This window comes from Hyperolius riggenbachi, chromosome 2 (assembly GCF_040937935.1).
Source record: "Hyperolius riggenbachi isolate aHypRig1 chromosome 2, aHypRig1.pri, whole genome shotgun sequence".
NCBI lineage: Eukaryota > Metazoa > Chordata > Amphibia > Anura > Hyperoliidae > Hyperolius > Hyperolius riggenbachi.
This window is the reverse complement of record NC_090647.1, coordinates 17,667,585-17,739,673: the sequence shown is the minus strand read 5'-3', so window position 1 is coordinate 17,739,673 and position 72,089 is coordinate 17,667,585. Positions and strand designations below refer to the sequence as shown.

Below are 72,089 nucleotides of genomic sequence, written 5' to 3'. Positions count from 1 at the left end.
ATTGGACCCTATTTGATTTAGAAGTGCTGGGGACTATTGTGTTTTTTGACTTTTACCCTGTTTGATCTCTCCGGGAGTCATAGGATGGCGAGTGTTTCTGCCTTACTGCTTACCGCCCTGGGGGGGGCGGGGGGGGGGGGAGATGGTGGACGGCGGTGGAAGCGTCCGGGAGCGAGAGGCCTCCTATATTCAAAGCTGCAGTTAATACTTTTTCCCCTTCCCCCCCTCCAGTTAGTGTATAGGTCTTAGCACTTATTCCTGCAGGTATACGAAAAAACAGAAAGGACATAGGGAGAAAACATCAAAACTGCCTCAGGGTATATTTACTAGAAACTTTCACATCCTAGGGTGACCGAGGTATATGTTTAAGTGAGCCGGAGATATAATGTTCCATAGGGGATCAAGGTCCCTTGCCGTCATGTTTTTATGTTGCCATAGTCAAAGACAGCAAGAACTATTGTGTAATGTGTTCTTGATTCCGGACCTACGGCTCGGGTGCTTGTCTGTATGTAAGGCTGGGAAAAGTTCACGTTAGAGTATAGTAATAGTGGCAATGTTTATTTTACCTCAATGTCCTAGGTCTATATGCCTCCTATGCAGCCTGTAAAATTACAGGCTTGAGAGGGCGACTTGCGGAGCTGGTGGACTTTCTAGGTGGTGTCATCTTCTTCTGAGCCTGAGCCTGAGGGGCTGGCAGCATTTCTTAGGGGGGAGCCCCTGTCTTGGTGCCCGCGGGGAGAGGTTCTAGAAGTAGTGTCAGTGCCTCCAGTAATCATATTTTTGGTATCTTGCAGTCTGAATTCTTCATACCATTCTGGGAGGGTGACTTTGGGTAAGCCGAGCATCTTTAGGAATCCCGACAGGTCTTGCGGTGTCCTCAGAATCGCTGTGCGCCCTTTGTGTAAAACTGTTAGTGCGAACGGGAAGCGCCATCGATATTGGAAGCCTTTATCTTTTAGTATTTTCGTGAGAGGTTTCAGTGCTCTACGGTTTGTGAGGGTAATGAGGGAGAGGTCTTGATACAGAGATATAGTCGTATCGTTGAAGAAAATTTCGTCTTGGGCTCTGGCCGCTTTCATTATTTCCTCTTTCAGCTGGAAAGAGGCCAGACAACACACTACATCTCTCGGAGGATCCCCTTCTGAGCCTCGGGGTTTAAGAGCTCTGTGTGCTCTGATGAACTCTATTGGAGTGTCTTTCTCTCTGTCAAGCAGTTCATTGAAGATTGCTGTGAGAGCTGCTGTAACGGTGTCCGATGCGACCGATTCCGGTAGGCCCTTTACTCTGATGTTCGATCTTCTCCCTCTATTATCCAAGTCTTCTAAATGTCTATTGTGGTCTATCAGCCTGCGGTTGTGTGTTACCATTGCGTTGTGTAACCATTTTAGTTTTGTGTCCCTCTTTCTTCCCGCCTGCTCTATGTCTGTCAGCCTCGTGTTAATGGCCGCCACCTCATCCCTTACCTCCGCTATGTTCGCTCTTATAGAGGCTTTGATGTCATCTGCGAAAGCCCTCATATCTGCCATGGTAGGGAGGTCTGCTTTGGGGTTAGATTTGGCTGTGGGGGGCCTCTTACTTTTATCCGGCGAGTCTTCCGAGGGAGCAGGGGAGGAGGCCGCTGTGTCACTCCGCGTCGGCGCCATCTTGTTAGCCGCGCTGCTTTGTCTCCGCGCTTGTTGCGACTTGAATAGCTCGGGAACCGTTTTTCCTGCCGGGGTGTGACTGTCCCTCTGCGACCTGCTGTTGGTCTTGATGCGTGTCTGCATACCCGGGTAGCTGTTTGTAGCTTAGGTTGCTCGTCCCGGTCGTTTAAATCAGCTCAGGGTCCGGAGCTCAGTTCTCAGGCAGCCATTCTCGTTGCGTGCCTAGCCACGCCCCTCTTGTTGAATATTCACCTTTTTTGTATTTTTTGTATCAGTAAAGTTGTACTGATATTTTGCAAAAGAACTTTTGATGTGTCATGATACTTTTTTTTCATAGTATCTGTCCTTTCAATAGTTATATATCTGAGTACATCTAACCACCCCGCATTCCAGGCTCTGAGTATATCTAGAAACCTTGCCTTCTAGGCTATTGATACATCTATCCACCCTGCCTTCCAGTCTCTGAGTACATCAACATCTATTTGTTCACAGAGGACAAATATTGCATCAAAGAAGATTGTCTTGGACCAGATATACCACTCTTTGATCCAGTGTATGTATATATTTGCAAAACCTGGTGCAAACATTGCCTCCATAGCAGTTCCATTTATCTGTAAACACAATGTACATAACTTAAGTGTATCTGTACCTTTTAGACAAGTGTATCTGTAAGAAAAACCAAAAAACCAAAAGATAGATACTTACTTAGATAATCCTAATTGTGCACCATTTTTCATACAAAAGGTGCTTTTTATGCAATTTTTCCATGTTGCCATTGACTTGCATTAAACACAAATCACACATTATGCAGGGAAAAAAAGCAGATCTGGTGTGCAAATTTAAAATAAAAAAATGATGAAAACATGAATCATCCATGAAAGCATGAAGATTGAGATACCACTGAAATACCGCGTACGTTAAAAAGGGGCGATGGGAAAAAAGGGCGCCGGGTTTTTAACGATAAACATGGATTACGTTTAAAAATGTATTTCGTTTAAAAGTAATGTTTTTAAACGTTATAAATCATTAAATAATGTGTATTAAATCGGCAATTGTAAAAACGTTAATCTTTCGTTTAAATAATGAAACGCATAATAACGTTTAAAAAAAAAATTACTAAGTAACCCTCCCTGTACCTACCCCTAACCCCTAGACCCCCCTGTTGATGCCTAAACCTAAGACCCCCCCTGTTGGTGCCTAAGTAACCCTCCCTGTACCTACCCCTAACCCCTAGACCCCCCTGTTAGTGCCTAAACCTAAGACCCCCCTGTTGGTGCCTAAACCTAAGACCCCCCTGTTAGTGCCTAAACCTAAGACCCCCCTGTTGGTGCCTAAACCTAAGACCCCCCTGTTGGTGCCTAAACCTAAGACCCCCTGTTGGTGCCTAAACCTAAGACCCCCCTGTTAGTGCCTAAACCTAAGACCCCCCTGTTGGTGCCTAAACCTAAGACCCCCTGTTGGTGCCTAAACCTAAGACCCCCCTGTTGGTGCCTAAACCTAAGACCCCCCTGTTGGTGCCTAAACCTAAGACCCCCCTGTAATTGTTTTCGTTTTAAAAATAATGTAAAAAAAAAAAAAAAAAAAAAAAAGTAATGTTTTTCGTTTAAAAATAATGTTTGGGAAAAATATTGTACTGGTTTTCGTTTAAAAATAATATTTAAACATGTATAAATCATTAAATAATGTGTAATCATGAGAAACAGTAATAAAACATTAAGTCTCCGGGCGCCGCTTTTAAAACGTTAGTTTTCTCCGGCGCCCTTTTTTCCTACCGGGCGCCCATTAAACGATATTTATTATAGAAGTGAATGGCGGCGCCCGATTTGTCCACTAGCCTCAGGCGCCCGAATTTACTGTTTCCGAAATACCAGGGGCCATATGCAATTCTCTTTTTCACCTGAGTTTTCTCATAGGAGATAATTTTTCATCTTTGATTTTAACCACTTGCCGACCGCCCACAGCCGATGGGCGGCGGCAAAGTGGTGCGCAGAATGACCGCAATACGCCCATAGGTGGCGGCATTCTGCGCATGTGCGGGCAGCGATTGCGTCACGTATGATGCGATCTGCCACCGGCAATAGGCTCCGCCCACCCGTGACGTCAACCTGGTGGCCAATTAGCAGCGCCGGCGGGTTGTTAACCCATAGTTAGCCGCATCTAAAGCGTATAATACTCTTTGTAATGTATACAAAGCGTATTATACAGGCTGCCTCCTGCCCTGGTGGTCCCTGTGATCGAGGGACCACCAGGGCAGGCTGCAGCCCCCCTAGTATGCACCCAAACACACTGATCTCCCCCTCCTTCCCTGATCGCCCACAGCACCCCTCAGACCCCCCCCCCCCCCCCCCTAGACCCCTGTCAACGCTATTTTTTTAATTGGGCCCTAAACTGCCCCCTGGGGGCTCCTGACCACCCCCCCACACCCTCAGATCCTCACCAGAGCCCCTCCCCCTGTGTACTGTATACATCTATCCTCCCCTGTAATCACCACTGACCACTGATCACCTGTCAATCACCCATCAATCACCCCCTGTCACCACCTGTCAGTGCCACCCATCAGATCAGACCCTAACCTATCCCTTGCGGGCACCTGATCACCCACCAACACCCTCAGATCGCCCGCAGACCCGCCCTCAGATCGCCTCCGAAGTGCATTGTTTACATCTGTTCTCCCCTCTGATCACCCATCAATCACCACCAGTCACTGCTACCCATCAGATCAGACCCTAATCTGCCCCTTGCGGGCATCCAATCACTCGCCCACACCCTCAGATCGCCCTCAGACCCCATTTGATAAACTCACCAGTGCATTTTTTACATCTGTTCTCCCCTGTAATCACCTACTGATCACCTATCAATCACCTCGTCATCCCGTCACCACCTGTCACTGCTACCCATCAGATCAGACCCTAATCTGCCCCTTGTGGGCACCCAAACACCTGCCCACATCCTCAGATTGCCCACAGACCAACCTTTATCACCTCCCCAGTGCAATATTTACATCTGTTCTCCCCTCTAATCACACCCTGAGACACCCATCAATCACCCCCTGTCACTGCTACACATCATACCCATCAGATCAGACCCTCATCTGCCCCTTGCGGGCACCCAATCACCCGCCCATACCCTCAGATTGCCCTCAGATCCCCCCCTCCTTCTATCACCTCGCTAGTGCATTGCTTGCAACTATTCTCCCCTCTAATCACATCTTGATCACCTATCAATCACCCCGTCACCCCCTGTCACTGCTACCCATCATGGATGGTGTAATGGTTAAGGGCTTTGCCTCTGACACAGGAGAACAGGGTTCGAATCTCAGCTCTGCCTGTTCAGTAAGCCAGCACCTATTCAGTAGGAGAGCTTAGGCAAGTCTCCATAACACTGCTACTGCCTATAGAGCACGTCCTAGTGGCTGCAGCTCTGGCGCTTTGAGTCCGCAAGGAGAAAAGTGCGATATAAATGTTCTGTGTCTTGTCTTGTCTAATCTGCCCCTTGTGGGCACCCAAACACCCGCCCACACCCTCAGATTGCCCTCAGACCACCCTTTATCACCTCCCCAGTGCAATATTTATATCTGTTCTCCCCTCTAATCACACCCTGAGACATCCACCAATCACCCCCTTTCACCACCTCTCACTGCTACACATCAAACCCATCAGATCAGACCCTCATCTGCCCCTTGCGGGCACCCAATCACCCGCCCACACCTTCAGATTGCCTTCAGACCCCCCCCCCCCCCCCTCTATCACCTCGCCAGTGCATTGCTTGCAACTATTCTCCCCTCTAATCACACCCTGATCACCTATCAATCACCCCGTCACCGGGGCGTGGCTTGCGCGCCGAGGAGGAAAGACGCAGCCTCGCTAAGCTCCCGCTGAACGAGCAGCCTATCGGCCCAAAGCAGGCGCTATTGCCCAGCAAACATAAACAAAATGGAAGAGGAGATGCCTCAGGAGTCCGACACCACACGGAGAAGAAAGCGAACCCCGCCGCAACCACGGAAAGTCACGGACTTCTTCCAGGCCCGCACCTCCGGCAACAGCAAGCAGGCCCAAGATGGCGCCGCCGCCGCTGCCCATCCCAGCCTCGCACAGGAAAATACTAGCAGCGAGCGCAGCACAGGAGACCCAGAGGGCGCCGAGACACAGACCAACCAAGTCTCCCCATCAGATAGTCCGGCTAAATCAAGGCCACGAAGAGACTCCACAGAGGGGGTACGACAGGAGGATCAGACAAGCCAACGCCCGGAAGGTACCTTACTTTCTTTTGAATCCTTCCCTGCCTCTGACTCCACGGCCACCCAATCCTTTATAAAAGAGATTTTGTGCTCATTTCGATCCACACTCATGACAGACCTTGCTTCCATAAATGCAGACATGAAAGCTGAGATTGTATCACTGGGGGACAGAGTGAGCCACGCAGAAGACAAAATCAGTGAGCTGGCCAGGGAACATAATGTTATGGTAGACGCATCGGCTGCGCAGTCAGATGATATAACTTGGCTGAAATCAAAGGCTGCTGATTTAGAAGACAGAAGTCGCCGCAATAACCTCAAATTCAGGGGCATATCTGAACAGATACCCACAGCGGAATTGAAGAAATACCTACAAGCATTAGCCAAATCGGTTTTACCTGACTCTGCAGATCTGGAACTTACAATTGATAGGTCTCACCGCATACCTAAGCCCGCTCACCTCCCAGACTCTATACTCAGGGATGTACTAGCAAGATTCCTTTTTTACCATATCAAAGATGACCTGATGGGCTCCATACGGAAAGCCGGCTCGCTACCAGACCCATACTCTCATATCCAGCTCTACTCTGACCTGTCAGTATCTACATTAAATCAAAGGCGCAGCTTACAACCATACACTAAAGCCCTCCGAGCAATACAGATCCCCTACAAGTGGGGTTTCCCCACGAAATTGATCTTCTCTATCCAGAATAAACAGTACGTGATTTCCAACGCTGAAAATGGTTTGAAGCTCCTCAAGCAACTAAAGATTCCAATACCAGACAGCTCGCAGCTCAATACACCGGCTGGTCCTGCCTTCAAGCTAACTCCTGAATGGCACCGACAAAAACACCGCTGAAACAATATGCGCTGATAGTACACTGTACTCCTCTGCTCTAAAGAAGCCTTTCTTTCTGTGCTGAAAACAGGCTTCCCTTGCCCCACTGCTGAGTGGTCACCTTGAACTATGGACCACCTCTCAGGTTTAACTTCAGATGTTATGTTTTTTGGTTTGATGACATGCTACGCACTCCTTGATACTACTAAACCCCTGAAGACATTCAATATCACCCTTATCGCCATAAACTCCCTAACACATATTCTAAGGTTTAGCTATGGCCTAGTCCCTACTGCCGTCACACTTACTAACACCCGTAGGCGACCTAAGCAGTCATTAATGTATGCTCATGCCGGTTAAAATTTCATCCCTAAATGTTAGGGGATTAAACTCCCCATATAAAAGACACCTTCTATGGAAGGAAATTAAATCGTATAACTCCCAGATAATTCTAGCTCAAGAAACGCACTTGTTGGAAAGGGACACTCACCTATGCTCAAATCCCATGTTCCCACTAATCTATCACAGTACATTTACAAAAAAGAAAAGAGGCGTCTTAATGGCCTTCCATAGAGATCTTACCGTAATACCATCTCAGGTGGATATTGACCCCAACGGAAGATTTATAATTTTTACGGGTACTATTAATGGAGAACTACTATCATTAGTAGCTGTATATGGTCCGAATTCCGGGCAACGAACCTTCATCCAAAAACTTTGTGCAAGAGTGAAAAAAAAAATCGGTCAAGGCCAACTCCTGATAGGGGGGGATTTTAATTCTTTCCCCTCAATACTAGATTCTTCCTCCAAAGCTATTCATAGAACCATTCTGATAGACAAGCAAATGTCCTGGTTCAACTTGTATGATCCATGGAGGATTCACCATACCTCAGAACGTGACTACACGTTTTTCTCTGGGGTACATAAAACATATTCTAGAATAGATTTCTTCCTAACGGATAAATCTCTCTTGCAGAAAGTAATGGATACTTCTATTGGCTCCAAACTTTGGTCAGATCATGCCCCGGTCCACATAATATTGGAAGACAAGTTTTCGTCCTCCAAGCCCCCCCTATGGAGACTCAATGGATCTTTATTATCTGATGCCCCTTTCAAGGCAAAACTCGCCAGGGAAATCAAAGAATTCATTCAGCTAAACTATTCTTCTGAGGTTGGCGTTGAAACTATATGGTCAGCTCTGAAAGCGTTTACTAGAGGCGTGTTGATACGCCAAGGCTCTTTTATCAAGAGAGAGCGACAAAAACAATACTCCCTGCTCCTAGCCCAACTGCAAGCTAAGGAAAAGTTGCACAAACAATCCCCCACGACGTTACTAGAGAGAGAACTTTTTTATATTAGACAAGACCTTACTAACCATCTACAAGCTCACTACGATTTCATACTCCAGAAATCTAAACTAAACTTTTTTTCTCAATCAGAATCAGAATCAGAATCAGAATCAATTTATTTCGCCAAGTACAACGGGAGTTGTACCCGGAATTATTTTTGGCACATACAGGGTCGGTGATGGTACGGTACAGTATCAGACATGCAGTGGATTGAGAGGCGTACACATGCAGCATAGTATACAAGAGTAGGCATATACAAGGCAACAAGGCATATACAAAGCATATACAGGCATATACAAAGCACAAAAACTGGAGGGGTCCTAGTGCTGTGTGAGCGGAGCTGCCTGCCTCCTTGGCGGCGCTCACCAACTCCATAGCAACTCGGATGCCCCCGTAATGTCCGACAGTACGTAGAGAACAGAAGGAAGAAAGGGAGAGAGAAGGAATAAAGAAAAGAGAGAGAGAGAGAGAGAGAGAGAGAGGAGAAGAAGGATTATTAGGCTAGAGAGAGACACAGAGTTCAAAGAGTCCTGCTGTCCAGCTGGTTGATGGTGTGACTGGAGGTTCCCATGGCTGCACAAATCTATCCCCCAGCTGCGGCCTAGTGGCATTTTGAGCAGGGGGGGACCCAGTGGTGGAGGGCAGGAGGTTCCTTGGGAGTCCTCTTAGGATTGCAGTGTCCCTGGTTAGTGTCCCTGCGTGTGCTCGAGGTGGCTGGCTCCCTAACTACCCTGGTAGCGGCAGCGGTGTTGTACCCGATGCGGATGTCTGGACCACGTGGGTGGCGGCCTCAGCTGATGCAGCTCCGGAGGTGGCTTGCCGATGGGGTGCCTTCCCTAGTCATGGTGGTGGCTGGAGGGGGCTGGCACAGGGCAGCAGTCGGGCAGCGATGACGGAGCCAGAGCACGGGCGCTCGAACAGCTGTTCAGCTGTCGGCCTGCAACCAGCGTGTGACGCCGAGGTCTCCCGACCGGCAGGGTGGCCAGTGACGGCATCGTCCTCCGTGGATGTAACATGAGGGGGACAGGGGCCTCCCGCTGGGAGCCATCCTGGATTCCTGGTTCCCAGGTTTCAATGTTGTGATGGGGTCAGCACGGGTGGTTGCGCTGATGGCCTGGGGGCAGCGGCAGCAGATCAGCCGAGCTCCGTGCTGCCTCACCATGCCTGCGCACTGCACGTGGGCTCCCGAACAGCCGACCCGCGACCCATGCTGATCCGTGGATGATGCCGGGCCAGACCGACAGTGACCATATCCTCCGCCTCCTACCTCAGCAAGAGGTGAAGCTCCAAGGTGAGTGGAGAGAGAAAAAGCCCCTAAAAGAGCAAAAAAGGCCGGAGCCCTGTGGCCGAGGTGTCCGAGTCCGGCGCCATCTTGGATGCTGACAATCCAATAAAGCCGGCAAATACCTAGCTAACTTATTAAAACATAGACAAAGCAAATCAAAAATACACTTTCTAACCCATCCCTTGACAAAAGAAAAGATTTCCAACCCCAAAGATATAGCAGATTTATTCTGCGACTATTATGCTGATTTATACAACCTACAGAAAGACCCTCAAACTCCCCAACCCAACTCGGAGAAAATAGATGCTTTTTTAAGCTCTATCTCTCTCCCAAAACTCTCTGCGTCTCAACTAGACAAGCTTAACTCCCCATTCACAACATCAGAGCTTTTAACCACTATTAAAACTCTTAAAATGAATAAAGCCCCGGGGCCTGACGGGTTCAGTAATGAATTCCTATTAGCCTTACCAGATACATTGTCCCCACTATTAACAGAAGTTTTTAATAAATTCGCAAGCACAGGAAACATCCCACCTGAGTATTTAGAAGCTTTAATTACTGTAATCCCCAAACCAGGGAAAGACCATGGTTCCACCGCCAACTACAGACCAATATCTCTATTGAATTCCGATACTAAACTCTATGCTAAATTATTAGCCAACAGGTTAATGCTTGTAACCCCCCACTTATTATCTCTAGACCAAGTAGGATTCACAAAAAACAGGCAGGCATCTGATGCCACAAGACGCATGATCAATGTGCTAAGACATGTGGAGCTCTGTCGAGTGCCTTCTCTGCTCCTCACTTTGGATGCGGAGAAGGCATTCGACAGAGTCCATTGGCAATTTCTCAGATCAACCTTACTCAAGTTTGGTTTTATAGGACCAATTATATCGGCCATTATGGCCTTATATACTGCACCCTCCGCCCGGGTCAATGCTGCAGGTTTCATTTCTAAACCATTTACCATAACAAATGGAACCAGACAGGGATGCCCCTTATCTCCTATCATTTTTGTCTTAATTATGGAGACTATCGCTCAAAAAATCCGCACAAATAACTCAATCTCGGGAATAACTATTAACAACACATCACACATTATCAGCTTATTCGCTGACGATGTAGCTCTAATGATCTCCAACCCTCTAGTTTCCCTACCTCAAGTTATAGAAGAACTCAAAGAATTCTCTAAAGCCTCCCTATATAAATTAAATCAAAACAAATCTGTGGTCTTGGAACTAAACTTGCCCTCAAAGATCAGCACAGAGCTAAAATCGACATATAATTTTTCCTGGGCGCAGGATGCAGTATTATATTTAGGTGTAAAAATCACTAAATTCTCTTCAGAACTATTCAGATATAACTATGTCCCTCTTCTCACAGACTTGAAAAGGGAGTGTCTGAACATGTCAAAGTTCTGGATCTCTTGGTCAGGCCGCATAGCGACCTTCAAAATGTTTCTACTTCCTAAAATACTGTACCTATTTCGCACCCTACACATCCCTATTAGCAAATCGTGGTTTAAAGATATTAGGAAATGTATAAATCACTACATATGGAACGGAAAGAAAATTCGCACCCCATACCATGTAATGACCCTGCACAGATCCTCCGGAGGAATGGGCCTCCCTAATTGCGAATTATACTACAAAGCCTCAAACTTAGATATGATCAAACAATGGTGGGACCCAAACTCCCTAAAACCTTGGGTCAAAATGGAACAGGACATAATAGGCTGTAATCTCAAAATACTATTAATTAGCATAATTATGGGTGCACAAACCCCCTCCTCTCCCTTTCCCACCATTAACTCTGCTCTGAAAGCATGGGAATACTTTGTTAAACATCCCCCTCCCATAGAGATAACAAAAAAAACAAATAAAATCGCACTTCCAGCTAGCCTATTAACACTCAAGCACTTCATACCCGATTTAAACATTCTTCCGTGGATTAAGACAGGAATACACTATATCTCAGATATTTTTGAAGACCAAAACATCAAAACTTTCCAAACCCTATCTCAACAATTCAAACTATCCACGTCACAAATGTTCACATACCACAGGATTTTTCACTTAATATCCTCTAAAAAATTATCACCCCCCTCTATTCAACCAGACATACTAACGATGCTAAACTATAAAGGTCAATATAAAGGAGGTATCTCTGTATGGTATGAGACACTCCAACAGCAGACAAGCTCCTCACTCCTACGATACGCGAATATATGGGCTAATGATTTACAATGTGATATTAACCCAAGACAACTAACGACAGCCAGTAAAACAATCACCAAATTCTCAAAATGCAATACTCATTGGGAAACCTCACGTAAAATCCTATTTAGGTGGTACCTCACACCTAGGCGTATTGCATTATATTCCACAGACACATCTCCTATCTGCTGGAAATGTGGAAAAGATATAGGCACCTTTGTCCATATGGTCTGGAGCTGCCCTATAGTTTTTCACCTCTGGAAAAATATAGAAATATGGATTAAAAGTACCATGATCAACAATTTCCATATCTCCCCTCAATTAGCTCTACTTTTCATTGGTATAGATCTTTTACCTCCTAAATTTAAGCCTGCACTATGTCACACTCTCCTTGCGGCCCACCATCTAATATCCTCTAATTGGAAATCCCAAGACCAAATCCACATGTCCCAAGTCATATCGATTGCTCATAGCAACATATCTATGGAAAATAGAATCAGAACCAGGCTAGGCTCAAATCAAAACAACTTCGTATTCCCTAACCCACAAGCTCATGGGTGAAAAAATATCTCTTAACACTAGGCAATGGTCTTAAGAAAGCAGCAATTTACCATATATCAGGATGTACTATAGCATGTTGTAGTATAGTCATGTTTATATGTTATGATCTCCTAGGACGTTAATCTAGGAACAAGACTGAACCGCACTGAACAAATGGAATACTACATCCATAAATAGCAAGTAATGTGCATATATTATTAAACCTCACAGATCAGAATTTCATTTCATTTCGCTAGAACTGTTTACCTACCCTTAGATCTGGCTGGGGCGCAAATTTGCCCACTGCAACCGCCAGAGTACCAACATATCCATAGCTCTCTCTGACAACCCGATGGGTCATGCAAATGCCAGAGAGTCTGCTATAATACAGACAACAAGCAAGATTGGTTCACAGCTCCCACTAGACTATAGAAAATCGCTGCCTCCTACTCAATCAGTCTGATCTTTGTAAGCGGTTATAAATAAGATAAGATATGTTATGCATATTATGCTTTTTGTACAACAAAGTTATCTTTAATAAAAAGATTTATGATGAAAAAAAAAAATCACCCCGTCACCACCTGTCACTGCTACCCATCAGATCAGACCCTAATCTGCCCCTTGCGGGTACCCAAACAACTGCCCACACCCTCAGATTGCCCTCAGACCACCCCTTATCACCTCCCCAGTGCAATATTTACATCTGTTCTCCCCTCTAATCACACCCTGAGACACCCATCACTCACCTCCTGTCACCCCCTAGCACTCCTGTCCATCAGATCAGGCCATAATCTGCCCCCTGCGGGCTTCTGATCACCCGGCCAAACCCTCACCCGCCCCACCACAGTGACAGAATTTTTTTTTTTTCTGATCACTAATGGACAATTGTGTGTAAAAAAAAATAAAAAAAATTGTCATTTACAGAGATGTTTCTCCCACCCAGCATGGGTATGTGTAAAAATACACCCCAAAACACATTATACTACTTCTCCTGAGTACGGCGATACCACATGTGTGGCACTTTTTTGCACCCTAACTGCGCTAAGGGACCCAAAGTCCAATGAGTACCTTTAGGATTTCACAGGTCATTTTGCGACATTTGGTTTCAAGACTACTCCTCACGGTTTAGGGCCTCAAAAATGCCAGGGCAGTATAGGAACCCCACAAATGACCCCATTCTAAAAAAGAAGACACTCAAAGGTATTCCGTTAGGAGTACGGTGAGTTCATAGAAGATTGTATTTTTTGTCTCACGTTAGTGGAAAATGACACAGAAAATGTATTTTATTTGAAAAATGTCAGCACAGAAAGTTCAAAAAAATCATTTTTTGACAAAATTCATGTTTTTTTGATGAATATAATAAAAACTAAAACTCGCAGCAGCAATCAAATAGCATCAAAAGAAAGCTTTATTAGTGACAAGAAAAGGAGGTAAAATTCATTTAGGTTTTAGGTTGTATGACCGAGCAATAAACCGTGAAAGCTGCAGTGGTCTGAATGGAAAAAAAGGCTCTGGTCCTTAAAGAGGATCTGTAACCTCAAAAAATCCCCTGGGGGGTACTCACCTCGGGTGGGGGAAGCCTCCGGATCCTAATGAGGCTTCCCACGCCGTCCTCTGTCCCACGGGGGTCTCGCTGCAGCCCTCCGTGCAGCCGTGACGTAATATTTACCTTCCTGGCTCCTGCGCAGGCACTCTGACTGCTTTCCTCTCCGAACTACACGGAAATACCCGATCGTCGTCGGGTCTGCTCTACTGCGCAGGCGCAAGTTTCCGGCGCCTGCACAGTAGAGCGGACCTGACGGAGATCGGGTATTTCCGTGTAGTTCGGAGCTGAAAGCAGCCACAGCGCCCCCGCTGGAGCCAGCAAAGGTAAATATTGAACTGACAGTCGGGTCTGTCGCCGGCTGTTCGGAGGGCTGCAGAGAGACCCCCGTGGGTCAGAGGACGGCGTGGGAAGCCTCATTAGGATCCGGAGGCTTCCCCCACCCGAGGTGAGTACCCCCCAGGGGATGTTTTTGTGGTTACAGAGTCTCTTTAAGGGGCGAAAAGACTGCGGTCCTCAAGTGGTTAAATAACTTTCCAGTCCTTTTCAACAAAAAAAGTACCAAAAAGTTGCTTAAAAAGTACTATCAAAATTATTTTGAGCATGTTCTTGCCTTCTGGGGGCTTAAAAGGCATTTTATTGACAAGTTAAAAAAATCACCTAGGAGAAAACTCAGTTGAAAAAGCGAATTTCATATGGCCCCAGGTGCGCAAATGTGATTTTGGAAAATCAAAAATCACTTGCATCATCAAAAATATTAATTACCCCTATTTTGGTTACCCCCCACTGATTTTCGACTACAGCAGGAATAATGACTATGGAAAGGGTTCATTTCTGAGCTCGGTCAGTGACATAAATATGTATTCTGTAAAGTGCTGCAGAAGATGTCAGTGCTATATGAACACATTACAATACTATGGTAGTTCTATATGCCTTAGCAGTTGAGCCCTTGGCATGTCGCATTAGGGCACACCCCTTAATTCGTGGCCTCCGTACTATGCACACTGAAGAGAAAATTGGCCTCTACGCCGATGACACTGTTTTGTACCTGGAGGATCCTGATGTCTCCCTGGCGACAGCATTAAGCACGATAGAGGAATCTGGTTATTACTCAGGCCTCAAATTGAATAAATCTAAGTCGGTTCTGCTATATATTGATTCCCCTCCAGATGGGTCACCTCGGTCCTCAAATCTCTTGCAGGTTGTTACGTCCTTTAAGTACTTAGGAGTGTGGATACACGTGGACCCTAAAATGTACTTGCAGGCGGAGGTTTTTCCCCTTCTTAATCATGTGCAATCGAAGTGCAAAGCCTGGTCCAAGCTATACTTAACAGTTGTGGGCAGAATAAATTTAGTAAAGATGATACTCCTTCCAAAAATTCTGTATGTTCTACATCAATCACCAGTGTATGTTCCTGTTGCTTTTTTCAAAAAACTCAAAACTCACCTTCTCTCCTTTATTTGGAACTGTAAAAGAGCCCGGGTTAAGTATTCCTTGTTAATTAATCCAAATGGTATGGGCGGCCTTGCTTTGCCCTCTATGCAGCATTATTATTTTGCAGCTCAATTGCAACATGTTGCCTCTTGGTTTTGCACTTCTAATTTGTACAATCCTGAAGCGCTAGGTTACACTGTTAACCCTTCATTAGACAATGTGGCATTGGACCTCCTTAGGGAAGTCATACCCCTACAGTCTCACCGCAATACTATACTGACTCAAGCCATGAGAGTGTGGAAGAGAATAGGTGGCTTATACAGTTCTACGTCCTACGATTTTCATACCCCCATTTGGGATAATCCAAACCTTTCGGAGTTCATTTTCATTCCAGACCAGACCTTCTGGCAAAAGAATGGGGTTGTATTCCTGGGTCAAATTGTTTCAAAACAAAGCATTATCTCCTTCCCCTCGCTAGTAGATAGGTTTCCTGCATTTACCCCTCATCATTTTCGTTATGTACAACTTGTGCATGCATTCCGTGCTCAGTTTAAAGGCAACAAGGTTGATATTCAGCCACACCCAATCTTACAATTAGTTGAGCGAGGCCCCCAAAAACATCTGATAGGGGACATTTACAAGGAGCTGGTAGAGAGTAATGCACTTGACAGAACGCTTGACTCTAAGAATAGATGGGAAACTGCTGGCCTCTCTTTGAGTGAAGAGGACTGGGATGATGCACTGGAGGCGGTTAAAAGGGTTTCTTTATGTGTGAAGGATCGTGCCACTCAACTTTACATTCTTCATCAAACTTACTTACTACCTAAGCAAGTTGCCAAATACAATCCTAACACTCAAGATGTATGCCCTAAATGTGCTATACCCTCCCCCTCCTTCCTTCACCTTATTTGGAGCTGTCCACAGGTTGATTCCTTTTGGAAGCAAGTCATCAGTTTCCTCCATGACAAAATGGGTTGTCCTGTAACCTTTGACCCAGTACTATGTGTACTTGGAGTAATACGAGATGAGGATTTAAGAGCTGCCACCAAAACCTTTATTAGAGAGACGTTATTTGCCGCCAGGCAAGAAATCGCCCTGCACTGGCTATCGCCAAACTCACCCCAACTTGCTTGCTGGATCAAACGCCTTGACAATGGTATCGCCTTTAAGAAACTTGCCTACACTCACAGGGAACGGTTACAACAATTCCATTTAGTGTGGGATAAATGGATTGACCGATAATGTGCCGGTTGCTCAGCGCACTGTTCTTTGGTGCGTTCTGCACTGGTCTCTTTATACTTCTGTGCCCCCTTCTTAATATTCTTAATTGTTGAATACCAGACCACGTAATTAATAATGGAGGCACACTCTATATTTGTGTTAAATACCCCACCAATATTTACTCCTGTATGATATTATATGAAGGATCTCTGACACTAATGTTAAATATCTCTCATATTTACTTACAAAGATTAATATGTTTACTTAGCTATTTATTGCACTGTACAGTTGTTTTGTAACCCCTGACATGTTATCCTTTTCATGCTGTTTTGCTCAATGTAGTGCCTGTGTACACTTTTCTACTGCTTTTTCAAATAAACTCGTTTTGGTTAAAAAAAACAAAAACAATACTATGGTAGGATATTAAACTATGACTATGGTAGGATTAGATTGTGAGCCCCTCTGAGGACAGTCAGTGACATGACTATGTACTCTGTAAAGTGCTGCACAAGATTTCAGAGATATATAAACACATATTAATAATATGATAGGACATTAGACTATGACTGTGGTAGGATTAGATTGTGAGCTCCTCCGAGGACAGTCAGTGACAGGACTATGTACTCTGTAATGTGCTGCAGGAGATGTCAGTGCTATATAAATACATAATAATAATATGGTAGGACATTAGACTATGACTATGGTTGGATTAGATTGTGAGCTCCTCCGAGGACAGTCAGTGACATGACTATGTACTCTGTAAAGTGCTGCAGAAGATGTCACTGCTATATAAATACATAATAATAATATGGTAGGACATTAGACTATGACTATGGTAGGATTAGATTGTGAGCTCCTCCGAGGACAGTCAGTGACATGACTATGTACTCTGTAATGTGCTGCAGAAGATGTCAGTGCTATATAAATACATAATAATATGGTATGACATTACACTATGACTATGGCAGGATTAGATTGTGAGCCCCTCTGAGGACAGTCAGTGACATGACTATGTACTCTGTAATGTGCTGCAGAAGATTTCAGAGATATATAAACACATAATAATAATATGGTAGGACATTAGACTATGACTATGGTAGGATTAGAGTGTGAGCCCCTCTGAGGACAGTCAGTGACATGACTATGTACTCTGTAATGTGCTGCAGAAGATTTCAGAGATATATAAACACATAATAATAATATGGTAGGACATTAGACTATGACTATGGTAGGATTAGAGTGTGAGCCCCTCGGAGGACAGTCAGTGACATGACTATGTGCTCTGTAATGTGCTGCAGAAGATGTCAGTGCTATATAAATACATAATAATAATATGGGAGGACATTAGACATATGACTATGGTAGGATTAGATTGTGAGCTCCTCCGAGGACAGTCAGTGACAGGACTATGTACTCTGTAATGTGCTGCAGGAGATGTCAGTGCTATATAAATACATAATAATAATATGGTAGGACATTACACTATGACTATGGTAGGATTAGAGTGTGAGCTCCTCTGAGGACAGTCAGTGACATGACTATGTACTCTGTAATGTGCTGCAGAAGATTTCAGAGATATATAAACACATAATAATAATATGGTAAGACATTAGACTATGACTATGGTAGGATTAGAGTGTGAGCTCCTCTGAGGACAGTCAGTGACATGACTATGTACTCTGTAATGTGCTGAAGAAGATGTCAGTGCTATATAAATACATAATAATAATATGGGAGGACATTAGACATATGACTATGGTAGGATTAGATTGTGAGCTCCTCCGAGGACAGTCAGTGACAGGACTATGTACTCTGTAATGTGCTGCAGGAGATGTCAGTGCTATATAAATACATAGTAATAATATGGTAGGACATTAGACTATGACTATGGTAGGATTAGAGTGTGAGCTCCTCTGAGGACAGTTAGTAACATGACTAGGTACTCTGTAATGTGCTGCAGAAGATTTCAGTGCTATATAAATACATAATAATAATATGGGAGGACATTAGACATATGACTATGGTAGGATTAGATTGTGAGCTCCTCTGAGGACAGTCAGTGACATGACTATGTACTCTGTAATGTGCTGCAGGAGATGTCTGTGCTATATAAATACATAATAATAATATGGTAGGACATTACACTATGACTATGGTAGGATTAGAGTGTGAGCTCCTCTGAGGACAGTCAGTGACATGACTATGTACTCTGTAATGTGCTGCAGGAGATGTCTGTGCTATATAAATACATAATAATAATATGGTAGGACATTACACTATGACTATGGTAGGATTAGAGTGTGAGCTCCTCTGAGGACAGTCAGTGACATGACTATGTACTCTGTAATGTGCTGCAGAAGATGTCAGTGCTATATAAATACATAATAATAATATGGTTGGATATTAGACTATGACTATGGTAGGATTAGATTGTGAGCTCCTCTGAGGACAGCCAGTGACACGACTATGTACTCTGTAATGTGCTGCAGAAGATGCCAGTGCTATATAAATACATAATAATAATATGGTTGGATATTAGACTATGACTGTGGTAGGATTAGAGTGTGAGCGCCTCTGAGGACAGTCAGTGACACGACTATGTACTCTGTAATGTGCTGCAGGAGATGTCAGCGCTATATAAATACATAATAATAATATGGTAGGACATTAGACTATGACTATGGTAGGATTAGATTGTGAGCTCCTCTGAGGACAGTCAGTGACATGACTATGTACGCTGTAATGTGCTGCAGAAGATGTCAGTGCTATATAAATACATAATAATAATATGGTAGGACATTACACTATGACTATGGTAGGATTAGAGTGTGATCTCTGAGGACAGTCAGTGACATGACTATGTACTCTGTAATGTGCTGCAGAAGATGCCAGTGCTATATAAATACATAATAATAATATGGTTGGATATTAGACTATGACTGTGGTAGGATTAGATTGTGAGCTCCTCCGAGGACAGTCAGTGACATGACTATGTACTCTGTAATGTGCTGCAGGAGATGTCAGCGCTATATAAATACATAATAATAATATGGTAGGACATTAGACTATGACTATGGTAGGATTAGATTGTGAGCTCCTCTGAGGACAGTCAGTGACATGACTATGTACGCTGTAATGTGCTGCAGAAGATGTCAGTGCTATATAAATACATAATAATAATATGGTAGGACTTTAGACTATGACTATGGTAGGATTAGAGTGTGAGCTCCTCTGGGGACAGTCAGTGAGTGATTAGTGACATAACAATGTCCTCCATTTAGTGTTGACGGCTTCCATAGCACTTTACAAGTACATAATAAATGGAAAAAATACTGCACCAGATTATTTGTTTGTCTTTTTACATAAGATTAAAAGTTTATCTTTAGCCACTGAGTGGCGCTGTGATGCTGAGGAGTTTATTCTCAGCAAAGTCTGAGTCTTGTGTTCAGCTTGTGTCAGTGCATGGCCCGCTTTTGTAGGTCTCAGGATAGTGCTTCTGGCTGCTTCATACGTCATCATTGAAGAGGCGCTGTATGTTCATTGGCAGTTATGTCCTCATGTCCCACCAGTTAAATTTGCAGCTACATGAAAAATCGATGTATGAAGGTGCAGATTCCAAATGAAACCAGAAGAACTAATGCAATCTTCATATTCTGGTTAGCAGCCAGCAGCTCTTCTCTAGAAACTGTTTACAAAAAAAAAAATAAAAAAAAATTAACTGGATGTTGGTTAAAGGAGAGCACCCAAAAAAATAAAAATCATACTTTGTACAGTTACTACTAATGTAGGAGCAGAGGAGTCACAAACTACTGTAGGGAAAACTCACCATTGTGGGAGGGGAGGAGTGGGAGGAGTCACAAACTACTGTAGGGAAAACTCAACATTGTGTGAGGGGAGGAGTCACAAACTACTGTAGGGAAAACTCACCATTGTGGGAGGGGAGGAGTGGGAGGAGTCACAAACTACTGTAGGGAAAACTCAACATTGTGTGAGGGGAGGAGTCACAAACTACTGTAGGGACAACTCATCATTGTGGGAGGGGAGGAGTCACAAACTACTGTAGGGAAAACTCACTATTGTGGGAGGGGAGGAGTCACAAACTACTTTAGGGAAAACTCAACATTGTGGGAGGGGAGGAGTCACAAACTATTGTAGGGAACACTCAGCATTGTTGGAGGGGAGGAGACACAAACTACTGTAGGGAAATCCCTCCATTTTGGGAGGGAGGAGCCACAAAGGCAGAGACTCAGACTTCTACAAGGGATGCTTAAAATTGTGGGTAGGGTTCTGGTGGTGAGACACAAATTACTGCAAGGAAATTGTGGAATGGCTGAAGAAAGAAAATGAATAGTTGCTTTTTCAGCTAACTAAATGTATTTTCAGAACTTGCCTCATTCTCACCAGAAAATGAGAACAAAATGTCCATGAAGGTTTGGCAGTATATGTAGTTAGCCAATTAAAAGTAATACATTCAACTCATGGTGTTGGGGCAAACTTCCCAACTGTACATAGTATAAGGTTGAAAAGATCTGACATATTTTCTTTGGCAATGCTGGAATTTGAATGAGTTTTCAATGAGGGAAGGAACACGCAGGAATAGCATGAGTTTTCCCCATAGCACATATTGGAAAACACATATGCGATTCTGCCTAGTGTGTTCCTACCCTGAATGTAGTTTTTGGTATGATATGCTATTGCCCTCTGTGTGTTCAGTATATGGGAACCAGACACACCCTCCAGGCTAATGTACAAGCTATAGGTACCATGAAGAAACTTGTACAAACAACATTAACAATATTCAGCCCTGCCTGAAGGAGACATTCTGCTTCAGGGGTACAAGTGTGTATGAGGGGTTAATGAAAGTTTGGAGACCCTGAGGGGAAGGAACAAGAAAAATATCTGCCATTTTTTGAGAGACAATTAGTGACAAGACTATATACCCTGTAAAATGCTACGGAAGATGTTGATGGTATATAAATACTAAATGATAACTAGATAATGTGGATGAAGGCAGCACTCCGTAAAGATAACAAAAGGGGGATGTGCCACGGCTATCCGATGAACCAGTCGGATGATAAACGTTAAATTTATTAGTGGTCTGACTAAATTTAAAGTTAGGCTGTCTGCGCACAAGTCTGCGATCCGCAACCGTTATGTAGACCAGTCAGTGGCAGCACATTTTGTGCAGAGTGGACACCAGGTTAGTCAGCTGCGCTGTCAGATCATTGAGGGCGTTCCCCCTATGAGGAGAGGGGGGAGTAGGCTCAAGAGGCTTCTCTATCGAGAGGCATTTTGGATTAAAACTCTTGACTGTTTGGAACCTAGGGGCCTAAACAGAGAGTATGATCTGACACCGCTGCTGTGAACTTATCTTGTGTCCATTCGTATAGACTTTTTCTTTATTTTATTTATTCTTCTATTTACTTGTTTATCTGCTTGCGGTTAGCATCTTTGTGCGCACGTCTAGCATGTACTGATAGCTATTCTTAATGTTTGTCTGCTTAATTTAGCTGGTATTTATATAGATGTCCCCTGTGTGGTCCACCCAGTCCCTGGTTCTGATACAGCACATAGCGCTATGTGTGTGTTGGCGGGGGAGGAGCGTCCTGCCCCTGTGGTGGCTGTCTCCATGGCTACGCTACAGTGGGCGGAGCCATACCGGAGGGGACTGACGTCTCAGCGTGTTTTTTGCGCTATTCCATCTGCGCTCCACGCTGGCTTAGACGTCATGCCCCCTTCGGCTGCGTGGTCACATGACCTTGTGACTCCTCCCGCTGTGGCTGGCCAATGCGCGCGTCTCCTGTCTCTGAGGGAGAGGGGGGGGCGTGGCAACATGGCGGCGCCCATCGCGGAGAGCGGAGGTGTCCGTTCCCTACTGACACATACACACAGGTGGGTTGCTCTTATTTCCATTGGCTCCCCAGATTGTATAGGTTCCCTACTAGGTCCGCTTTGTGGCCCAATATACCTGATTGGCTGAGAATGCTACTCAGCCCAGGATTGGACAGTTTGAATCTGGGAGGGGGTATATAATGTGTATATGTGTTTCATTTAGTTAGGCTGTCACCAACTTGAGAAAGGGGCTGCGCCCCGAAACGTCGTTTTTGTGATTGCTATGATTCTTCTTCATTAAAGAGCATGATACAAGTGGATGGTGCCGGCTTCATATCTTCACAAATGATAACTAGATGTAATTTTTTGTAAACAATGAAGATGGCCGCCAAACAGGAAATTCATCATCAGAGCAGGGGCCTGCTTGCAGAGGTTCCTCTCAAATGTGATTTGACTGCTGGAATGTTACTCCACTTGTTGCCTTAGCTACTTGTCTGAGCTCTGCACTGATCTTTCTGCACTCACAGCTGTTCACAAGGTCACAGCTCCTGAGCCTGCAGACACTGGCTGTGAGCAGAGACCTTGTCTAACTCATACACACAGCACACACACAGAGCCTGCAGGGGGTGTGGAGGAGGTGTGTATAACTTCTCCCTATCATAGCAAAGCAGTGCATTCCTTTCTGCCTCAACAACGCTTGACAAAGAAAAGAAGATTAGATTTATTACATAGACAGTGCAACTAGAAAAGGCTGCAGTAATCCAGACCACATTAGAAAAGGTATAGAAACTTATAGGATAGAACAAATAAGGCTGAAAATTTTGTTACAGCACCTCTTTAATACTTAGAGAATGAGAGCTTTTTAAATTTTCTCATTGAAGTCAATAGGAAAATCTGATTGGTTCTTTGTGGCTAAACCCACTTTTTGGAGACCCCAAAATGTGACAGAAATGTTCATGTTGACCACATGACCAATTTACCCAAGTTTGGTGAGAGTAACTTCAGAGCTGTTCAAGAGGCAAAAGTGTAAAGGTTTCCAATGAAAGTCTATGGGAAAAAGGGTTTTTCGGGGGGGGCTCTCCAGGGGCACGGAGGGTGGGATTGCTTAACAAAGCACAAACAACCTATTCAGGTAAGAGCTGAACAAGTGTGCAACTTTTCAATATTCTACTCCTAAAACTCTGGGAGGAGTAGCGTATAGAAAATTGCTACATTTTTAATTGGCCGTTGGTAGCTCAGCCCACTTTTGCGTGTCTTCTATAAAATACATATTTTTATTCGGGGTGACACCACCAATATGTGGTCCAAGTTTGGGGAGTGTAGCTTCAAAACCGTACGAGTGCCAGCGATTTAACCTGCTGAGCGGTCTGGACGAGCTCAGCTCGTCCAACACCGCCAGAGGCTGCCGCTCAGGCCCTGCTGGGCCGATTTTCGTCAAATAAAAAGCAGCACATGCAGCCAGCACTTTGCCAGCCGCGTGTGCTGCCTGATCGCCGCCGCTCTGCGGCAATCCGCCGCGAGCAGCGGCGAAAGAGGGTCCCCCCAGCCGCCTGAGCCCAGCGTAGCCGGAACAAAAAGTTCCGGCCAGCGCTAAGGGCTGGATAGGAGGCGGCTGACATCAGGACGTCGGCTGACGTCGATGACGTCACTCCGCTCGTCGCTATGGCGACGATGTAAGCAAAACAAGGAAGGCCGCTCATTGCGGCCTTCCTTGTTTATTCTGGGCGCCGGAGGCGATCGGAAGAACGCCTCCGGAGCGCCCTCTAGTGGGCTTTCATGCAGCCAACTTTCAGTTGGCTGCATGAAATAGTTTTTTTTTAATTTAAAAAAAACCCTCCCGCAGCCACCCTGGCGATTTAATCAGAACACCAGGGTGGTTAAAAATGTTCTCTGTCAAAGTCAATATGAAAAAAGGGGTCTTCCGGGGACTGCCGCAGGGGCGCGGAGGGTGGGATTACTTTTTAAAGCACAAGCAACATAGGGTTTTATTCACTAAGAAAAATAGCGCGAGTAACTTTGTTCAGAGGAGCGCTTGCTATGCTGCCAATAGCACGTGTAGCGTTCATTAATGTGTGCAGGGTTAATAAGCGCGAGTAACAGGAGGTTACTGGTACTATTTTTCTTAGTGAATTAACCCCATACTTTGCTATGAGTCTAATAAGTGTGGAAAGTTTGGCGCTTCTACCCTGAAAACTGTAGGAGAAGTTGCGTATAGAAAGGGGGGGGGGGTGGAAGAATAATGAAATGGCGGAAGATGGTTGTAGTCAGCCAACTTCGCTACGCTGGAACTACGCATAGTTTTACGCAAATACGCTTCGCCAAACTACGGCTTTGAAATCAAATATTCGCTTCGTATGCATTTCTTAGACTACGCGTTAAAATATGCAATTACGCGTAGTGCGAAGCGTAGTGTATGCGGATGCTTATGCCCATATGCAGAAAATGTTACGCATTAATTCCTCTTTAATTGCTTACACCGGGAACTCTATGCGTACATTCCCCTTTCCAATGCGTAAATCTGTAAGCATACAATCGCACGCGGAAAATTAGACACGAGTAACGCATTCGTAGTTCACTACGCAATACACATGTTAACTACGCATAGTGGGCGTAAGCTATGTGTAGCGGTACTTCGCTACGCGTAAATTCGTAAGCGTAGTTTTGAAACTTCACCTACGAACTACGATGCGTAGATGCGAACTACAATGCGTAAATTCGCACTGGCGTAGTTTCTGCTCATCCCTGGGAAGGATAATAATAAGCTGCTTTTATCAAAGAACAATATGTTGGCCTTTAGGAATTCCTTGGGCAAGACTTCTTAGCACTCCAAGGTGGCCTATGGAACGTGTCCTTAGTGCAGAACTTGAGCGCTTTGAGTCCAACAAGAGAAAAGTGCTATACAAATGTTGGTATTATTATTTTATACAATGGGGGAGATAGAACTAACACCCCCTCCCCCCCTTATTATTACCTTCCAGGCTTTGTATTCTCTCCAGTAATTTTTGTACTGTATTGTGTACATCGGTCACTGTTATCTTGTCAGTCTCCATAACGTCCTTCACCCTCTGGAGGTCTTCTTTAGCTTCTGAGACAGATTCACTGAGGGCTGAAGAGGAAGAGAACAAATAAATGACCAAACAGAAGAAACCACAGTTACTCCCATGCAGATGAACTATATGGTCTGACCTTTAAAGACATTTGGAACCAGGGTTACATACCCCAATTAGTGTATCATACTTTGTCCAGTAGAGACGTCCACGCACCCAAAAATATAGTATATACTATATAAAGGTAAGAAGTGGGTCAATAGGACTTATAAGGTTTTTTTTTTTTTTTTTTTTTTTTAAACATCCCAATAATAGTCTACAGAATAAGTAATTTGTTTCACTTAAAATCATGTATTAATTCAATATACTGTATAACAAAACAAAAAGCACAACAAGAAGCAATTAAAAACAACATATAAGTTCCTTGCCACTTGCTGCGGCATATATAGATCAATTTCAACTCCACTTTATAAATACTAGCAAAAGCCCTGGTGCGGCCTGGGTATGTATTTGGCCCACTTTTTCTAACCCTAACACACAATTACTGAATGGGTGAATTTTGATTGGCTTTTGTAGGCTCCACCCAATTTTCTGAATATTAATTCCAGTCACCCAGTGACCAACTGTGCAAAGTTTGAGAACCCTGCCATTAACAGTGTTAGAATGGCTGCAGTTTACATTTTCCCAGTGAAATTTGTATTTGGCTCCGCCCCCTTTTTGGTTATGGGGATAACAAATATCCTATACTTTATTCCAGGTAATGTACTATGTGTGTGCCAAATTTCATTCAAATCCATTCAGCCATTGATTGAGTAACAAACATCCAAACGTCCAAACGCTTGCATTTATAATATTAGGGATGTATATATATCCCTAATAATAGGGATAATATTATAATATTAGGGATATACATATATATATATATCCCAGCCATCCTCCTTCAAGTAGGCAAGTGTGGCAACAGTGGCGTAGCTAAGGAGCTGTGGGCCCCGATGCAAGTTTTACATTGGGCCCCCCAAGCACTCTATACATAACAATTGATACAACGCACCAAAACCTGCCAATGGCAACTACAGTGTCAGAGGTGCAAGAAGGGGATGGGAAATAGCTTGTTAATGATTACCACTATTCAAAGTATCTATGGAAGTGATTATTACCAGCATAGGACCAATAGAAAGTTAATACTGCAGTTGAGGGAGGGCCATTCGGGGCCCCTCTGGCCCAAAGGCCCTGATGCGGTCGCAACCTCTGCAACCCCTATTGCTACACCCCTGTGTGGCAATATAGTAGATATAAGGCTAAGCTTGAATAATGAAAATGTTTCTTGAATCCCAATTAATTTGTTAATGGGACTCCGACCAGTACTGCCAAGTTTTAAATGGAAAAGTTGCCCCCAAATGCGCTCCTCGTTCGAATATCAAATTACTAATCACCTCACCTTACTACACTTTAGCTCTATTGGATCACTCCTGCATAACAAGTGTGTGTATCACTTTGAATAATCAATAAGGTTGGGGTAATATGCAGAGCGCTCAACAATATCTCATATCTACTTTAAACTCAGTTTACATATATGTATGCAATCCCTAGAATGTCCTCATAGGATCAATATATACAAAACAATAAAAGCCAAAACAGGTCAGCAAACAGCGCTTTTTGGTGAGTGAATGCCATACTCACCAAAAAGCGCTGTTTGCTGACCTGCTTCTGGTTAGCAAGACAATCTGGTGAGAGGCTGGATTTATTATAAGGTGGTGGCACACTGGGTGCTTTGCTGTGTTAGCGGGGAGCACTTAAGCTGGTGATCATACCCTGCTATAGCAGTATCACTCTATTGCCATTCCATTTCCTTTCCATGTGGGGAGTGATAAACCTGGAATATCTGGATTGTGGAAACCTGGACCTACTGGCTGGGCCAGAAGCGTTTTCTGCTGATTTTCATTTGATCAGCCATCTCATCTGGTGAGCGTAATCTATTACTGTTAAAGGGAACCTTAACCGTCACTTAGTTTAAAAACAACCATTGCAGTCAATGTAGGTTGCACAGCAGATGCTTACCGCACTGTCTGCTGTTTCCATTAGTCCCTCTGAGCCCTGTAGTGCGCCACATCTTTTCTAGCCGACTGATCAGTCGGCACAGTACTTTCCCCGGAAGTACTGTCTAATCTGCCTCCCTCGCTTGGTCCTAGCGCCCGTCTATTCTTCGTGCCTGCGCAGTAGTCCACCTTGCGCGCAGGCGCATTGAGAATCATAGCGTGCGCGTGAATCAGACTGGGATCGTGTTCAGGATGCTGATTACATGCGCGAGTACCTTTCTATTGCCGGCTGTATGTTCCTCTTACTACCAAATAGTGGGCGGTACTTTGCACAATGAGGAAACACAGCCGGCAACAAAACAGTTTATGCGTATGCTCCCCAATGAGACGCTCTGTCTGTGTGCTCGTACGCAGCAGCAGCACATTATGACAGGGAGAACGCGCTGAACGCTAGTCAGCCGGGGCTCCATGCTGCCCCGGAAGTAATATCTTGCTGTCGCCGCCATCTTGATGACGTCATTAAAACGAAACTGTGCCACAGAGGGATAACGGGTGACAGCAGAGCGGCGCAATAAGAAAGAATAGATACAGCTAACTGTGAGTAATAATGGAATGCTTTCATTTTAATAAACAGCTCACAGTTAAGGTTCCCTTTAAGCTGGATGATGCTGGTGGAAAACTGAATATAGTGTCAAGAATAGAGTTGGGCCGAACGGTTCGCCGGCGAACCTGGTTCGCGCGAACCTAGGTGGTTCGCGTGCGGGTACCGCACGCGAACTTTATTGCGGAAAAGTTCGCCCCATTGCGGTTCGCCCCATAATGCACTGAGGGTCAACTTTGACCCTCTACATCACAGTCAGCAGGCCCAGTGTAGCCAATTAGGCTACACTAGCCCCTGGAGCCCCACCCCCCCTTATATAGGCAGGCAGCGGCGGCCGTGGCCACTCGTGTGCCTGCATTAGTTAGAGTAGGGCGAGCTACTGCAGTCTCTCATAGGGAAAGATTAGTTAGCCTTAGCTTGTCCCTGGCTGCATACCTGTTCATTGATCCTGCCACTGCATACCTGTTCATTGATCCTGCCACTGCATACCTGTTCATTGATCCTGCCACTGCATACCTGTTCATTGATCCTGCCACTGCATACCTGTTCAGTGATCCTGCCACTGCATACCTGTTCATTGATCCTGCCACTGCATACCTGTTCTGTGAACCCACCACTGCATACCTGTTCTGTTCAGTGGACCCGCCACTGTATACCTGTTTAGTGAACCCGCCACTGCATACCTGTTCTGTTCAGTGGACCCGCCACTGTATACCTGTTCAGTGGACCCGCCACTGCATACCTGTTCTGTTCAGTGAACCCGCCACTGCATACCTGTTCTGTTCAGTGGAGTTTGGTGTGTCAGTGTGAAGCAGTACCTTAATTACACTCCCTGATTGATGTATACACATGCAAGATGTTTTAAAGCACTTTAGGCCTGTCATTTAGCATTCAATGTGATTTCTGCCCTTAAAACGCTGCTTTGCGTCAAATCCAGATTTTTCCCGGTGACTTTTGGCGTGTATCCCACTCCGCCATGCCCCCCTCCAGGTGTTAGACCCCTTGAAACATCTTTTCCATCACTTTTGTGGCCAGCATAATTTTTTTTTTTTTTCAAAGTTCGCATCCCCATTGAAGTCTATTGCGGTTCGCGAACTTTAACGCGAACCGAACCTTCCGCGAAAGTTCGCGAACCCGGTTCGCGAACCTAAAATCGGAGGTTCGGCCCAACTCTAGTCAAGAAGTCTGAAGGACTTTTTTCAGAGACTGTTTTTTTTCTTTTTATTGTTTTTTATATATTGATCCTATGAGGACATTCTAGGGATTGCATACATATATGTAAATTGAGTTTAAAGTGGATATGAGACATTCTGCATATTACCCCAGTACTGCCAAGTACTTAAAGAAGCATATCGGTAGCTTGTGCTCTCCTCTTTCATTTGATGTCTGAATGGCCGTTCTACACCAAATAGTTTTCATTCGATTTAAATTTAAAAATCGCGGCCGCCATCTTGGCTATGTTATAATTTCCGGGCCACCTCAGTCCAGAGGAGTTCGAGAAGTGTATTACTGAATAAAGCAGGAAGAGGAAGTGACACGCATGCAAGAGGCTCCTCCAGAGGGGTCATAGCACGACTTTGTATGAAGTCGTCTGGCCCCATGCATTTTATGGCGGCAACACCAGGTGGAGTTTGGATAAAACAAGTGGCTGGTAAGTGTGCTGACACACTCAATTGTTTGTGGGTATGCTTAAAGGCCATGAGAGGTGCTTGGAGTCCCTTTAACTTCATTAGGAGGAAAGTCTTGGCCTACTGTATACAGTGCAAGAAGAGCTGGGTATCTCTAAATTAAATTGGAGAATGTATTAACACTTATTGCGCTCACTAGGGACATGAAAAAAGATGGGGAAGGAAGGGGAGAGGAAGGAAACAGTGTAGGTAAATTTAGTGCACCTTAAATTTAAGATTAGTTTAGCTTGTAGATTAGAAGACTTGACCATAACAGTAAAGTCCTGGGTGTAGTATCTGGTCAGCTTCAACTTCACTTAGTACAAAAAAGTGTAAAAAATTTACTGTTATGATTTGTGAAAAAGTCACACGTTAAATAAACACCCATCATGTGCCAGAGATGTGACTACCGGTACTTTCTTCTAAATTCAATATAAATGGCTCTGGAATTTAGATATAACACAAAATGATGGAAGTTATCAGTACGGAATCCTCACATTTATTTATTCAAGTATTTATATAGCGCCAACATATTATGTAGTGCTGTACAGAGTATATCATCTTGTCACCGACTGTCCCTCAGAGGGGCTCACAATCTAATCCCTGCCATAGTCCTATCTCTATGTATGTATCGTGTGGTGTATGTATCATAGTTCAGGGGCCAGGGCCAATTTTAGAAGGAAGCCAATTAACTTATCTGTATATTTTTGGGATGTGGGAAGAAACCGGAGTGCCCGGAGGAAACCAACGCAGACACAGGGAGAACATACAAAATCCTTGCAGATGCTGACCTGGCTGGGATTCAAACCAGGGACCCCGAGCTGCAAGGCGAGAGCGCTGAACACTATGCCACCGTGCTGCCCATGACCCCCAGTTGATAAATATCCATATAAGAGACGCTGCATATGCAAGGGCACTACCATTATCACAGCGTAATATAAACTTCATAGTGAAGTAGTAAAGTCCACAGGAGTATATATCTGCATGCGCCCTCTGTGGCCTCACACATGACAGAATTTGTGTGCAATTTCCATTTTTGCAAATTAGCATTTGAATTTTTGACAGAAAAAACGGCCTACATTTATGTTTTTTTTTTTTTGTTGTTGTACAATGCAAGTCAATAGTCAAATGTTCTAATTTTCATATTCCAAATGTGGAAATTTGCATGCATATGTGAAGTTAACTATATATAATTTCAAGTTAATTAGCTTCATTGGTATGCTTGAAAAAATAGAATGGGAAAATTTGCATAAAAACGTAAACAAAAATAAATAAATAAATAACTGGATGTGAAAAATTGCAAAACATAAACGCGTGCACTGTTGCGAATGAGTGCGGTGTTCGCGTTTAGTTAGCGTTTGTTATTTTCCTTATCTTCTCATTGTATGATTTGCTGTGCCTTTGCTACTCTCATGCCCTGTCTTGCTTTAGCCTTGTGTCACCTCTGGCAATCGCCTCTCTCGCGATTGCGCTCCTACTTCATATCTGCTTTTGTGTATGCACCGTCGCGGGTTGCCGACTAGTTTGGTGCACACACATACAATCTGTCCCTTTGCTCAATCTCATTCGCAATCGCTTCTCAGGCGATTGCGTTCTCACTCGGTTTCCTTTGTTGTGTGTCCGTCGTCGCAGGGTGGCGGCTAGATTGGTGAACACACATACCCTCTGTCACTTTGATCTCTCTCTTTCAGGGCTATCTTGTCCTGCGTTTCTTCCCTTCGTACAATTCCTGTCTGGCGTCTGTGGTAGGGCACAGGATCTGTTCCTCTGCACTCCACAGCTCCATCTGCTGACAGGAATTTCCCTCTACAGGTGCGTTGCACCTTTTGCTGGGTTCCCTCAAATTATACGCTTGTGGAGGATTTCCGCAGTGTCAGCGCACATCCTGTGCGCTGATCACGGAGAGAATTCCACAATCGTTACAATCTTAATGTAGTTAATTCTTGGGGAGTGCATTTTGCACGCCTACTAGTGCAGTCAGTTTTTTGTATTATCTGTACTGCCTAGTCCTGTCTTGTCTTGTATGGATCGCATTCGCCCTAGCGGTAGAGGCAGTGGATCCTTCTGGCCTGAGTCCTTGGAGTATAACCTTGGCAGTGGTTGCTACCAGTTACTCCATTAGTCTGTTTTGTCTGGAACGAACGCTTGCTGTTGTCTGGTGTTAGGCAACCGATTAGCAAGCGTTCCCGCTATCTGTTTGTCTTTGTTTTCCGTGTTCATTTGTTAGTCAGGGTTGGTACGCTTGTCACTGTTGCGCTTAACGTGCGGTGATCGTGCCATTAACGGCTTGTCACTATTGCGCATAACGAGTGGTGACCGCATTTAGCTAGTTCCTTTGTTATTTTCCTTGGCGTTCGGATTGTAGTTATCTACTGTGTTTTCCTTTACTCATTTCTTGCTCAGTCTTTGCTCTGCCTTGTGTTTCTGATAGCAATCGCCACTCTTGCGATTGGCTTTCTCATTCTGGTCTGTTCGGTTGTTGTGTGTCTACTGTCACCGGGTGGCGACTAGATTGGTAGACATTCATACAGTCTGTCTCTGTTCTTGCTTTCTATTTACTACCTTGTTTATATTGCTCAGTGCTACTTCACTTCATACAATTTCTATCTGGCATCTGTGGTTGTACAGAGGTCTTGTTCCTCTGTACTCCACAGCTCCACCTGCTGGTTGGAAATTCCCCTCTATGAATGCATTTGCATATACTGGGTACTCTGCTTCTGTGACTGTGGGGATTCCCATCTGCTTCAGCGCACTTGTTGTGCGCTGACTGTGGAAATCGACCTTAGATCATTACATTATGTTTCCCTATGGCTCAAGTGGGTGATATTACAGTGTAACAGCGTGCTGACCCGGAAGCTGTTATGGGGTAATGGTCATTTTCAAAATGGAGAACGGAGAATTCCATTGATCACAATGGACCAACAGGACGCAGGAGAGGAGAAAGAGATTGAGGAGCAGACTACACAGGAGGGGTTTGATTCACAAAAGGGTGCTAAGTGTTAGCACGCCAGTGAAAAGCCCCCTAGCACGTGCAAAGTGTCTTTGCATGTGCTAATATGTGCGCAAAAGTTTGCGCACGCAGAGCTTAGCATTGTGCGCCATAAGTTGGTGCGTGCAAAACGGCGCATCGTCCGGGAAAAAAAATAGCCTGATAAGCTATTTTTCACGTGGATGGTGCGATGTTTCGTGCGCACCGTGGCAGCGTTTTGCGCACACCAACTTAACGCACGATCAGTAACAGATTTGCCCGTGCAAACTATCTCTCTCCCCCCGACAGACTCATGTGCCATGCCCTCCACTCACCTCATCCATACATTTGGAGGTCACAAAACACCCTACTCCAGTCATGTGAATTGCACCCACCTCTGTCATAATGCCCCCATCTCAATGCCAACAGTGGCAAAGAGGGTGAAAGACTGTACATGCCACACCTCTACCAGAAGACACGCAAGGAGATAAGGCCACTTTAAACATCAGTACCTCAGCTGGACAAACCCACCTTATGTCATCCTTTGCCGGGGGTACAGGTGAGTATGAGGGGGTTATGAAGGTTCAGAGACCCCTGTGGAAGGAACAAGAAACTAACTCTTGAAATTTCCACTAATACCTGCCCTTTTTTCAAGTATATCACCGCCCAGGCAACCGCTACTTCAGTCTGCTTCCATTGGGCCGGCGGCTTCGGGCCATCTCCACAAGGGGTTTGATTCACAAAAGGGTGCTAAGTGTTAGCACGCCAGTGAAAAGCCCCTTAGCACGTGCAAAGTGCCTTTGCACGTGCTAATATGTGCGCAAAAGTTTGCGCACGCAGAGTTTAGCATTGTGCGCCATAAGTTGGTGCGTGCAAAACGGCGCTTCGTCCGCGTAAAAAAATAGCCTGATAAGCTATTTTGCACGTGGATGGTGCGACGTTTCGTGCGCACCGTGGCAACGTTTTGCGCACACCAACTTAACGCACGATCAGTAACAGATTTGCCCGTGCAAACTACTTAGCACCCTAGTTTGCATGTGCAAATATTTTAGGCGTTGTAACTGTGTTATAAACCTTTTATGAATCCAGCCCAAAGACTGATAGACACATGAACTCATTCTTCCCCTCGACTTTCAGCCTCTTTAACCCCCTCTACATACTCCCATCAGAGCTCTTACCCCCAACGTGCCACAGCCTGGGCTGTGACACGGTAAATCAATCAATCAAACCACAGGGCTAACTGATCGTCCATCTCTATGTCAGACTGATACTGTATATAGATAGAACTACAGGAGGAACTGTTGTGTACAACGTACAATGTAAACTGTTGCCCTGATGTTCCTCTGTTTGATAACTTTTGCATGCTTGTGCACCTATCTATCTATCTATCTATCTATCTATCTATCTATCTATCTATCTATCTATCTATCTATCTATCTATCTATCTATCTATCTATCCTTTCTGTCTGTCTATCTATCTATTTATCTATCTATCTATCTCTTCTTCTTGAGCTATGTATTGTGCCAAATCCAATTCTGGGCATGACTCAGTCATGCTTGGTGAAATAAACAGATTCTGATTTTGATCATTTGCCTGGCTGTCATGCCGGTCTGGTGTCTTCAGCGGTGTCTTACCAGGAACAAGCATGCAGCCAATTGGGTCACATCATCATGATCCACATGCTGGTTCTTAGCCAATGGTTCAGAAAGTATCAGAGGATCAGTACAACAGCCGGGCAGATAGCAATTCTTGTGTGAAGAAAGTCAACTCAGCTTCCATATTCCTCTCACTCAAAGCTGCTTTCATGTTATACATTGCAGGAAGTACAATGCTAAAACCTCCTTATTACCTTCCAGGCTTTGCATTCTCTCCTGTAGTCCCTTTACTGTATTGCGTACATCCGCCACTTTCGTCCTGTCAGTCTCCATAACATCCTTCACACTCTGGAGGTCATCTTCAACCTCTGAGATAGATTCACTGAGTGCTGAAGAGGAACAGAAGAAGCAAATTACCAAACAGAAGGCATCACAGTAACTTACATGGAAAGCAACACAATGCTGTCCTTCCAAACCACAGGAAATGCACACTGTCAGGACCCAGCCCCGCCGCACGCCTGCAGAGACAGGTTCTGGTGGTTTTCCACCAAATCGAGAGGAGGAGCAGATGTGTTTGCAAAACTGACTTCCTGTGTGAATGCCACTGTCTTCAGTATTTTTCTGTGTAAAAACAATGTTTCTACAAGGCATAGTCTTGAGTTATGTTAGAATGCCTTTTCATATCCCACAAATTATATATATGTATATATATATATATATATATATATATATATATATATATATACAGTACAGACCAAAAGTTTGGACACACCTTCTCATTCAAAGAGTTTTCTTTATTTTCATGACTATGAACATTGTAGATTCACACTGAAGGCATCCAAACTGTGAATTAACACATGTGGAAGTATAGGACATGACCAAAAAGTGTGAAACAACTGAAAATATGTCATATTCTAGGTTCTTCAAAGTAGCCACATTTTGCATTGATTACTGCTTTGCACACTCTTGGCATTCCCTTGATGAGCTTCAAGAGGTAGTCACCTGAAATGGTCTTCCAACAGTCTTGAAGGCGTTCCCAGACATGCTTAGCACTTATTGGCCCCTTTGCCTTCACTCCGCGGTCCAGCTCACCCCAAACCATCTCAATTGGGTTCAGGTCTGGTGACTGTGGAGGCCAGGTCATCTGGTGCAGCACCCCATCACTCTCCTTCCTGGTAAAATAGCCCTTAACAGCCTGGAGGTGTGTTTGGGGTCATTGTCAATGATGGTCCAACTAAACGCAAACCGGATGGAATAGCATGCCGCTGCAATATGCTGTGGTAGCCATGCTGGTTCAGTATGCCTTCAATTTTGAATAAATCCCCAACAGTGTCACCAGCAAAGCACCCCCACACCATCACACCTCCTCCTCCATGCTTCACGGTGGGAACCAGGCACGTAGAGACCATCCATTCACCTTTTCTGCGTCGCACAAAGACACGGTGGTTGGAACCAAAAATCTCACATTTGGACTCATCAGACCAAAGCACAGATTTCCACTGGTCTAATGTTTATTCCTTGTGTTCTTTAGCCCAAGCAAGTCTCTTCTGCTTGTTGCCTGTCCTTAGCAGTGGTTTCCTAGCAGATATTCTACCTTGAAGGCCTGATTTGCACAGTCTCCTCTTAACAGTTGTTCTAGAGATGTGTCTGCTGCTAGAACTCTGTGTGGCATTGACCTGGTCTCTAATCTGAGCTGCTGTTAACCTGCGATTTCTGATTTTCTTTGTAGCGTTTGATGGTTTTTGAGACTGCACTTGGAGACACTTTTCAAGTTTTCCCAATTTTTCGGACTGACTGACCTTCATTTCTTAAAGTAATGATGGCCACTCGTTTTTCTTTACTTAGCTGCTTTTTTCTTGCCATAATACACATTCTAACAGTCTATTCAGTAGGACTATCAGCTGTGTATCCACCTGACTTCTCCACAATGCAACTGATGGTCCCAACCCCATTTATAAGGCAAGAAATCCCACTTATTAAACCTGACAGGACACACCTGTGAAGTGAAAACCATTTCAGGTGACTACCACTTGGAGCTCATCAAGAGAATGCCAAGAGTGTGCAAAGCAGTAATCAAAGCAAAAGGTGGCTACTTTGAAGAACCTAGAATATGACATATTTTTCTGTTGTTTCACACTTTTTGGTTATGTGCTATACTTCCACATGTGTTAATTCATGGTTTGGATGTCTTCAGTGTGAATCTACAATGTTCATAGTCATGAAAATAAAGAAAACTCCTTGAATGAGAAGGTGTGTCCAAACCTTTGGTCTGTACTGTATGTATGTGTATATATATATATCAGCAGTCTGGGAACTGTCCAGACTCCTCCCCCTGTCCTATCATCAGCCACAGGTGAAGCCATAAAGTACATGTTCTCTATCCAGGCCTTCCAAACAAAGACCCGCATCACCTGCAATTAGTACGGAATGCCGCTACCAGGCTGTTAACAAGCCAACTCCACTATTGCCACATACACTAAAACCAACCCTTTGCTCACTCCACTGGCTACCAATAAAATGTAAAATTCTGTTTAAGATCGGCTTCTTGACATTCCAATCCTTGCACAATTTGGGCCCTGCATACCTGAAGGACTTGTTGCAACTGCATCACACCCCCCACAATCTTAGATCAAAAGGATCTAATAACTTGGTCACCCCCCGAGTCCCCCTCAAGACCTTTGGAGACAGAGCCTTCTGTCATGCTGCCCCCACACTTTGGAACTCCCTGCCACATCCAATCAGGACATCTCCACTACTGGAAGCCTTTAAGTCCAAACTGAAAAGCCACCTGTTTAACTACGAACACCTGACTGTCTCCTCTGTAACACAGTCCAGCCTGCATCCCTGTATTGATCTAAGACATACCTATGCACTTTGAGTCCTTTGGGAGAAAAGCTCTTTACAAATGTTATTGTATTGTATTTTATATATTGTATAGCCAGGGCGGAGCTGGTATAGGAAACCATCTAGTCTTTCACTGGTTGCATTTGACATGGATAATCATTTCATACCCATTTCCAGTTTTCTCAATTCAAAGTAAGCATAAGGTGTATTTAGTGTGCCAAATACTATAGTTTGGCCTGGAGTTGAAAAACGAGAAGCTTCTCACACTTTTGTATTTATGAGGAACATAAACAAAATTTCCATCTTCTCCACATTCCCAACATTTAACATGACGCTCGGTAGTTGAGCTTATAGCTCTGTCTTGCTCCTGTAAACCCCACTTTATTCCTCAAATCTCTTCTCTCTCTCTGCTGAATATTGCCCTATACATGTATTTTGTGTACCACAGAGATCCCCTTTCCTTCTCTCGAAATGGCTGTAAATATATCCCGAGCATTTTCGCTTTTATAAAAGACAACAAGGATGAAGAGGCACCCAATGATAATAAAATTATGTTAAAATCAAATAAAATAGAAACATAGAGGTGGCTTACCTTTCAAATGACACAAGAAAAGTAGGGTAAATTTGCTTTTTTATTATTGACTAGCTGATGGACCGGTGTTGCCCGGGTATCTGATTGGCTGTTTGTGGCTCCACCCCCTTTTCTGAATTCTAACCCCAGTCACCCAATGACCAACTGTACCAGGTTTCAGGCTTGTGCCATTAAAGGCCTGAGCCCAGTGACGCAGTTGTGTTCGCTTCTCAGCAACACATCAATGTTACAGATGCTGAAAAGCGGACAGAAGCAAACACAACAGTGTTAGTGGGCTCAGGCCTTAATAGTGCAAGAATAGCAGCAATGAAATATTCCCCTTTAAAATCAATAGGTGAATTTTAATTGGCTTGTGTAGGCTCCACCCACTTTTCTGAATATTAATCCCAGTCACCCAACGACCAACTGTGCAAAGTTTGAGAGCCCTACCATTAACAGTGTAAGAATGGTGGCTGTTTATATTTTCCCAGTGAAATTTGTATTTGTCTCCGCCCACTTTTTGGTTATGGGGATACAAAGTATCCTATATGATATTCCAGGTAATGTACTATGTGTGCCAAATTTCATTCAAATCTATTCAGTGATTGAGTAACAAACATCCAAACTATTGCATATATAATATTAGTGAGATAGCACAGGCAATGCGTTTTGTGGGTGCAAGCCCACTTTTTCAGGCCAAGTGCCAGGGTTTGTGTAGCTAAAAGCTTGGAGCTCTCTTGGGGAAGGGGGGCTATTAGACCACATTTGCTCTGCCACCCCGGAACCAATTTCTTTTTTTCAAGAGTGCAACTGCACTCATCCAGCCATACGTGGGGTGCCGAGTGGAGACGGGTTTCATTTCTCCACCCGTTTCCTATGATTGGTTGCCCTATGCTGCAACCCACCTTTGTGAGTGTATTTCTTTCTATTACACATTCCAGGATACTAGTTACATATTGTGCTATTGGGCTCCTGTTGTCTCTGTGTTTTTTTTCACAAGGTGTTTTTCACGCGTACGTTAAAAAGGGGCGCTGGGAAAAAAGGGCGCCGGGTTTTTAACGATAAGCATGGATAACGTTTAAAAATGTATTGTACGGGATTTCGTTTAAAATTAATGTTTTATAAAGTTATAAATCATTAAATAATGTGCATTAAATCGGCAATTGTAAAAACGTTAATCTTTCGTTTAAATAGTGAAACGTATAATAACGTTTAAAATTTTTTTTTTCTAAGTAACCCTCCCTGTACCTACCCCTAACCCCTAGACCCCCCTGTTGATGCCTAAACCTAAGACCCCCCCCTGTTGGTGCCTAAGTAACCCTCCCTGTACCTACCCCTAACCCCTAGACCCCCCTGTTAGTGCCTAAACCTAAGACCCCCCTGTTAGTTTTTTCGTTTAAAAATAATGTTAAAAAAATGTACTGTTTTTCGTTTAAAAATAATGTATTAAAAAAATATTGTACTGTTTTTCGTTTAAAAATAAAATTTAAAAATGTATAAATCATTAAATAATGTGTAATCATGAGAAACAGTAATAAAACATTAAGTCTCCGGGCGCCGCTTTTAAAACGTTATTTTTCTCCGGCGCCCTTTTTTCCTATCGGGCGCCCATTAAACGATATTTATTATAGGAGTGAATGGCGGCGCCCGATTTGTCCACTAGCCTCAGGCGCCCGAATTTACTGTTCCCGTTTTTCACCTCATCCTTTCTTTGCTCTAAAGCACATCTGAAGTGATAGGGATGTGGAGGCTGCCATATTTATTTCCTTTTGTCCAATGCACATTGCCTGGCTGTCCTGCTGATCCTCTGCCTCTAATACTTTTAGCCACAGCCCCTGAACAAGCATGCAGCAGATCAGGTGCTCTGACTGAAGTGTGAATGAATTTGCCGTATGCTTTGTAGGTCTGTAATTCAAACACTCCTGATGCATGAAAGATCTGCAGGACTGCCAGGCAACTCGTATTGTTTAATAGGAAATAGATATAAAAGCCTCCATATCCCTCTCATTCAGGTGTCCTTTCAAAGCTTTAGCTGAATACTTAAAAATCTGTTATTTGTTTTTTCCTCCTGTGAATTCAGAGCTGGACAGGACAGCAACTTACTTGTCTGCTTGTCGACAACCTGGTTCAAGCTCTTCAATAAGGTCCCAAGTTTTGTGTAAACTCCGGACACCCCTTTCTCCACCAATTCACTTGTGCTTTCTATTGACTGCTGCAACGTCCGCTGAGATCTGGTGCTTAGCTCTGCCAGATAAAAACCAAAGTCAAATCCAGTTCAGTTATCTTAATTACCCGATTGCATGTCGGCACCACATTTATGTGCCACACTCTTCACCCGTGCAGACATCACTGCCCCTCATTACACAGCGTCACATATCAAATTAAAATGGAAAAGAAAGAAAGGGACTCAGTAACTTACTAAGAAAGCACAGCAAGCGAATTTCAATGATGTGTAGATCTTACCAATGATATGAATAATAGTGTTGGTGTTTGAATTTGGCATCAGTCAGGTGGTCTGGGCTTACTATATTTTGCAAAGATCTTTAAAGTGTACCAGAGATGAATCGTTGAAAAAGATTTATACATACCTGGGGCTCCCTCCAGCCCCCTCGGCACCAACTGATCCTACGCCGTCTTCCTCCGCCTTCTCGTGGTCCCGGTAGAAGCCCTGTAAGTTTGGCCAGTTGGGGGTCAGTCAGCACATGCACAGTGTGGCTGGAAGCACGGCAGGGTGAGCGCAAAGGGCCAGGCGGTGCTAGCACGGTGCGCTCCCACTGGCCAGACTTACGAGGCTTCTACGAGGAGGTGAAGGAAGACGGCGTGGGAGGGATCGGTGCGGATGGGGCTGGAGGAAGCCCCAGTTATGTATAAATATTTTTTAATGATTCATCTCAGGTTTACTTTAAAGAGAACCCGAGGCAGGATCTGACAAAGCAATACCCATACAGAGGCTGGTTCTGCCTATAGAGCCCAGCCTCTGTTGCTATTTAGTTTCCCCCAAAGCCCCCCCCCCCGCGCGCTGTGAGACCCCATAAATCACAGTTGCGCTGCCGACACAAAGCGTGTCGCAGCGGGCTGTGTTTACCTTTCTAATGACAGTCTCCGCTCTACCCCGCCTCCTGAATCGCTCCGGTCCCCGCCCACGTCCCTTCCCTCGCTGCTGATTGGAGGGAAGGGACGCGGGTGGGGACCGGAGCGATTGAGGAGGCGGGGGAGAGCGGAGACTGACATTAGAAAGGTAAACACAGCGCGGCTATAAATTTTGGGGTCTCACAGCGCGCATGGGGGGCTTTGGGGGAAACTAACTAGCAACAGAGGCTGGGCTTGTCTGCTTACCTACTATGGGGATGGGGGGGGGGTCTCTGGCTGCCTATACTGTAAGTCTGCTTTTAGATGCTAAACTCAGGATAGAAGCATAACGCTAAAGGTGCCCACTAACCATCCAATTTCTATCAAGAAATCATTAGAGTGATCAGACAATTCTGATCGGAACAAAAAATCGTTCACTACATTATCAACTAACAAATCTTTGCTTCCTATCTATCACAACCAACAAGAAATTCCAATCGGACGACATTTTTATGATCAATTGTAATCGATTGTGCCCATCAACAGAGATTATTCACAACCATTCCGATCAGAATTTCTGATCATTAGAATGATTTTTCGCTAGGAATTGGACCGTTAGTGGCCATCTTTAGGAGGTTAATAACCCTAAATAATGAAGCAAATTAATGTTAATGGAAACTGCAGTCTCTGCTTCTAAGAAATACAAATATTATGGGAGAGTCTAACAACCTGCAGGATACTGGTTCAGTTTCTTCTGACTTGTATTGTTTGGTATAATTCCATCACCGAGATTCTTTCTCAGACATCCTGTCACATGGTTTTGTACACACAGTTACACATGTGCAAATAAGATAATGTGATACATTCTGATGACCTGCTCATTCAGAAACTATGGAGGAAATTTTCAGGGTCAGGGGACAGAGCATAGGCCTTGAATGCAACACTTTTCAAAAAATAAAGGACCACTATTAGGGAAAAAAAATAAAATGTAAAATACATATGTGTAAGATGTACATTTGTAACAGCGTGAAGTGCACTGTAAATTATTTTGTTCCCATGTACTTGTCACTTACATTAGGAAAAGTGGCGTAGCTAAGAAGCTACGGGCCCCGGTGCAAGTTTTACATGGGGCCCCCCAAGCACTCTATACATAACAACAGTGTCAGAGGTGCAAGTAGGGGATGGGGAACAGCTTGTTAATGATTACTGCTATTCAGGGCCGGGCCGAGGCAGAGGCTGGAGAGGCTCCAGCCTCAGGGCGCAATGTAGAAGGGGGCGCACAATTCATTCAGCTGTCATTCCCAATTGTGTTTGAAGCAGAAAGAAATAAGAAAAGGGGATACATGACAGTGACTGCAAGCCGGATAACTAGAGATTAAGGTGTTGGGGAGGTTGGGGGCCCTGGGGCACCTATTAGTCTAATAGCAATCAGTGTGTGATGGCTGGGGTGGGAGGAATGGAGGGGCGCACTTTGCTGTCTCAGCCTTGGGTGCTGAAGGACCTTATCCCGCCTCTGCTGCTATTTAAAGCATCTATAGAAGTGATTATTACCAACACAGGGCCAATAGAGAGCTAATATTGTGCTTGAGGGAGGGCCCCTCTGATCCAAGGGCCCGATGCGGTTGCTACCTCTGTGACCCCTATTGCTATGCCACTGAGTAGGTAGTACAAATATGACAGATCTAACAGATTTTGGACAAGGCCATCTTCGCATGGGGGAGTTACAGAAATTCCTTTATTTTCAAGAGACCATGGGTGGCAGTGGTACACTCTAGGTGGCAGAATAGTGGCACGTGAGGAGACAGCGTTGCCAGCATCTTTGTATTGGTACTTTGCAGGAAGTGATTTTGAAAAGATTTAAGGAAATAATAAGAATCCCCCATGAGGAGATGGACTAGTGCAAAGCATCTCTAGAACCAACTGTAATTGATGGCTACATAGGAAAAACATAATTCATAGTGCATTTTACTCAAATCTTATACATATGTATTTTATATTTTATGATTTTTCAAGATAGCTGTCATTTAATTGCACCATATAATAACTGTTATTACAATTACATTTAAGAAGTTTCATATAATTACATGTATGGGCCTGTAATCTATGACTAAATTTACACTTACCTTCTATTTGTTTGTATAGTGCAGTAACGTTTGAGACTATTAGTATTAGATCTTGTGAATTGTTTAATGACTGCTCAGTAACCTTCTGAGCTATGTCCCACTTTTCATGGTTCTGGGTAATGAGATATTCCAGAGTGCCAATCCTCTCTTCCTGCTCAGCTGGAGACATCTGGGCTTGGCTTTTCTTATTCTTCCTGTCATCCACTGATGCAGCTGCACCTTAAAATATGCAAACAATACAAGCAAGTCAAGAAGCAACAAAGAAGAAAGAGCAAATGTTCTCATTATTGCTATATTCTTACACTTCTCTTCTGTGGTGTTTGTATGTTTTTCTCTCAACAAAAACAATATTTTTATAGAACCAGCATAATGGTAGATAGACCTTCTCACTTCTGTTTTGACCTCAGAGAGAAGATGGACCAACCTGAAGATGTGCTAACCTACGTCCGCTCTGTGCCAACAGAATACCCATATAGCTCATGGTGATCCAGAACCACTAGGAAAGTATAAGGGGGTAAACAGTGGCGTAGCAATAGGAGGTGCAGAAGTAGCCACCGCATCGGGGCCCTTGGGCCAGAGGGGACCCGAAGGGTCAACCCTCTATCACAGTATTAGCTCTCTGTTGGTCCTGTACTGGTAATAATCACTTCTATAGATGCTTGGAATAGTAGTAATCCTTAACACACTGCTCCCCATCCCCTTCTTGCAACTCTGACACTGGGGTTGTCCTTGCCAGGTTTTGGTGCCCCGTATCACTTGTAATGTATAGAGTGCTTGGGGGGCCCCATGTAAAACTTGCACCGGGGCCCATAGCTCCTTAGCTACGCCACTGGGGGTAAAAGAAACCGAAAAGACCTCCTACTAAAACGGAACACTGAGTATAGAAGAAGAGAAAAGGTCCAAGGATGGAGCCTTGTGGTACACCAACAGACAGGGGGTGTGGAGAGGAGCTAGTATTAGAGTAGGAGACAGGGAAAGAATGTTCAGATAGGAGAAATTCCAAGAATGTGTCAGGCCTTTGACACCCAGTGATGAGAGGGTCTGGAGAAGCAGAGAATGATCAACAGTGTTAAAGACAGAGGAAAGGTCGAGAAGTATTAGTACAGAAAACTGGCCTTTGGATTTTGATCATTTGCAGCTTCAGCTTCTAATTAACATGTATAAATACATCAGAGGGCAATATAATAGCTTGGCGGATGAGCTTTTTGTCCCTAGGCCTTCTCAAAGGACTAGAGGACATGATCTGCGCATGGAGGAAAAACGTTTTAGCCATTTATTTAGGAAAGGGTTCTTTACAGTAAGAGTGATTAAGATGTGGAATGCATTGCCACAGGAAGTCGTTATGGCAAACTCTATACCTGCATTTAAAGGGGGCTTAGATGCTTTCCTTGCATTGAAAGACATCCATGGCTACAATTACTAGGTTATGCCTAATGATGTTGATCCAGGGATTCTATCTGATTGCCATCTGGAGTCGGGAAGGAATTTTTCCCTTTAGGGGCTAATTGGACCATGCCTTGTAAGGGTTTTTTCGCCTTCCTCTGGATCAACAGGGATATGTGAGGGAGCTGGCTGGTGTTGTACTTTATACTGGTTGAACTCGATGGACGTATGTCTTTTTTCAACCAAAATAACTATGTAACTATTATGCAGGAGAACAGAGGCGCCAAAAGGATAAAAGGAAGCTAAATGAGCTTAAAAACCAAATTCTTGGTAAATAGAGGAGGTAGTGGTGGACTTACCTCCTCCAAGTAGACACACAACGACTGTAGTAAAGACAGTCAATATATTTTATTTATGAACTCCAAATATGCAACGCGTTTCGCAGGTTTGATCCCGCTTCATCAGGCAATAACAACGGAGCAATAGCATATGTGGTCAGTAGAAGAGGTGCCTGGCTCTTCTACTGACCACATATGCTACAGCGATATTTGAGAAGTGAAATTAAGTTTATTGCATTTACAGAAAGTGCGCAATAATTGTTTCAATAAAATTAGGCAGGTGCATAAACTTGGGAACTGTTGTCATTTTATTGATTCCAAAACCTTTAGAACTAATTATTGGAACTCAAATTGGCTTGGTATGCTCAGTGACTCCTGGCCTACATACACAGATGAATCCATTTATAAGAAAGAGTATTTAAGGGGGTCAATTGTAAGCTTCCTTCCTCTTTCAATTTCCTCTGAAGAGTAGCAGCATGGGGGTCTCAAAACAACTCTCAAATAACCTGAAGATAAAGATTGTTCACCATCGTGGTCTAGGGGAAGGATACAGAAAGCTGTCTCAGAGATTTCAGCTGTCTGTTTCCACAGTTAGGAACATATTGAGGAAATGGAAGACCACAGGTTCAGTTCAAGTTAAAGGGGAACTTCGGCCTAAACAAACATACTGTCATCAAGTTACATTAGTTATGTGAATTAGAATAGAGAGGTAATATCATCTCTGACCCACCCTGTTTTAAAAGAACAGGCAAATGTTTGTGATTCATGGGGGCTGCCATCTTTGTCATGGGGGCAGCCATCTTTTTGGTTGAAAGGAGGTGACAAGGAGCAGGAGACACAGTTCCAACTATCCTGTGTCCTGATAACCCCTCCCAGCTGCACACGCTAGGCTTCAAATGTCAAATTCAAAATGTAAAAAAAAAAAATTGCACCAAAACAGCAGAAAGAGAACAACAAAATCAGAAATCCCATCATGCTTTGCACAGCATCAGGGGAAAAAAGCCCGGGCAGTTTTCTTCTGTGCAGCTAAAAATGAGGTTTGTATAAGAGAAACAAAGTTCTGATGCTGTGAAACTGTTAAAGAAACACAAAGACTTTTCAGTGCTGCTGAGTCGATTTTTAGTCTGGAGGTTCACTTTAAGGCTCGATGTGGCTGACCAAGAAGAATCTCGGATAAACAGAAGTGACGAATGGTGAGAACAGTCAGAGTCGACCCACAGACCAGCACTAAAGACCTACAACATCATCTTGCTGCAGATGGAGTCACTGTGCATCGTTCAACCCTTCGGCGCACTTTACCCAAGGAGATGCTGTATGCAGAGGAAGCCTTTTCTCTGCCCACAGCACAAACAGAGCCACTTAAGGTATGCTAAAGCACATTTGAACAAGCCAGCTTCATTTTGGTACAAGGTGCTGTGGCCTGATCAAAATAAAATTTAGTTATTTGGGCAAAACAAGGGGCGTTGTGCATGGAGGAAAAATAACACAGCATTCCAAGAAAAACACCTGCTACCTACAGTAAAATATGGTGGTGGTTCCATCATGCTGTGGGGCTGTGTGGCTAGTGCAGGGACTCGGAATCTTGTCAAAGTTGAGGGACACATGGATTGCACTCAGTATCAGCAGATTCTGGAGACCAATATCCAGAAATCAGTGACAAAGCTGAAGCTGCGCCGGCCTGGATCGTTCAACAACACTGCTCAAAATCCACTAAGGCATTGGTGCAGAGGATCAAGTACAACGTTCTGGAATGGCCATCTCAGTCCCCAGACCTGAGTATAATTGAAAATCTGTGGTGTGAGTTAAAGAGAGCTGTCCATGAAGCCATCAAACCTGAATGAACTAGAGATGTTTTGTAAAGAGGAATGGTCCAAAACACCTTCAGCTAGAATCCAGACTCTCATTGGAACCTACAGGGAGCATTTAGAGGCTGTCATTTCTGCAGAAGGAGGATCTACTAAATATTGATTTCATTTTTTTTTTTTTTGGTGCCCAAATTTATGCACCTGCCTAATTTTGTTTAAACAATTATTGCACACTTTCTGTAAATCCAATAAACTTCATTTACTTCTCAAATATCACTGTGTGTGTCTCTTATATGATATATTTAACTGACATTTTTTGTCATAACAGCCAACGTTTTATACAGGAAAATCATGACAATTATCAACGTTGCCCAAACTTTCGCATCCCACTGTATATATACTAACAAAGACTGGTGGCAAGTCCTTGCAACCACCACCATCAATAACTCCCCCACTTGGTTTTACAGGTCTGCAAACAGGAACTGGTTGGTTGCACTTCCAACGTTCTTTTGAATGAAACTAAAAAAACTATCAACTCTAAAGAGGTGTCACAAGGTCAATTAAACAGGGCTGGGGGCACCCAATGCATAGTAAAGCTTAGTCAAAGAGGCACGCATGCTCATTACACAGCTAGGATAGTAAAGGCACTTGTTTTTTATTCACCTGTGGAAGAGGGCAAGCTCCAGTGAAACGCGTTCCAGTGAAAATCATTTTTGTGCTCAAATAAAAGACCTTTTTACACAGACTGGTCCAAATTCTTCAGGAGAGGTCTCTTCTTTAGATGATTTAAAGCTTCATAACCTTTTTTATGCATTGGTCGCCTCCACTCCTCTTTTGGTTGATTTTTAGTAAGAGGGAACTATGTATTCTGTAGTACTGGCGCAAGCCCTATCCCATAGAGCCATATCAATCTCTGCCATGAAGTGATGAGGACCAGAAAGTCCAAAACAGGCTGTATGTATGTTGAGTTGATGTGGTTCGGTAACATGTAAAAGCTAAATGCTTGCTATACACCAGCAGTTCTGGATTGATCCTGGCTTCAGGGAGATAAAGAGATGATTTGCATATTCAGCAGCAATGCATTGCGGGAAACCACAGTTGCTCACTACAGCTGAATCATCAAAAATACAAGTCCTTCTCAAAAAATTAGCATATTATGATAAAGTTCATTATTTTCTGTAATGTACTGATAAACATTAGACTTTCATATATTTTAGATTCATTACACACAACTGAAGTAGTTCAAGCCTTTTATTGTTTTAACCACTTAAGCCCGAAGGGTTGAAATTTTTTTACATCCGAGCAACTTTCACCTCCCATTCATTTGCCAATAACTTTATCACTACTCATCACAATGAATTGATCTATATCTTGTTTTTTCCGCCACCAATTAGGCTTTCTGTGGGTGGTACATTTTGCTAAGAGCCACTTTACTGTAAATGCATTTTAACAGGAAGAATAAGAAAAAAACTGAAAAAATTCATTATTTCTCAGTTTTCAGCCATTATAGTTTTAAAATAATACATGCCTCCATAATTAAAACTCACATATTGTATTTGCCCATATGCCCCGGGTATTACACCATTAAAATTATGTCCCTATCACAATGTATGGCGACAATATTTTATTTGGAAATAAAGGTGCATTTTTTTAATTTGACACGCATATTTAAAAAGTTCAGACCCTTAGGTAACTATTTATGTTTTTGTTTTTTTATTATTGTAATTTTTTTTAATTTAAACTTGTATGTGGGTATTTTTTGGTGTGGGAGGTAAACAGGGTTTTTTTATGTATTTAAATGTATTTATTTAAAACCTTTTTTTTTTGGGTGTAATTTGCTATTTGGCCACAAGATGGCCATAATCAAAAAGTCCTGGGAGCAATCGATCTCGCTCCCAGGCAGAAGAAAGGAGACCAGAGCTCAGAAAAGCCGCAGCGTCTGAAGAGACGCTGTCGGCTTTTCTCCAGGGGGGTCCGATCAGCGAAAGGGATTTATAATCCCTTTCACTGATCGGTGGGCTAGCGGCCAGCAGCGGGGGCGCGCACGGGGGGGCCCGCGGGAGCACGCGCGACCCGCGGGAGTGCGCGCAGCCTAACTGGACGAAAATTTTCGTCCAGTTGGGCTTAAGTGGTTAATATTGATGATTTTGGCATACAGCTCATGAAAACCCAACTTTCCTATCTCAAAAAATTAGCATATTTCATCCGATCAATAAAAGAAAAGTGTTTTTAAAACAAAAAAAGTCAACCTTCAAATAATTCTGTTCAGTTATGCACTCAATACTTGGTCGGGAATCCTTTTGCAGAAATGACTGCTTCAATGCGGCGTGGCATGGAGGCAATCAGCCTGTGGCACTGATCAGGTGTTATGGAGGCCCAGGATGCTTCGATAGCGGCCTTAAACTCATCCCGAGTGTTGGGTCTTGCGTCTCTCAACCTTCTCTTCACAATATCCCACAGATTCTCTATGGGGTTCAGGTCAGGAGAGTTGGCAGGCCAATTGAGCACAGTAATACCATGGTCAGTAAACCATTTACCAGTGGTTTTGGCACTGTGAGCAGGTGCCAGGTCGTGCTGAAAAATGAAATCTTCATCTCCATAAAGCTTTTCATCAGATGGAAGCTTGAAGTGCTGCAAGATCTCCTGATAGCTAGCTGCATTGACCCTGCCCTTGAGAAAACACAGTGGACCAACATCAGCAGCTGACATGGCACCCCAGACCATCACTGACTGTGGGTACTTGACACTGGACTTCAGGCATTTTGGCATTTCCCTCTCCCCAGTCTTCCTCCAGACTCTGGCATCTTGATTTCTGAATGACATGCAAAAGTTGCTTTCATCCAAAAAAAAGTACTTTGGACCACTGAGCAACAGTCCAGTGCTGCTGCTCTGTAGCCCAGGTCAGGCGCTTCTGCCGCTGTTTCTGGTTCAAAAGTGGCTTGACCTGGGGAATGCGGGCACCTGTAGCCCATTTCCTGCACACGCCTGTACACGGTGGCTCTGGATGTTTCTACAGAATCGGTCCTTCTCCACAATCTTCCTCAGGGTCCGGTCATCTCACCTCTTCTCGTTGTGCAGCGTTTTCTGCCACACACTTTTTCCTTCCCACAGACTTCCCACTGAGGTGCCTTGATACAGCACTCTGGGAACAGCCTATCCATTCAGAAATTTCTTTCTGTGTCTTACCCTCTTGCTTGAGGGTGTCAATGTTGGCCTTCTGGACAGCAGTCAGGTCGGCAGTCTTACCCATGATTGCAGTTTTGAGTAATGAACCAGGCTGGAAGTTTTTAAAAGCCTCAGGAATCTTTTGCAGGTGTTTAGAGTTAATTAGTTGACTCAGATGATTAGGTTAATAGCTCGATTAGAGAACCTTTTCATGATATGCTAATTTTTTGAGATAGGAAATTTGGGTTTTTATGAGCTGGATGCCAAAATCATCAATATTAAAACAATAAAAGACTTGAACTACTTCAGTTGTGTGTAATGAATCTAAAATATATGAAAGTCTAATGTTTATCAGTACATTACAGAAAATAATGAACTTTATTACAATATGCTAATTTTTTGAGAAGGACCTGTACCTACTGTTTTTAGAAGACAAAATATACTTTGGGCCAACATTAATACACGTTAGACTTGTAGAATGGTAGGATAGTACGACTCTCTCTCCTCTTTTCACCTTTTCATCTTGGGTTTACTTGCTCTAGCTACAGATCTTAGTTTATCTTCATTTTTTCCTCCATTTGTCTTTTTACCTTTCTTCTTCATCTACCAGATAAAGCAAACCATAATGCCCAATAGAGATGTCGCGAACATCAAATTTTGGGTTTGTGAGCAGTGAACGCAAACTTCCGCAAATGTTTGCAAACAGGCAAATCTGGTGACAGCCAACCGCCATAGACTTCAATGGGCAAGCAAATTTTAAAACCTACAAAGACTGTTTCTGGCCACAAAAGTGATGGAAAAGCACCAACACTCTGTCCCCTATGCTATCAAGGCACATTGCCCTGAGGAAGCGGGCCATGACCCGTGAAATGCGTTGTCAGATTGCTTTTTGAATAAAAACTTTTTTTCATTTGAACTGGTTACTATATCTTCTATGGAGGTGAGCAATTACCGCCCTTTTTATTATATAATTTTTTATTTAAAATAGAACACACATTGGGCGCCTACATCCTACCCACTACCAGTCAGAGGTAATAGCTTTGCAGTTTTTCTGGACAGTCTATCATATTACAGGAGAGCGACCATCCAGTATCCAGCAGGACCTGGCATACCGAGCGGGACTACAGGAAAGCGACCGTCCAGTATCCAGCAGGACCTGGAGTACCGAGCAGAGCTACAGGAGAGCGACCGTTCAATATCCAGCAGGACCTGGAGTACCAAGCAGGGCTACAGGAGAGCGACCGTCCAGTATCCAGCAGGACCAGAAGCACCAAGCGGGACTACAGGAGAGCAACCATCCAGTATCCAGAAGGACCTGGAGTACCGAGCAGAGCTACAGGAGATTGACCGTCCAATATCCAGCAGGACCTTGAGTACTGAGCAGGACTACAGGACAGCGACCTGGAGTACCGAGCAGGGCTACAGGAGAGCGACCGTCCAGTATCCAGCAGGACCTGGAGTACTGCCCGGGGCTACAGGGGAGCGGCCATCCAGTATCCAGCAGGACCTGGAGTATCAAGCAAGGCTACAGGAGAGTGACCATCCAGTATCCAGTAGGACCTGGAGTACCGAGCAGAGCTACAGGAGAGCGACCGTCCAATATCCAGCAGGACCTGGAGTACTGAGCAGGACTACAGGACAGCGTCCTGGAGTACCGAGCAGGGCTACAGGAGAGCGACCGTCCAGTATCCAGCAGGACCTGGAGTACTGCCCGCGGCTACAGGAGAGCGACCGTCCAGTATCCAGCAGGACCTGGAGTACTGACCAGGGCTACAGGAGAGCGACCATCCAGTATCCAGCAGGACCTGCAGTATCGAGCAGGACTACAGGAGAGCAACCATCCAGTGTCCAGCAGGACCTGTAGTACCGAGCAGGACTACTGGAGAGCAACCATCCAGTATCCAGCAGGACCTGGAGTACTGAGCGGGGCTACAGGAGAGTGACCCTCCAGTATCCAGCAGGACCTGGAGTACCGAGCAGGGCTACAGGAGAGCGACCATCCAGTATTCAGCAGTACCTGCAGTACCGAGCAGGACTACAGGAGAGCAACCATCCAGTGTCCAGCAGGACCTGTAGTACCGAGCAGGACTACTGGAGAGCAACCATCCAGTATCCAGCAGGACCTGGAGTACTGAGCGGGGCTACAGGAGAGCGACCCTCCAGTATCCAGCAGGACCTGGAGTACCGAGCAGGGCTACAGGAGAGCGACCATCCAGTATTCAGCAGGACCTGGAGTACCGAGCAGGGCTACAGGAGAGCGACCATCCAGTATTCAGCAGTACCTGCAGTACCGAGCAGGACTACAGGAGAGCAACCATCCAGTGTCCAGCAGGACCTGTAGTACCGAGCAGGACAACTGGAGAGCAACCATCCAGTATCCAGCAGGACCTGGAGTACTGAGCGGGGCTACAGGAGAGTGACCCTCCAGTATCCAGCAGGACCTGGAGTACCGAGCAGGGCTACAGGAGAGCGACCATCCAGTATTCAGCAGGACCTGGAGTACCGAGCAGGGACAGTTAATTCCCTGCAGGCCTATATGGTGGTTGCAGGAACTGTGAGTAAATATTTATATAAGTTTATCCTCCCTATACCTGACGATACAGCACCATTGGGCTCCCGGTCTCTCCCTACTTCTCACCTAGGTATTTTTGGCCCTTACAAAAATCACCAAAGAAAAAAGCCCTATAGCTTACACTGTTATTGGCAGGGTTCTCAATTTTGACACACTTGGTCACTGGGTGACTGGGATTAATATTCATGAAAGTGGGTGGAGCTTACAACAGCCATTCAAATTTCTGGTCAGGTAAATTTGAAAGAAAATTGTATGGTGTGTACCTAGCAATAGACAACTCATGCAGAAAAACTGATGCACAGAACAACTGAAGAGTCGAGACAGGCCCTAAGAAATGATTTATTTAGCTAACCTGTCCTGTTGTTTTTAGTGTTCACTGTCAGATTTAAGAGAAATGTGATATGAAAAAGAAAAGACTATTTCTGCTGGTTTCCATCTTAAAGCGGGATTGTCACCATAAAAATCAAATTTCAACAGCAACTGATCTGAGTGTATTAAGTGATAAAGATGCTAATCCTGCATTCAAAACTTTTTCTGCTGTTATGGTTTGTAGTTATTACATACTTTAGGAGCACTGGCCCTAGTGCCAAACAGCGCCAAAAAGTTGAATGCTGGGAGTTCTTTTTATCTATAATATATTCCTCCTCTTCCATTTATTTCCCTGCCTAGCTGATCACTTCTGTTTACAAGCAAGGCTGAGGTGACTCAGTGATTGGATGTGTAAATAAAAAAAAGACTCTGAGAGGAGGGCAGCTAATGAATACACAATGAGCAAGAGAAAGGAGGCGGGGAAACAAGAGTCAGGGAGGATATGATGTCAGCATTAGCTTGGCAAGATGGCCACTGCCTAGATTAGGATTTTCTGCTTTTCCTTTATAAAAGTCACAGGAATCATTACGTGGCTAGCACAATACACCTGTTATGTAAGTAGAAGTAGTATTTATCTACTTATATATGTGTTTTTTATTAATAGGTTAGCATGGGTGTCTCTTGTTATTTAACTGTTTCTCTATGATGCCAAAAGTGACTTCACTTCTGCCCTTTTTTTTTCTTTTAGAAAAAAGGAGATTTACATATATATATTTGGGGCACTAACTATTTTTAGGCATTTTTTTTATCTTTGGATGTTACAACCCCCTTTAATGCTGGATACACACGTTGCGTTTTCCTGCGCGATTCGCGGGATCGATTCCGTCGATTTGATTATTTCCAACATGTTCGATCGGGTTTCGATGGATACAGCCGTCTATCTTCCACACTTAATATGCAAAATCGACGGCTGTATCCATCGAAAGATGATCGAACATGTTGGAAATAATCGAATCGACGGAATCGATCCCGTGAATCGCACAGGAAAACGCAATGTTTGTATCCAGCATTAGACTCACTTTATAACCTCTTCATATATTTTATTTTAACAAACTATAAATTTAGCATATCGCAAAGACATCTACTTTGTGCAGGTCATCTTTCTGACATCGCCATACGCAACATGTGGGCAGATGGCCAGGGACCACCAAATGTCTGGCATGTTGAACACTTGCCCCACCCTCTGTGCCAGTGCTGAGGGCTGGCGTGTTGTTGGATAAAGGAAAAGGGGTCACTCTGTGAATGCATTACATGGGGGGCAGCTGGCACGGCCAAGTGGCAGAAGATGTCTCACCTGAGATACAGACGGCATCAGATTGCTTCTCAGCTGCAAAAACAAAAAAAAAGGCATAAAACATGGTCCATTTTTATACTTTTATGACTTTTCTATGTTTTCATTTCTGGTCACACAGTTGAGCTTTGGGCAGTGCCCAGTGGGCAACTTCTACTAATAACAAAAGTGGATTCTTCTTATAAACACTTTGCAGACAGGTTATGTATAAAGGCAAAAATAGAAAAGCACAGATATGACACACTAATAAGCAATATTATAAAGTATCAGCAGGTGGGTCCACCACGCCTTTGCTTGATGCATATTAAAACTAGAATGAATACACTCAGAGCTGGATTTACCATAAGGTGCTGTAGGCTCATGCCTACAGGCGCCTGGTGATGGAAAGGCTCACTTCTCTCCCTCCATCCCTCCTTCCCTATGCAGAGACCCAAGTGGAGTATAAAAGAGTACAACATTTTTTTTTATGTAAATCACACATACATTTGCCAGGATCCCTATAAATCAGTCCCCTACTTATAAGCAGGTTCTAGACTGTGGTATGGGAGGAAAATGTTTAAGCAATCTGTTCAGAGTTGGCTGCAAGTTGAAATGGGAAGGTAATTTTTAATGAGAGAAAATTACAAAAAACAAACAAACACAAAAGCCCCAAAACCTTGAGCAGCATTGAAACGTGTATGTACATCATATCTTTGTTCTTTTTTAAATTACCGTATTTTTCGGACTATAAGTCACACTTTTTCTCCCCCAAAAAGCAGGGAGAAAAAGTCAGCGGCTCATATGCAATTAACTTTTTCACCTGAGTTTCCTCCCAGGAGATACATTTTCATCTTAGATTTAGAATAACTTTTCAGCACTTTACAATGGAAAAAGTACCAAAAAGTAGGTGAAAAGTATTATCAAATTTATTTTGAGTATTTTTTTGGTTGCTGGTGTTTTAGAAGACATTTTATTGACAAGTTTCAAAATTTCAACCTAGGAGAAAACTCAGGAGAAAAAGATAATTGCATATGGACCAGTGTGTCTTATAGTAATATAATAATACATATTCGGACTTCCGTCTCAGTCCCCCATGTGCTCAATTGTGTTAGATGCACACATGCAGACGCGCATCTTTATCCCCCATTCTCCGGTGTCCTCCATGTCCAATCCCTCATGTCCCTTCTATCAGTGTGTTAAATAAGCACGCTATTCGCAGTTGCAAAGCTCCCATTTTTAAGAAGTCACCGCACAGCTTTGTGGAGCCATGAACCAATCAGGTGAGGGGGTGGAGGGTGCCGACCCACACTGCCTATCATGCTGCTTAACGTTCCTTGCTCCCTTCTAAATAGGAGGAGGAGTGCAGTGATTGGCCTCAATGACGGGACACAGGGAAATGGGTCATAGGACAAGACAACGGGACAGAGGACACAGAGGGACAGAGCAGAGGAAGGGGGAAAGAGGGCATAGGGAGAGGATAGAAGACAAGGGGACAGAGGACACAAGAGGTAAAAGGAAGGCACAAGGGGGACATAATAATTAGGGGGGTAAGGTCCACAGGATGCCCCTGCACCATGGACGCACCAGGTTTAGTATATTATTTTTTCCCCTGGTCTCTGGCCCCTAAAGCTAGGTGCATCTTATAGTCTGGAGCATCTTATAGTCCCAAAAAATACTGTGGGGTGGAGTTTTATTTCAATGTTTAAAAGTACTCAAAGTAAGGGTAGAGACATTACCTCCCATGATAGCACAGTTGAAATAGCTGCACATTTCTCCGGTACTCTCCACAAGATAAACTGAATTTAATTTGGTGACGTATGTAAATTTTTCTGTAGGAGGTATCAGGATTTCATTTTCCTCTGGGAAAAATGAGAAGTTTCCAATTTTGGCACCAAAGCAAGTAGTGATGCAAAACAAGGATCCAATGCCAAAAGTCACCGCCTCCATTGGGTTCAGAGAAGAAGACGTGAACCTCCCAAACTTGAAGCCTGGAGAAAGCTTATAGGCATCGTGGCTTCCCCTGAAGGTTGTGTAGTTGCTGCTGCAGTCGGGCTTCAGGATCTGGAGAGCTCTGGTGAGGTAGAAGTGAAGAGCCTTGAAGTGAAACTTGTCCATGTAGTCCTTGCGGGAGGCACCAGCGATGGTGAGGTTGCCATTGAATTGCCTGTAGATGGGGTTCCCTTCAGGGTACTTGTTGGTGAAGACCAGCAGTGCTATTCCATGCTCATCCTCAAACTCTTCTGGAAGTTCAAAATTGGAAACAATTCGTTTCCACTCTATTGTTGCATTTTTCCAAGCCTCGTTAAACTGCTGGTTTGACATCTCCCTGTGTAAAATCTCAGGCATTTTGTGTATAGCTACAGAATGTGAACATCCAATGTACTGGTCATCAAAAAAATCTGGTTTATATTTCAACTCATATGTGTCAACCTGCCAATAATTAATAAATAAAATCAAAAGTATGAAAAAGAAATTAAAGTGGGATTAAACCCTGACATAATATTCAATAAAACCTGTTTTCCTACTTTTTATTTCTCATACAGTTATCATATTTGCTTTTGTGCACAAGCATCATTGTCCATTTACAAATCACAAATTCCCAAAGTACAGTTCACCTGCTCTGAAAGCTGTCATTGCATTTTATTGCATAGCTGCTGTATTTACAGTATATATTAAAATAAATCTAGTGAGATTTCTCTCCTGTTTTTTACTTTCTACTAACCGTGCAAGCTGAAACACTGCACAGAATTGTTTACTAATTAAGGCTGATAAGAAAACATAAACAAGATAATGTAATCACTTCCTAAACTGCAGCATCAGAGATAAGCTTCCAACTGAAGAAGAAAGTGCTGTGTTTAACTGTTTAAATCTTGTAAGGCTATCATTTTTTTCTGGTAGTAGGTTTTATGCTGTAAATAATCTTTAAGAGCAAAGAAGAAATACTGAGTTCATACCACTTTAAGTAAAGCAATTAATGTCAAATTAGTATCCCTTCCCTATCCCTTGCCATAGCAATCTAGATGACTTCTCAAAAGATCAGTGAACGTGAAATGCCAACTTTTTAAAAACAACTAACTGTATTCATTAAAATTGGAATTTCCCCAACCTAGCCAATCATAATCTTCTTTTACTTAAAGGGGATATCCGGGGAATCTGTGAAAAAAATAAAAAATCAAATCCACTTACCTGGGGCTTCCTCCAGCCCGTGGCAGGCAGGACGTGCCCTCGCCGCCGCTCCGGAGGCTCCCGGTCTTCTCCAGCGGCGCACCCGACCTGGGCCAGGTCGGGATCTTCTGCGCTCCAACATTGGCCTTTTCTGCTCTCCACGCAGGCGCGCTGACGTCATCGGACGTCCTCCGGGCTGTACTGCGCAGAACTACTGAGCCTGCGCAGACGTTGGATGACGTCAGTGCGCCCACGTGGAGCGCAGAAGAGGCCGACGTTGGAGCGCAGAAGAGCCCGACCTGGCAGCCGGCTTGCAGTGTTGCCAACTCATCCCTTTAATTACTGACACATATGAATTATACAGGTTTCGTGGCTAGGTAGATGCAGGTAAGGCACTGATTATGTGTAAGTAGCCCCAGAACCTGTATAACTTAGATGTGTCAGTAATTAAAGGGATGAGTTGGCAACACAGCCGGCTTGCCCAGGTTGGGTGCGCCGCTGGAGAAGACCGGGAGCCTCCGGAGCGGCGGCGAGGGCACGTCCTGCCTGCTACGGGCTGGAGGAAGCCCCAGGTAAGTGGATTTTGATTGGCTAGGTTGGGGAAATTCCAATTTTAATGAATACAGTTAGTTGTTTTTAAAAAGTTGGCATTTCAAATTATTACTAAAAAGTTTAACTTACAAAGCACAGAAGGTGGGGGTGAGGGGTATTTTTTTGGGGGAAACCAAAACAAAAAAGTCGGAAGAAAACTTTTATCGTCCTCGGAGAGTTTTACCTGCAGGTTTTTACTTCCAGTCAGAAGCCAAAATATTGCAGCCAGTGGGTAGATAATTCTCTCCATCATTTCTGCTGGAAAAACATTGTGTGAAGTGTTTTAGATGCATTAAAAGAACCTTTCAGTGCATAAAAAAACAAAAACAAACAAACAAAAAACAACGGAAAAAAAAAAAAAAAACAGAACATGCATCCAATAACTAATTATCCAGCCTGTTCCTTTTGAATGATTCAGCTTTTACGGCGGGACCCAGAGGCAGAACCTGGGCTGGAGTTTAGGTGTGCTTTTATTTTTGCCGGGAAGTTTGAGTCCAAAAAATATTTTATTTATTTATTGTATTTATAAAGCGCCAACATATTACGCAGTGCTGTACATTAGTTAAGGTTACAGACAATATTCAGGGGTGACATACAGCAATAAGACAATACAGGAACACAAGAAAACCCAAATCATGCAGCACAGTATAAGTACAAGGTAACGCAGTAGTAGTCAGTCACTGGATGGGAGCAAGGGGATTAGGCAAGTAGATTTCACTCAAATGCTTAGCATGGGTGCACAGTAACAGAGGTGCATGATCAGGTAGAAGACACAAGGAGAAGGACCCTGCCCGAAGGCTTACAATCTAGAGGGAGTGGTAGGGACACGAAAGGTAGGGGACCAGGGTTCAGCTGTGGGTTTGTAGCACTTGTGAGGGGTGGTAGGCCAGAGAGAAAAGGTGAGTTTTGAGTAGTGTTGAGCGAACATCTAGATGTTCGGGTTCGGGCCGAACAGGCCGAACATGGCCGCGATGTTCGGGTGTTCGAGCCGAACTCCGTACATAATGGAAGTCAATAGGGACCCGAACTTTTGTGCTTTGTAAAGCCTCCTTACATGCTACATACCCCAAATTTACAGGGCATGTGCACCTTGGGAGTGGGTACAAGAGGAAAAATTTTTTTGCAAAAAGAGCTTATAGTTTTTGAGAAAATTGATTGTAAAGTTTCAAAGGAAAAACTGTCTTTTAAATGTGGAAAATGTCATGTTTCTTTGCACAGGTAACATGCTTTTTTTCGCCATGCAGTCATAAATGTAATACAGAGAAGAGGTTCCACGAAAAGGGACCGGTAACGCTAACCCAGCACCAGCAGCAGCACACGTGATGGAACAGGAGGAGGAGCAGGAGGAGAAGGCCACGCTTTGAGACACAACAACCCAGGCCTTGCATGAGGACAAGAAGCATGCGGATAGCATGCTTTGTACCGCCATGCAGTCATAAATGTAATAAAGATAAGTGGTTCAATAAACAGGGACCACGCGGCAACGCTAACCCAGCAGCAGCAGACGTGATGGAACAGGAGGAGGCGCAGGAGGAGAAGGCCACGCTTTGTGAGACACAACAACCCAGGCCTTGCATGAGGACAAGAAGCGTGCGGATAGCATGCTTTGTACCGCCATGCAGTCATAAATGTAATAAAGATAAGTGGTTCAATAAACAGGGACCACGCGGCAACGCTAACCCAGCAGCAGCAGACGTGATGGAACAGGAGGAGGCGCAGGAGGAGAAGGCCACGCTTTGTGAGACACAACAACCCAGGCCTTGCATGAGGACAAGAAGCGTGCGGATAGCATGCTTTGTACCGCCATGCAGTCATAAATGTAATAAAGATAAGAGGTTCCATAAACAGGGACCGGCAACGCTAACCCAGCAGCAGCAGCAGCACACGTGATGGAAAAGGAGCAGGCGCAGGAGGAGAAGGCCATGCTTTTTGAGACACAACAACCCAGGCCTTGCATGAGGCCAAAAAGCGTGCGGATAGCATGCTTTGTACTGCCATGCAGTCATAAATGTAATAAAAATAAGTGGTTCAATAAACAGGGACCACGCGGCAACGCTAACCCAGCAGCAGCAGACGTGATGGAACAGGAGCAGGCGCAGGAGGAGAAGGCCATGCTTTTTGAGACACAACAACCCAGGCCTTGCATGAGGACAAAAAGCGTGCGGATAGCATGCTTTGTACCGCCATGCAGTCATAAATGTAATAAAAATAAGTGGTTCAATAAACAGGGACCACGCGGCAACGCTAACCCAGCAGCAGCAGACGTGATGGAACAGGAGCAGGCGCAGGAGGAGAAGGCCATGCTTTTTGAGACACAACAACCCAGGCCTTGCATGAGGACAAAAAGCGTGCGGATATAGCAGCAATGCTTTTTGCCGCCATGCAGTCATAAATGTAATACAGATGAGAGGTTCAATAAACAGGGACCGGAAACGCTAAACCATCCCAGATGTTCATTGGTCATGTTACTTGGTTGGGGTCCTGGAGTGTTGCGTAGTCATTTCCAATCCAGGATTGATTCATTTTAATTTGAGTCAGACGGTCTGCATTTTCTGTGGAGAGGCGGATACGCCGATCTGTGACGATGCCTCCGGCAGCACTGAAACAGCGTTCCGACATAACGCTGGCTGCCGGGCAAGCCAGCACCTCTATTGCGTACATTGCCAGTTCGTGCCAGGTGTCTAGCTTCGATACCCAATAGTTGAAGGGTGCAGATGGATTGTTCGACACAGCTACGTCATCTGACATGTAGTCCTTGACCATCTTCTCCAGGCGATCGGTGTTGGAGGTGGATCTGCACGCTTGCTGTTCAGTGGGCTGCTGCTGCATGGGTGTCAGAAAATTTTCCCACTCCAAGGACACTGCCGATACCATTCCCTTTTGGGCACTAGCTGCGGCTTGCGTTGTTTGCTGCCCTCCTGGTCGTCCTGGGTTTGCGGAAGTCAGTCTGTCGGCGTACAACTGGCTAGAGGAGGGGGAGGATGTCAATCTCCTCTCTAAAGTCTCCACAAGGGCCTGCTGGTATTCTTCCATTTTGACCTGTCTGACTCTTTCTTCAAGCAGTTTTGGAACATTGTGTTTGTACCGTGGATCCAGAAGGGTATAAACCCAGTAATTGGTGTTGTCCAGAATGCGCACAATGCGTGGGTCGCGTTCAATGCAGTCTAGCATGAATTGAGCCATGTGTGCCAGAGTCCTACCAGAATCCTCATCATCCTCTTGTGAGCGTTGTGATAGTTGTTGTGATGCATCATAGTCGTCACCTTCCTCCTGGTCTGCTTCTGCTGACCATTCGTGCTGAATTGTGGAAGTCCAACGTGCACCGCTCTGGCCCTCGTCAGTGGTGGCATGAAATTCCTGCTCCAACTCCAGCTGTTCCTCCTCCTCTTCTTCGTCATAGCTGCTGGGGCCAGCGTTCCCTGAGGCGGATGGCCTGGTACCATCACGCTGATCGTTTTCTCCTTCAGATTCCCCCAGTTGCATCATGACAGCTGTTTCCTTGATTTTCAACATTGACCTCTTCAGTAAACACAGCAGTGGTATGGTAATGCTGACTGAAGAGTTGTCACTGCTCACAAGCAATGCGGATTGCTCAAAATTTTGGAGGACTTGGCAGAGGTCCAACATGTTGGCCCAATCGGATCCACAGAAGCTTGGCAGCTGTCCGAATGCACCTCGGTACTGCGCCGTCATGTACTGGACCACTGCACTCTTCTGCTCGCAAAAGCGGGCTAGCATGTGCAGCGTAGAATTCCAGCGCGTAGGGACATCACACAGCAAGCGATGGTGGGGGAGATTGAAGCGCTCCTGCATCTTGGCGAGTGCCCCCGAAGCAGTACTGGAATTTCTACAATGTTTGGCCACTCGACGCACCTTCAACAGAAGATCGGCCACGCCTGGGTATGTCCTCAGGAACCGCTGAACTACTAGGTTCATCACGTGCGCCAGGCAAGGGATGTGTGTCAGCTTAGCCAACCTTAAAGCGCGAATGAGATTACTCCCATTATCACACACAACCATGCCCGGTTTCAGGTCCAGCGGTGCCAGCCACAAATCCGTCTGTTCCTTTATTCCCTTCCAAATTTCCTCCCCTGTGTGCTGCTTATCCCCAAGGCAGATCAGCTTCAGCAACGCTTGCTGACGCATGCCAACAGCTGTGCTGCACTGCTTCCACGATCCTACTGCTGCTGGAGCTGGGTTAGCGTTTCCGGATGAGGTACAGCTTTGAGATGCGTTGGAGGAGAAGGAGTCAGAGAGGTAGGTGCTGCTGTTGTTATCCAGTGGGAGGGACGGCGGTGCAGCTGTTTGCGGCGTGGGCAACACCCGCGCCGTAGCAGGTGAGGAATCGCTGCCAGGCTCCACAAGGTTCACCCAGTGCGCGGTAAGGGAGATGTATCGACCCTGGCCGAACGCACTCGTCCAGGTGTCAGTGGTGAGGTGAACCTTGCAGGCAACGGCATTCTTCAAGCTTCGGGTTATTTTGCTGACCACGTGCTCATGCAACTCAGGCACTGCAGAGCGTGCAAAGTGGTAGCGGCTGGGAACCACGTAACGTGGGATGGCCACTGACATCATGCCCTTGAAGCTGTTTGTCTCCACCACTCGATATGGCAGCATTTCGCAGGCCAGAAGCTTGGCTATGCTGGCTGTTACTGCCACGGCCCGGGGGTCATTTGCTGGCAATTTCCTCTTGCGCTCAAACATCTCCGACACAGACAACTGAACCGTAGCGCTGCACACGGAAGGGCTGTTGGTTGTTGTGTTTGATGAACACTGGGAGGCCTCAAGAGCACTACTCCGGAAAGTGACAGTGTCAGCGTCGTCTGATGTTTGTGAATGTTGTGAACCACGCAATGGCTGGGCTACTGCTGCTGCTGAGGCGGGTCTGGTGGTGAGTCTGGTGAACCCAAGGGAGGCAGTGTTGCTGGTACCCTGTCCTGCCGAGTTTGCCCACAGAGTGGGATGTTTGGATAGCATGTGGCGGCTCATGCTGGTGGTGGAGAGGTTGTTAATACTTTTCCCCCTGCTCAGGCGGGTCTTGCACACCTTGCAAATCGCCATGGTAACATCCTCAGTGCAGTCTTCAAAGAAAGCCCAGACTTTGGAGCACCTGCCTTGCTGGCGATTTCTGTTTGCTCCTCTTTTGCCTCTCACTTGAACTTCCACGCTTGTGGTGCCTGAAATTGCGCGCCGCCTACCTTGTGGCACAAGGCGAACTCGTGCAGCAGTGGGTTCTTCAACAGACTCATCTGTGCTGCTGCTACGACGGCGATGTTCTCGGTCACAAACAAAATCTGGGTCTATGTCCACATTGTCCATACCCTCCTCTTCCATCTCCTGAAACTCGTCATATGTCATTGTGGGGGGCCGCCGCCGTGGAGTAGAGCTCCCCAGAACAACCTCTGCGCAGCTCACTCCAACGTCGTCTTCCAGATCTTGTCGGCCGACCTCCTGCAATTGCAACCCCTCCTGCCCAACTTGCTCTGGGATTTGGGTTTCCGAGTCCTCCTCGGACTCGCCTTGTATTTCAGTGCGCGGTGCATTTCCCACAGTTAATGGTTGTGAATCCGGGCACAACATTTCTGGCTGTTCCTCCATTGACCTTTGAAAGGTGGAAGTTTGTTGGGCTGGGAATAGCTCCTGCGAATACCCCATTGTGTCCTGAGGTAATTCATCGGACTGGTTATCTGGCAGTTGTGTGCGTGGTGTCGCTGCCGGTTGTGTCAGCTTTGTGCCCACTGGCTCCTTGTAACTGGCTGAGGACTCGGACCTCGTGCGTGATGTGCTGGTGCTGCTTAACCCACTGCTGGACGCTTGAGAGGTCATCCAAGTAATTATCTGGTCCTGTTCTTTTGGATTTGTGAGGGTTGTTGTCCTGGACAACATGGGCGGTATTGAGTGGGTTTTCTTGGGTGCTCCCCTGTGGCCTGTACGTGAACCGTCAGGGGAAACACCTCTTCCCTTGCCCCTTCCTCTTTCACCGGATTTCTTCCTCATTTCACTTATCCTTACAGTACACGCTGACTGGCAGCAGTACAGTGGCAGTACAGAAATGCTATACAGTACCACTATTCCCAGCAGCGACACAGAGCACAATGCTATACAGTGGCGGGTGAGCGGTGTACCACTATTCCCAGCAGCGACACAGAGCACAATGCTATACAGTGGCGGGTGAGCGGTGTACTACTGTTCCCAGGCCCAGCAGACACAGAGTGGAAGTAAACACAATGCTATATAGTCTGGCTGTGCCGTGTACACAGAGTGGCAGTACACACAATGCTATATAGTCTGGCTGAGCCGTGTACACAGAGTGGCAGTACACACAATGCTATATAGTCTGGCTGAGCGGTGTACACAGAGTGGCAGTACACACAATGCTATATAGTCTGGCTGAGCGGTGTACACAGAGTGGCAGTACACACAATGCTATATAGTCTGGCTGAGCGGTGTACACAGAGTGGAAGTACACACAATGCTATATAGTCTGGCTGAGCCGTGTACACAGAGTGTCAGTAAACAATGCTATATATAGCGTGGCTGAGCAAGGTACACAGTGGCAGTACACACAATGCTATATAGTCTGGCTAAGCGGTGTACACAGAGTGTCAGTAAACAACGGTATATAGTCTGGCTGAGCGGTGTACACAGAGTGGCAGTAAACACAATGCTATATATAGCGTGGCTGAGCGAGGTGCACAGTGGCAGTACACACAATGCTATATAGTCAGGCTAGGCCGTGTACACAGAGTGTCAGAAAACACAATGCTATATATAGCGTGGCTGAGCGAGGTGCACAGTGGCAGTACACACAATGCTATATAGTCAGGCTGAGCGGTGTACACAGAGTGTCAGTAAACAATGGTATATAGTCTGGCTGAGCGGTGTACACAGAGTGTCAGTAAACAACGGTATATAGTCTGGCTGAGCGGTGTACACAGAGTGGCAGTAAACACAATGCTATATATAGCGTGGCTGAGCGAGGTGCACAGTGGCAGTACACACAATGCTATCTAGCCAGGCTAAGCCGTGTACACAGAGTGTCAGAAAACACAATGCTATATATAGCGTGGCTGAGCGAGGTGCACAGTGGCAGTACACACAATGCTATATAGTCAGGCTGAGCGGTGTACACAGAGTGTCAGTAAACAATGGTATATAGTCTGGCTGAGCGGTGTACACAGAGTGTCAGTAAACAACGGTATATAGTCTGGCTGAGCGGTGTACACAGAGTGGCAGTAAACACAATGCTATATATAGCGTGGCTGAGCGAGGTGCACAGTGGCAGTACACACAATGCTATATAGCCAGGCTAAGCCGTGTACACAGAGTGTCAGAAAACACAATGCTATATATAGCGTGGCTGAGCGAGGTGCACAGTGGCAGTACACACAATGCTATCTAGTCAGGCTAAGCCGTGTACACAGAGTGTCAGAAAACACAATGCTGTATATAGCGTGGCTGAGCGAGGTGCACAGTGGCAGTACACACAATGCTATATAGTCAGGCTGAGCGGTGTACACAGAGTGTCAGTAAACAATGGTATATAGTCTGGCTGAGCGGTGTACACAGAGTGTCAGTAAACAACGGTATATAGTCTGGCTGAGCGGTGTACACAGAGTGGCAGTAAACACAATGCTATATATAGCGTGGCTGAGCGAGGTGCACAGTGGCAGTACACACAATGCTATATAGCCAGGCTAAGCCGTGTACACAGAGTGTCAGAAAACACAATGCTATATATAGCGTGGCTGAGCGAGGTGCACAGTGGCAGTACACACAATGCTATATTAGTCAGGCTAAGCCGTGTACACAGAGTGTCAGAAAACACAATGCTATATATAGCGTGGCTGAGCGAGGTGCACAGTGGCAGTACACACAATGCTATATTAGTCAGGCTAAGCCGTGTACACAGAGTGTCAGAAAACACAATGCTATATATAGCGTGGCTGAGCGAGGTGCACAGTGGCAGTACACACAATGCTATATTAGTCAGGCTAAGCCGTGTACACAGAGTGTCAGAAAACACAATGCTATATATAGCGTGGCTGAGCGAGGTGCACAGTGGCAGTACACACAATGCTATATTAGTCAGGCTAAGCCGTGTACACAGAGTGTCAGAAAACACAATGCTATATATAGCATGGCTGAGCGAGGTGCACAGTGGCAGTACACACAATGCTATATTAGTCAGGCTAAGCCGTGTACACAGAGTGTCAGAAAACACAATGCTATATATAGCGTGGCTGAGCGAGGTGCACAGTGGCAGTACACACAATGCTATATTAGTCAGGCTAAGCCGTGTACACAGAGTGTCAGTAAACACAATGCTATATATAGCGTGGCTGAGCGAGGCACACAGTGGCAGTAAACAATGCTATATATAGTGTGGCTGAGCGAGCGGTGTACTACTGTTCCCAGCAGCGACACACAATGACTGGGGGGGACCCTGGCTAGCGTGGCTGGAGAGCGAACTACCCTGCCTGCCTACCCAAAGCTAAACCCACAGAGAAATGGCGGAGATATGACGTGGTTCGGGTATTTATTTACCCGAACCACGTGACCGTTCGGCCAATCAGAGCGCGTTCGGGCCCGAACCACGTGACCCGTTCGGCCAATCACAGCTCTAGCCGAACGTTCGGGGAACGTTCGGCCATGCGCTCTTAGTTCGGCCATGTGGCCGAACGGTTTGGCCGAGCACCGTCAGGTGTTCGGCCGAACTCGAACATCACCCGAACAGGGTGATGTTCTGCAGAACCCGAACAGTGGCGAACACTGTTCGCCCAACACTAGTTTTGAGGGCCTTCTTGAAAATGTTGAAGGAAGGGGCTTCCCTAATGGGTGGAGGTAAGAAGTTCCACAGTGTTGGAGCAGCTCTTGAGAAGTCCTGGAGTCGTGCATGGGACTGGGTGATGCGGGGGGGGGGGGCAGTCAGGCGAAGTTCATAGGAGGAGCGGAGTGAGCGGCTAGGAGTGTACCTCTGGGTAACATCGGAAATGTGGGTTGGGCAGGTTTTGTTGAAAGATTTGTAGGGCAGACGCAGTATCTTGAATCTAAATCTGGACTAGATAGGAAGCCAGTGGAGGAATTCACAGAGGGGAGCCGCTGTGGTGGAGCAATGGGAGGAGTGGATAATTCTGGCTGTCGCATTCATGATGGACTGCAGTGAGGTAAATCGGGTCATAGGGAGACCGGACAGAAGGGCATTGCAGTAGTCAAGGCGGGAAATTATGAGGGCATGGATGAGGAGTTTGGTGGTGGCAGAGGTCAGGAAAGGGAGGATCTTGCAGATGTTACGGAGGTGGAAGTTGCAGTACTTTGTGAGGTACTGGATGTGGGAAGTGAAGGAGAGTGTGGAGTCCAGGGTGACACCCAGACAGCCGGCTTGAGAGGAAGGGTGAATGGTAGCGTGGTTAACAGTTATGACATTTTCATATTTCAGCCCACCTTCATCGCACACAAATAACAAATCCACAATCTTCAGAGAATATTGGTCAAATTGACACTAGACACGGATATTGTGCAATATTTGGTTACTAAGAAGTTTATAACATGGCTGTGGCTGACGCCCAGCGGCATGCATTTAATATGAGAATACTCAGAGGATCCTGACTGACAAAATGATGATTTTCATACCTATCGTCAGTATGGTATCTCATAAAAGGGCAAAAATCATACAACACATTAATTTTGGATATGATTAGAGCAGCTCTCATAAGCCTACTCCCTACTGGGTTAAAGCTGCTCATTTGCAATGAAAGGGAACCATTTGGTACTGGCGGCTAGCAGAGTTTCACACCCAGCTGCCAAAGGAAAGATCCCTTTTGTTCCCTTAAAGCGGAATATAACCCTGCATTTCAACTTTGCTCTAAAACATTATTTACAGTATATTATATGCAACCAGCATTTTTTTTTTACTAGACCAGCATTGGAAGGGTTACACAGGGCTTTAAAGTTCCTGGAGATTTCTGCAGACGCATCCGAAGCTGACATAGATACATTTTGTTTACATAAATGTATCTAAGTGTTGAATGTGACTCACTCTCTCTGACTGAGAAGAGCTGGAGGACAGCCAAAGAGTGTGTAAACATTTCTCAATAGATACATTTCACTAAATAGAAAGTATCTATCTGAACTTCTGCATATCTTTCCACGGAACTTTAAACCTCTGTGTTTAACCCTTCCAATGCTGGTCTAGTAAAAAAAAAATGCTTTTTGCATATAATATGCTGTAAATAATATTTTAGAGCAAAGTTGAAATGCAGGGTTATATTCCGCTTTAATTAGAGACAAAAACACTGGCCTCCCAGGAGAACAGCTGTAATCACATGAATAGAATCTATTACCTGCTGGACCCCAGAGAATTGCCTGTGGGTCCCTAGACAAGCAATTTGCATTGGAAACAAAGAATTAACTGCTTATACAAACAATTCAATTTCCAGTCAGATTGAAGCAGTAGAGTGTTGCACTGTGTTAGCCATCAGTAAAAGCAAGGAGTTTTGAATCAGGATGATACCATTTATGTGGGAGAAACAAGTCAACCACTGCGTGATCGCATGACACACCACAGATTCACTATTAACAGCAGAAAAAAGGATATTACAAAATATACTGATCTCCCAATACCAACACACTTTTGTTTACCTGGACACAGTTTACGCGATTTTCGCGTCACTGTATTAATGGGTGGATTCAAATCGGAAAACATGAGACTAACACAAGAAACAAAGTTTATACATTGGTTCAAAACTGTAGAAGATGGTTTAAACAAGGACTCTAACTTCTTGTGCTGGAGGATGGGTTTTAAATGCCACAATTCTTTTAATTTTTCTATTTTTTCATTCATCTTTTGTGTCATATGCTGTGTAAGATGGTGTTTATGTAACGATTAGTGGGGGTACCACCGCGGCGGGCAGCGGCACAGCCGCCACTTGCGCCTCTTGGGCAGCGGTGATCCCCGCATTACAGGCGTACAGGATGCCTAGGTCAAGTCTTTCAGCGGCACATACAGTTAGAACAGCGCACGCGCGCGCGCAGAGGCAGGTCCTTTATGCCCTAAGGAGACGAGTCAGCTGACCTGCGGGTCGGCTGATGTCAGAGAGCACGCTCTGCTTCGCTGATTGGCTGAGATCTTGGGGCGGGCTCTTGGACACACCTCAGTGTACTTAAGCTCTGCAAATTCACTCGCAAGTTGACTGTTGTTGCGAATACTTCGTGTTAGCGCTCAGACCTTTGATAGCTGTAATCAGTAGTGAAAAACATACCAATTGTATTGACCTGTGTATGACTCTTTGCCTGTTCTGACTATTCTCTCTGCCTCTCGATTTGGTTACCTCTGCTCATCTGATCTTGTTGCCGACTTCTGCCTGAAACTTTACTCTGAACCTGTCTTTAGATTTTGTGCTTCAATCTGCCCGTCTGTTGCCTACCTAATCTGTCTGACTATTCTCACTCACCAGTGGGCCCTCGCCACTGGTGAGGTTACCGTTGAGTTACTATCAGTAACTTACTGTTTGCACCAATCACTACACTTGTGTAATAAAGCTTTGACATTTGTCTCGTTTTCGTATCTGTATTATTGGTGATTCTGCAGATCATCAAATATTTAGATATCTGAGGTTGCTGACACCCATTGTTACAGTTTACTGTCACTATTCATTTTATTTGCTTTCATGTGCTGGTTTCAAATGCCACAATTCTCTTTAGCTTAGAATTAATGGTGCATGTAACCAGCCCAGTTACAAGTTGAACACTGAATTTAGGATGTCTCCCCATCACCAGAGTCTGCTTTATGTTATGTTATGTTGAGGAAACTGTTGATCTTATCAATTTAGCCAGGATGCCTGGGAAAGCTTCCTGAGTTATGGCCCATACTCATGGGCTACAATTGTCGCCGCAACACGGCGTGTTGCGGCGACAGGTCGCCCGTAAGTATGAGGCGTAACACGGGCGCGCACCCCGAACCGTCGCTCGTCGCTGCTGTCGCCAGGCGATTGGCACGGTCAATCGCTCGGCGACAGTTGCCGCCGCAACTTCGCCGCAACTGTCGCTAGTCTGCGTGAGTATGCGGACTAGCGACAGCAACATAATTGAAAATAGACGGCGCTTCCAGCGAGGGGGAGGAACGTCGGCGACAGCTTCCGTCACACAGCTGACCCCTCTTCCGCGTGTGTACGCGGAGGGACCTGGCGACGAGCTGTCGCCGGCCTGTCGCGCACACGCTCACGTGTGCTGGCGACAGGCCACTTATGTAGCCCGTAATATGGGCCATTACAGTTAAGACATCTAATGACATTTATGTTTGCTAAAGAATGTTTCTCCTCTGTATTTCTGTGTATATAACCACATACACACGAGGCACGGATGTCTGCAGTTGCATGGAGACAAGCAACAGTTGAAAGTCTCCAGCAACGACAGTTGTATACAAGCGACGATTGTATACACGCGGCAATAACCTGTCTGCAACATAGCAGAAACTGTTGCTCAGCAACTTCTGTCGCAGGTTCAATGAACTGTCGGACTCACAAGAGTTGCTAGAGACTAGCACACACACGACCGCACCGACTTGAGACTAGCGACGGTTCCTGCAACAGCTGTTGCCGGCGATTGGCCAAGTCAATTGCCTGGCGACAGCTCTGATTAGCAACAGTTCCTTGCGCGCGCCTCATACACACGGGGGACCTGTCGCCGCAACATACGCACGCCATGTGTTTCAAGCAACAGTTGTAGCCCGTGGGTATGGGCCTTATAAGCTGTGTTTTTCAGTTCTGATCAGGAACCAGTCTGACGAAGGCTTTTTATAAGCCGAAAGCTCACTGTTTACTCATCTCTAAGTTAGCCAATAAATGGTATCATCCTGATTCAAAACTCTTTTTCAGTCAGATTGAGAGGTCGAAACAACAATTTCTGACATGTCCAATCTGCTTCTCATCGGTAACAGGATCAGTTTCCAAATGCACAAAACCGACCTTCTTATCGATCAGGAGAAGATTGGGCATGTCTGAAATGATCATTTCAATCCATCAATCTGATGGAAATTGCATCGTGTGTACTTAGGATTAGCCTTAAACATGCTAAGACTAACTGGTAGATTGATCAGCAGTGTTGGGCTTTATGTTGTATACACACCATGCAATTGTCTCCTCAGATTGACAGATCAAACCCTGCGCGAATCGCATAGCGCGGCCGTGATATCAGTTATCACGGCTTTGTGAATCAAGCCCATAGTGTGGCTACAGCCTTACTTGCTGCAACATCACATTTGCAAATATTTGCCCACCATTCATACATCAGTGAAGAGTTTACTGCCATGCTTGTTAGTTCAGAATTACACACGATTCAGCGATGGAAATAAGGACAATAGTGGTCTTTGTAAGAAGCCACCTGAAATCTGGCTAATCCTCTCAGTGTGGTAACAGACATACTGTACAGGTGCAGAAGGATTGACTTACCTGCGAAAGAGACAGGAGTGTGGCTGCCGGAGGAGAGAGACAGACAGAGATCGATGGAGGGAGATTTACGCCTACAGGGAGTGGCGTAAGTTTTTACTATAGTCATCTGCATGGTGTCCTGTCGTCACGGCACTGGTGGTGAGATGCGGAAATAAGGTACTTTCTAGTTTCTATTTCTCATAACAAAAATCAACTACCAACAAGCGTACAGATAAGCTATTTGCTAATCGTTCTTGTTTAACCCCCTTTTTTTGCCAAACCTTTGTGAACAATGAGTAACAGATTAATTTCCTGCTCACATCAGAAACTTTCGCTTCCTGTAATGTTCTGTGAATATGTCTCCCCCTCCTCCTTCCTCCCATTCCAGCAGAAAGGATCTTTATAAAAACTGCTCCTTGCTTTATTATAGTTTATAGTATTTACAGAGCACAGACATACCCCAACATTAGCTTATGAGAAAGAGGGACTCACTGGGAGGGACAGAGTGAGCATAGCCCCAATTGTCCCTCTTTTGGAGGGACAGTCTCTCTTTAGGAACCCAATTCTAACCCTTTTTCAGAACGTATATACAGATCTACTGTATGTAAATACATTATCTACTGAAAAATATGTTTAATTGACTCTAAACTTTATTCCCATTCTTTACATTGATGTACAGTGGGATGCGAAAGTTTGGGCAACCTTGTTAATCATCATGATTTTCCTGTATAAATCGTTGGTTGTTACGATAAAAAATGTCAGTTAAATATATCATATAGGAGACACACACAGTGATATTTGAGAAGTGAAATGAAGTTTATTGTATTTATAGAAAGTGTGCAATAATTGTTTTAACAAAATTAGGCAGGTGCTTAAATTTGGGCACCACAAAAAAGTTATCAAACCAATATATAGTAGATCCTCCTTTTGCAGAAATTACAGCCTCTAAACGCTTCCAGTAGGTTCCAATGAGAGTCTGGATTCTGGTTGAAGATATTCTGGACCATTCCTCTTTACAAAACATCTCTATTTCATTCAGGTTTGATGGCTTCCGAGCATGGACAGCTCTCTTTAATTCACACCACAGATTTTCAACTATATTCAGGTATGGGGACTGAAATGGCCAATCCAGAACATTGCACCTGTTACTCCGCATGAATGCCTTAGTGGATTTTGAGCAGTGTTTATGGTCGTTGTCTGGTTGAAAGATCCAGCCCCGGCGCAGCTTCAGCTTTGTCACTGATTCCTGGACATTGGTCTCCATAATCTGCTGATACTGAGTGGAATCAAGGCGTCCCTCAACTTTGACAAGATTCCCAGTCCCTGCGCTGGTCACACAGCCCCAC

The 72,089-nt window shown here is 44.8% G+C and overlaps 1 protein-coding gene across 1 annotated transcript; it reads right to left on the bottom strand.

Moving 5' to 3' along the window:
- Nucleotides 1–18,676: 18,676 nt before the first annotated feature.
- LOC137542475 (polyamine-modulated factor 1-binding protein 1-like) lies at nucleotides 18,677–70,786 on the bottom strand. Its single transcript, XM_068264415.1, has 9 exons — nucleotides 70,765–70,786; nucleotides 57,501–57,571; nucleotides 55,297–55,990; nucleotides 53,585–53,617; nucleotides 42,659–42,877; nucleotides 39,570–39,710; nucleotides 34,306–34,440; nucleotides 25,108–25,242; nucleotides 18,677–19,989 (listed from the first exon to the last, which is right to left on the bottom strand). Exons 2-9 carry the CDS (start codon nucleotides 57,567–57,569, stop codon nucleotides 19,886–19,888), a joined length of 1,530 nt encoding a protein of 509 aa, XP_068120516.1. The 5' UTR covers nucleotides 57,570–57,571; nucleotides 70,765–70,786; the 3' UTR covers nucleotides 18,677–19,885.
- Between the last annotated feature and the right edge of the window lie 1,303 nt (nucleotides 70,787–72,089).

Bases quoted from the DNA above. Each gene is read 5' to 3' on its own strand.
- LOC137542475 (XM_068264415.1), bottom strand. From the start codon at position 57,569: ATGATGGAGAGAATTATCTACCCACTGGCTGCAATATTTTGGCTTCTG. The intron at 55,991-57,500 runs GTAAAACTCTCC...AATTATTGGCAG, and splicing joins CTGGAAGTAAAAACCTGCAG to GTTGACACATATGAGTTGAA. The intron at 39,711-42,658 runs GTAAGTGTAAAT...TTTATCTGGCAG, and splicing joins ACTATACAAACAAATAGAAG to AGCTAAGCACCAGATCTCAG.